Source organism: Thunnus maccoyii, chromosome 8, assembly GCF_910596095.1.
Source record: "Thunnus maccoyii chromosome 8, fThuMac1.1, whole genome shotgun sequence".
Taxonomy (NCBI): Eukaryota; Metazoa; Chordata; class Actinopteri; order Scombriformes; family Scombridae; genus Thunnus; species Thunnus maccoyii.
This window is the reverse complement of record NC_056540.1, coordinates 12623091-12692760: the sequence shown is the minus strand read 5'-3', so window position 1 is coordinate 12692760 and position 69670 is coordinate 12623091. Positions and strand designations below refer to the sequence as shown.

General features: G+C 39.9%; 7 protein-coding genes and 1 long non-coding RNA gene across 12 annotated transcripts in view; 6 read left to right on the top strand and 2 right to left on the bottom strand.

Annotated features, from left to right (window-relative positions):
* LOC121901406 overlaps positions 1 to 3820 on the bottom strand; it is a 4435-nt gene extending 615 nt beyond the window's left edge. The window contains exons 1-2 of the long non-coding RNA XR_006097284.1: positions 3746 to 3820; positions 1 to 177 (exon numbers count right to left, since the gene is read on the bottom strand). The exon at positions 1 to 177 is cut by the window's left edge and continues 205 nt beyond it. This is a non-coding gene — a long non-coding RNA (uncharacterized LOC121901406). The remainder of the gene's footprint in view (positions 178 to 3745) is intronic.
* An 18517-nt stretch (positions 3821 to 22337) lies between these two features.
* eda (ectodysplasin A) lies at positions 22338 to 34910 on the top strand. Of its 2 annotated transcripts, none has more exons than XM_042418173.1 (8): positions 22338 to 22812; positions 29480 to 29579; positions 31535 to 31573; positions 31900 to 32070; positions 32419 to 32453; positions 32585 to 32636; positions 33250 to 33374; positions 33687 to 34910. In XM_042418173.1, the coding sequence occupies exons 1-8, from the start codon at positions 22474 to 22476 to the stop codon at positions 33945 to 33947; spliced, it is 1122 nt and encodes a 373-aa protein (XP_042274107.1). In that variant the 5' UTR covers positions 22338 to 22473; the 3' UTR covers positions 33948 to 34910. The 2 variants fall into 2 exon arrangements, with proteins under 2 accessions (XP_042274107.1, XP_042274106.1); XM_042418172.1 differs by having other exon boundaries at positions 33250 to 33380.
* A 335-nt stretch (positions 34911 to 35245) lies between these two features.
* Positions 35246 to 37933, top strand: LOC121901924 (tumor necrosis factor ligand superfamily member 13B-like). 2 transcript variants are annotated; one of them, XM_042419024.1, is made up of 6 exons: positions 35246 to 35456; positions 35582 to 35669; positions 35795 to 35851; positions 35935 to 36035; positions 36137 to 36281; positions 37303 to 37933. In XM_042419024.1, the coding sequence occupies exons 1-6, from the start codon at positions 35271 to 35273 to the stop codon at positions 37416 to 37418; spliced, it is 693 nt and encodes a 230-aa protein (XP_042274958.1). In that variant the 5' UTR covers positions 35246 to 35270; the 3' UTR covers positions 37419 to 37933. The 2 variants fall into 2 exon arrangements, with proteins under 2 accessions (XP_042274958.1, XP_042274957.1); XM_042419023.1 differs by having other exon boundaries at positions 35935 to 36047.
* Positions 37934 to 38085: 152 nt separating this feature from the next.
* Positions 38086 to 42003, top strand: LOC121901925 (transforming growth factor beta activator LRRC32-like). Its single transcript, XM_042419025.1, has 2 exons — positions 38086 to 38319; positions 38494 to 42003. Exons 1-2 carry the CDS (start codon positions 38230 to 38232, stop codon positions 40375 to 40377), a joined length of 1974 nt encoding a protein of 657 aa, XP_042274959.1. The 5' UTR covers positions 38086 to 38229; the 3' UTR covers positions 40378 to 42003.
* Positions 42004 to 44928: 2925 nt separating this feature from the next.
* On the top strand, positions 44929 to 51355 carry LOC121902065. 2 transcript variants are annotated; one of them, XM_042419245.1, is made up of 8 exons: positions 44939 to 45683; positions 46232 to 46364; positions 47693 to 48851; positions 49062 to 49195; positions 49338 to 49501; positions 49809 to 49963; positions 50202 to 50287; positions 50395 to 51355. In XM_042419245.1, exons 1-8 carry the CDS (start codon positions 45543 to 45545, stop codon positions 50475 to 50477), a joined length of 2055 nt encoding a protein of 684 aa, XP_042275179.1. In that variant the 5' UTR covers positions 44939 to 45542; the 3' UTR covers positions 50478 to 51355. The 2 variants fall into 2 exon arrangements, with proteins under 2 accessions (XP_042275180.1, XP_042275179.1); XM_042419246.1 differs by lacking the exon at positions 50395 to 51355 and having other exon boundaries at positions 44929 to 45683; positions 49809 to 50093; positions 50202 to 50289.
* A 2053-nt stretch (positions 51356 to 53408) lies between these two features.
* Positions 53409 to 54808, top strand: LOC121902066 (gap junction beta-1 protein-like). Its single transcript, XM_042419247.1, has 2 exons — positions 53409 to 53477; positions 53829 to 54808. Exon 2 carries the CDS (start codon positions 53843 to 53845, stop codon positions 54668 to 54670), a length of 828 nt encoding a protein of 275 aa, XP_042275181.1. The 5' UTR covers positions 53409 to 53477; positions 53829 to 53842; the 3' UTR covers positions 54671 to 54808.
* A 2183-nt stretch (positions 54809 to 56991) lies between these two features.
* On the top strand, positions 56992 to 60267 carry LOC121901871 (gap junction alpha-3 protein-like). Of its 2 annotated transcripts, none has more exons than XM_042418917.1 (2): positions 56992 to 57248; positions 58199 to 60267. In XM_042418917.1, exon 2 carries the CDS (start codon positions 58223 to 58225, stop codon positions 59312 to 59314), a length of 1092 nt encoding a protein of 363 aa, XP_042274851.1. In that variant the 5' UTR covers positions 56992 to 57248; positions 58199 to 58222; the 3' UTR covers positions 59315 to 60267. The 2 variants fall into 2 exon arrangements, with proteins under 2 accessions (XP_042274851.1, XP_042274850.1); XM_042418916.1 differs by lacking the exon at positions 56992 to 57248 and adding an exon at positions 57690 to 58058.
* A 4699-nt stretch (positions 60268 to 64966) lies between these two features.
* Positions 64967 to 68202, bottom strand: vma21 (vacuolar ATPase assembly factor VMA21). The gene is made up of 3 exons (XM_042418871.1): positions 68014 to 68202; positions 67608 to 67717; positions 64967 to 66077 (listed from the first exon to the last, which is right to left on the bottom strand). Exons 1-3 carry the CDS (start codon positions 68073 to 68075, stop codon positions 65938 to 65940), a joined length of 312 nt encoding a protein of 103 aa, XP_042274805.1. The 5' UTR covers positions 68076 to 68202; the 3' UTR covers positions 64967 to 65937.
* Positions 68203 to 69670: the final 1468 nt, after the last annotated feature.

Genomic DNA, 69670 nt, shown 5'->3' with positions numbered 1-69670 from the left:
TGGGCTGCAGATAGAGGGCTTTTGCACCAGGCGGAATGTTGCTCAGGAATTTTTCAAGAGATGCTACTGAGCAGAGGGGATTTCCTCGCTCCTCAAACATAGCACCCCTCCGATTTTCTCTTTCTCTCTCCAGTGGGTCTTTATGATTTTTTGTTTCTTCATTTCCCCTTTTTGCACCTACAACCAAAATGCAACTGAATATCGATCCAAACCTTGTTCAGTAAACCTTTTGGATTGTCTGGACTTTGTGTCACAGAATATTTATTTTTTTAAATCAGGGGGTGGTGTGTTGTTTTGTCTTTCCCTGCCCTCCTAATTTCTTAAACAATACCTTTGAAAACATTATTAGCTGATATGAATTCTGGGTCTTGCATTAAATTCCATGAACGAATAACCGGAGGCTCATTGATATAACAATTTAAACCAGCCCGCAGCCCAAATAGCTGCTGATGCTGAAGAGCTCCCCTTTTGTTGTCCAGATGGATCCATAAAACTGCCTCAAGCCTGTATTCAGCTCAGCCTTACAGTGTTAACTGTAACATTTTTGTTCTTCTCTTACTTGTCTAGATCGACTGATGTCATATGAGCACACCTGGAGGTTTGCACTGAATTATCCAGGCTTATTTGCTTCTGACAACCATCCATAATTTAACTCAAATGTTATTTGTGGAAATATGTTCATCTTTGCAGTGCAAAGTTTGTTACAATCTAAGCTAGATAACAGCCATTAATGTAATTAACGCTTCTTACAGTATAATACCTGTAAAGCAGAGTGATACATGTATCACATGTATCCTGTATCTATCAGCATCAGTGGCGGCTGGTGACTCAAAAAACTGGGGAGGACAGGAGGAAAACCAACATGGAATCTTACAACAAACTGCATCAAACTATATCATTGTCCCCCACCTGATGAAATCGGAGGGGTGGGGGGCAATTTTATATGCCAATAAAACAATTTGCCTCCAAATACAAAAACCCCTGAGTGGTGAAAAGGCTGCTTCTTTAAAGACATTTAGCATATACATATTGTTTCTAAGCAAAGAAGTGCTCATTTTAGCCGTGGAGTGGTTCTGAATGTGTCATTTTAGCAACAATTCAAAGTGAAATTCAATTTAGCAAGTGAAATTCAAATTTATAGTGTTGTTCTATTGTGACAACAAATTTACGTTCTCATCAACAACAGACAACATATCACATGATTCGCACGTGTTTCCTATGTATTTTCTTAGTATACAGAAATATATAAAGTACCACAAAGCTTATAATGTGATACAGGTTCAGATCAGTGCTGAATACAAGAAAGATTGAACACTAAAAACATTCACAGATCTAAAAGTGTAGGTTCACATCAAAAAGTATTAATGCATGTATCAAATACATGACCTATACACTCTTATCTATGTGCATCACATACAAAATATAGTCAACAAAGCTGACATGTTAACACTTGTTATTCTAGTTACTTTAAGCTTATTACTCAATATACGACTCAGCTTAAAAAGGAACTTAAGAACCTCCTGCACACTCATTCACTAGTCACACAACATCAACAGGTGATTGAACAACCACTCAATTAAAAACAGGATCAATTCCAAATGAATGAGTCCAGACAGCTCACTGTAACTTCAACAAAACTACCCACTAAACATTATATGATCTCTGCTGCATCCTTGTTGAGGAGATAAATTCACACAACAGCCACAGAGACATTTAACCATCAGAGATGAAATTAGCGACCAAAGAGAGAGAGAAGCTGTATCTGACTCACATTATCTGATGTCTTCTTTCTTTCATGGAGATGAAGTATCTATAACGTCCATTTGTAGCTGTTGGTCATCTTGTTTGTTAGTTAACAGAACTTTGTGGCTGCTGGTTAACCAGTCTGATATCATTAGCAACAATGACAAACAAGCTAACTCTCCTGGTTGTTTCTCCGGTTGCCTCTCTCTCCGGCCTCCTCAGCGGCGTCCTGCAGCTGCTGCGCCACACAGTCCAGATCCATTCTCCTGTTAGCTTAACAACAGTCCTTAATAGTCCTTTCATGGATCATTGGATCAAAGCAATGTCAATATTGTATTCTGGTTGTTGATTGGTTAGGAAGGACATCCTCCCTTGGAGCGTCATTTTATTTGTCTTTACCAATCATAGATTAGCATGAAAAAACATTAAGTACATTAAATCAATGTAAGAGATCCCGCCCTGAAGAGGACAGCAGGCACCTGTCCTCCTCTGCCCCATGGATGTATAATAAGAGCTGGATAGGGCGCCGCCGTTCAGCCTTGCAGCCAATTTTTCCCAGTGGCCACCTGTGGTATTGCAGCGCAAAATCCCCCTGCGGCCCAAAAAGCATTTTGCCCATAGACCACCATTATAAAAGAGACGTCCGTGAAACTGTTGACAGGACACCTCGAACTGCAAACAACGTCAATTATGACCCTTTCTATTATGAACTTTTGAATCATGGAGGTTTTATATTTGTTTTCCTCGAACTGAGAAAAGCGATTTAAAAATCACAATCACAATGTAAAGTCTATGAGCCGAGCAGGAACTTGCAGGCAGGGCCAGCGGGGGAAACACTACTGCGCATATTCAGTTGGCCACACAATGCGGAAGCAAACCCGGAAGCTAGAAACTTTTTTTGGTGTATGCGCCAGGCGAGCAATGCCTATAGGACTGAATGGGCGCCATTCTTAGTCCGGTATCGAGCTCTTATAATACATCCATGCTCTTCCCCCCACCACCATTTCACACACACTGCTCTTTCTCCTCCTGCCCTGCAGGTGTTGCTGTTGAAGCATTTTAACCAGAATTTCAATAATGGATTTTTTCCAAAGCAGAGAGAAAAAATATTTTATAAATAATACTGAGATTTTGTAATCTAAACCAAATATTCTTTTTTTATATTTTGATCTCCCTCTTGCCTCTCAAAAAATAGAGGAGGAGCAACCTCCTCTGCCTCTATGGACCAGCCTCCACTGATCAGCACTCATGGAATGCCTCTTGTCCAATAAAATTACTTTGTCAGAACTAACTGTTTATTTAAATTTAAGGCTTGCGTAGTAAGTAGTAATGTCATTCATTTTATATTTTTATAATCAGACAGTGGATATGTACATGATGTTTTGATGAAGTTATCTGGTTAATTCCAATGCAGCACAGCCCAGAGCCACAGCAAGAGATGGGTGCTTAAAAGAAGGTCAGCTAATCACATAGCCTGTCCACAAAGAAAACAAGTCCACCGAAGCTCACACTACAAATCAATGTGGAAGTTATTTTGAGGTGAGTTATTTTTCCCCGCTGCAGTGCTACACTAGATCTTACACCATGTCCTGACTGAATGCGACGTGAGCGAGCGTCAGCGGCAAAATCAGTTTGATTGCTTTGTTTTCTGTTGGAATGTCCTAACTGGCCGCGAGTGATGCAGCGCTGTGCAGCCTGATGTGGCATGCTGTTTTGAGCTGAACTGTTGTCGGACACCCTGTTTCTATTTACTCCCTGTCACTCCCGTTGAAAGCGTGTCATGGACGAGGAACAGCTGGCTCATTTAATTGAAATGAGGAGTTATCTCTACGATACCTCCTCATTTCACTACAAAAACATAAATAAGGTAGCAGCTGGCTGGAGGGAGCTGGAAGTTGTGGGCTATTTTATGTAATTTCAAGTACAGAAACATCTAAATATCACAATATAAAACGTGTGTTTTCATTTTAAAAAGTACAAACGTAGGATAGCAAGTACTCACTCATCTTTTACTCGAGTGGATACATCGTCAGTCTGATCTTAAGTGCACAGCTGATTGGTACGTGGTTTGTTTACATGATGTAACAGAGGTGCATATTTAACGGTTCAGTGTTGACAGAGTGCTTCCAATGTTATGCAATGCAATGTGATAGTCGGATGCTCGCTTGCTGTTAGGACACAGTGTTAGGGTTCCCTCACCTGCCAACTGACCGGCAATTTTGCTGGCTCAAATGACAATTGTTGCTAGCTAGCTAATTAAGCTAGGGTAGGCTCCATGTCAAAATGTGAAACATTTTAATGTTTCCAGCTGACTTGTTTTAAAACTACAGCATTGTTCTTATATTGCAGTGTAGAGCTAGTTAGTCCTAGTATTATTAGTATAACAAAAAAATGTAAGGTAGAGTTTATTAACAAAACCTTACACTCTACCTGCTGGCAGCTGCTTAATATTAACCCTTTAAAAACAGACATCCCGCGGGCGGCCCTAGACTGGCTGCGGGGGGTCGCTGTTTACATGGTCCAATTCAAATAGATCTAAAATAAAAACCATCACAGCTAGAGCTTTCATTCTTTTTGCAGCTGAAGGCTAAGGCTCTCATCTTTTACGCAATCACGTTGTACGCTTGTGTCGGAAGATGATGACGCCATTATATCATGTTACATGCGGGTAATAAAACCGGGTAAAACGTAATGATGACGCGGGGTGGTGCGGTGGAGTCGAGTGGAGCAGAGCGGAGAAGCAGGTTGAAGTCAGAGAGATTGAGAGAAAGTTGAGAGATTCAGATTCAGATATTGAGAGAGTAAGTGTATTTTTGGAGCATATACATGTCTTTTTTTGTCGTGATGATGAAGAAAAGAAGGTTTTGGAGGTTTTGTTCGCGGGTGGTGACCAAACAGAAGAGGCGCTTTCTTCTGATCCGGACTCCTTCAGTGAGGATGAAGACATCTCCATTTTGCTGAAGGCATCGATCCATATCAGGTTATGTAAGTACATTTTTACGGATTATTATTTATTTGTTTGTTTGTTTTTTACATTTTAGCGAGTTGTTTTTTGTGCTGTGTGTGTGTGTATGGCGGGTGTGTGTTTTTCAGGGGTGTGTGTGTATGGCCGGTGTGTGATTTTCAGGGGTGTGTGTGTATGGCCGGTGTGTGATTTTCGCGGGTGTGGGAAGTTTCAGACTTTCTGCACAAAAAACGTTTCTGCTTGTGAAAGGATCATATTTTTAATTTCATCATTATTTTTAATGATATGTTTTTTTAATGTTTTTTCTAATGTCATTTTCATTTATCTTTGTTTTAGCCCCACTGGAGATGAAGGAGCAACAGAGGACCACCCAGAGGCAAAGCATCCCAACACACATTTTGTATTTTGTTTAATTTATGACACAATTTCAATACTTAGGCCTATATCAATCATTATGGTTTATTGGCTTGCATAACCTTTTAACTTAGGTTGTACAGATTTTAGGGATATGAAGTATTTCAAAATCAAATCAAAAGGTTAGTGAATTGTCCGTTTGCTAAATCCCTCCCCTGAACAGCGATTGTCCAATCATAATTAGGCACAGCTAGCCTGTCAAGCTTAGGGATTTCTCCACATGCCTAAATGTGCCCAGGCTGTAAGAGTGATACTTGGCATGTAAAGAGTTTGGAGGGTGGTGTCTCTTTTAAGCCTTTCTCTTGTGTCTCTTCTCTGACACAAGATCCAAAGTATAAGAATGGGTTCATCGTTGTTGAATCTGTTTGAACGTAAGCTGCATAGGTTAACATATCCAGCAATATTACCTCCAAGGCCAAGGAGCATTTCATTTGCTTACTGCATTTTGTGGGGTAGGTAATGTTAACACTAACCTTTACAGTATGTAGTGTTTCCCACTGTGTGGAAGTTGCTACAGGATGCTAATTTATTAGTGTGCAGGCTAAGTTAAGTGGCTCAGTCCTGCTCTATTGGATTTGGGTAAGTTTACAATCCAGCAACCCCAACCAAGGCATTACCTGAGATAGCATTTTGTTTCTCGGAAATGACATTACAATAAGCAAAAATACCAACGTAGGCATATGGAAATATGTCTATTGCAGATGAAACTAACAAAACGCCTTTGCACTCTGCTCATAAAAATGAGCATATCTCAAAAACTAAAAAATGTACATAGTTCAAATAACTTATGTATTTTGTTCATGTTTCTACATTCAGAAATGTTTTGGGTCAATGTGTTTTCTGTGTTTATTCAGTAAAATTTGATTAAAAAACATATCTGATTTTTGTATTTTTTAGATATATGACACAATTTCAATACCTATATCAATTATTATGGTCTATTGACTTACATAACCTTTTAGCTTAGGTTGTACAGATTCTAAGGATATGAAGTATTTGAAGATACTCCAAAAAATGACATCACAATAAGCAAAAATACCAATGTAGGCACTGGCAGACCATTTCTATTGCAGAGTTCAAAGGGTTAATATGGGTGCTTACCTTAATAATTGGAAAAGCAAGACAGAGGTTATGCTTTATTGTTTGTATTTTCAGGGTTTTAGGATGAGGATAACCAATGATTTCGAGAAACAAAATGCTAATAAATTAGCATCCTGTAGCAACTTCCACACAGTGGGAAACACTACATACTGTAAAGGTTAGTGTTAACATTACCTACCCCACAAAATGCAGTTAGCAAATGAAATGCTCCTTGGCCTTGGAGGTAATATTGGGTTAGGTTACAACAATAAGCTAGTTAGCTGGATAAGCTAACCTATGCAGCTTACGTTCAAACAGATTCAACAACGATGAACCCATTCTTATACTTTGGATCTTGTGTCTTAAAAGAGACACTACCCTCCAAACTCTTTACATGCCAAGTATCACTCTTACAGCCTGGGCATACTTAGGCATGTGGAGAAATCCCTAAGCTTGACAGGCTAGCCGTGCCTAATTATGGTTGCTAAGCAATGAAGCAATGATTGGACAATCACTGTTCAGGGGAGGGATTTAGCAAACGGACGATTCACCAACCTTTTGATTTGATGCCAGCTTTGCCCAGCTGTGCGACAGCAGTATCTCATCCAAAATATGCACTGACTGCTGGTAATAACTGCCCTTTCCAGAACAAAACCACAATGGACTACTTTTTAGGCTGCTAATAATAGAATTCAAAGCAGACACAACTGAAAACCCTTGACGGTATTTTAATTGCACGTTTAAATCATTTCCTAATTGTATTGCAGGCAGTGAGAGCTGACAACCTAAAATTATAATGCTGGCAGCTGCTTTAAATTTGTAAAATATGTTATTTCTGTCCAGACATGATCAGATGGATAATGACGTTACTTTATCAGCTTATCCACCAGTTCAAGGTGTCCTGCTGGTCAAGAATGATGATGCTGTGTGGGTTATGATTTGACTGGAAGCTGAGCACACCTCTCATCAGACTCTTTAGTCACACTGCGAAGAGATGCTCACATCCTCTATGTCTAACTGATACTTGCCTCATGATTCCATTACCTGGAGTGCCAGAGGGCCCGTGGGACAGGAGCCATCCACACAGGAAGCCAAGAAGCAAGTGAAGGCAGGGACAAGTTGAAGGTAGGTGCTCAGTGGACGAGGGGAACATGAATATATCAAAAGGACTTGAATGTCTCCTTCCCTGGCAAACAGATTGCCTGGCTTGGGTAGATTTCATTCCAGCCATATGCCTCAAGGATATACTGGGTCTACTCATTTTAAGGCTCATCTTCCCATTTTTGCATGTTCAACATTTCGTGATAATAGAGAAACTGGGTCAAACCAGCACTCTCACATTCCAGTCACATAATTTCAATGGAGTGAGAACTTTTGAGCATTTGCATTGTACTCTGGGGCGCTGGAAAGAAAAGAGCCGTTTTAATTCAGCGAGTGAACTTTGGTGACTGCTTTTTTCCAGCGGGATATGGAAGGAGTTAGTGTTTGACCACTTACACAACCGCGGTATGGGAATAGAGGAAGGGAAAATAGTTGTAAGCATTTCTTCTGCCCCAGGACTCATTGCCTGAAGGACAGGTTATCAAATCCAAAATCTCACAATTGCAACAAAAGTTTGTGCTGTGCTCAACATAGAACAAAAATAAGAGAAATATACACATGCTGCGAGTTCAATGTGAGAACAGGGATGCCCCAAAGTAATTTACCCAGAATGGCCAAGCACATGAATAATGTACAAAGGCCAAAAATGGCAAAAAAGGAGAACTTGAATGGTTTTACCTCACCTTATACAAACCATCCCAGGAGATGTGACATTACAAACGAGTCATATGGAAACAGCAGCTAGCAGAGCAATATAAGCCATAATAAACTTGCTGACTGCAGTAAATATGCCATGTAGTTTAACTGGTGCTGAAAGGCCATACTGACTATACAGGCTGAAGTGACTTTGTCAAGGAACTCAGTAACCACGTTTATCAATGAATAATTGTTTTTAAAGAAGGCTTTAACAAAGATTTCCCAGGCAGGGGGAACAGGCAAAGGGAAAATGAGTGGATGTGTGAGGAGAAGGAGTGAGAATGAAAGAGGAGAGGGGAGAAAAGTGGAAGAGGGAGACAGTGAGAGCATAGGCGCTAGGACTGAGTGAAGACTATACTGTAGGCAGCTATTTGGACGTCACCTGGAACTGTTATCAGGTTGCGGTGAGTGGGGCTTTCAGAGGGTTGTGAATGGGAAGCTGGAGCTCAGCACTAACAGGCATTTCAAGGCTCTTTTCCTCTGATGATGGTGGCGTTTTAAAGCAGGTCAAGCTGACAGGGCAGCTGCCAGGACCCCTGTGCCCCGCTCTGCTTCGAGGAAATCTGACTGAAGGAGGGGAGGACTGGACTGTCTAACTACCGGGGCAGCTCCCAGAGCCACATTACACACACCAGGGAACAGAACAGCATGTTCAGCCAGTGATACATCTGCAAACATGCATATAAAGTCTAAGCTGCACAGAGATGTAAACATCAACAGTAAATAGCTGTACATAGGCTACAAACATAGACAGTGACATTCTTCCTCTGGTATGTCTTTTTGTTGTGCAAAGTGTAATTCTGGAAATAAAGAAAGCACATCAAAATAGTATGGCAACATAAAATAATATTATAATAATGAAACAACATTTTTTAGACACAAGCCTTACACGAACCAAAAAAAACAGCCTTGCCTATAATTGGGGCAGAAGAGGTACTCAAACCTTTTACTTTACTAATACCACAACGTGAATATACTCTGTTACAAATAAAGGTCCTGCATCTAAAATTGTACTTAGAGTAAATTACTGAAATACAAAAAGGACTTAAGTAAAAGTACTCATTATGCAGCAAATATATTATTATTTATTATAATATTGGATCATTATCACTGATGCGTTAGCATGTAAACAGCATTTTAATATTAGCTGTTCAAGGTGTAAACAGTTTTATACACTGTTGGGTAGTTTAATCTGTAAACATGCATATTATTTAAAAAGATGAACATCAATTTTGTGTCAAATTTAGTGATTTAATTTGCAAAGTAACTAATTGCCTCTGAAATGTAGTGGAGTAGAAGTATAACATACACTTCTAGTATAACATAAAAAGGAGATACTCAAGTAACTTAAGTACAGAACTGGAATAATTGTACTTTTCATCACTGGGTAAATGGTTTTGACCTTTTCATGACCACCATGGAATCAAAAAATGCCAAAAATGGGAGAAAAACAACATATGCTTATAAAAAAAAACTAATGCACATGCATGTGTGGAAAAATGTCTTTCACCAACAATGATTTCAGCTTAAAAGAATCAGACACAATGAATGCCTGACAGTAATTCATCTTTAGCTGGTGTTTTGGCTGAGTGGAGCTGGAAGGAAAAGCAGAAGGAGGAAGAGGAGAGGGAGTTTTTTTTCCACTGAACATTAGTCCTTGGTTCTGTCAGTCAGTGCTGATCTAGCCTTTTTGTTTCCTTGCTGATTCCTCTACTATTTCTTCTGAAATGCTAATATGGCAACTTAGTGCGCCAGCGTCAGCCTTTCCCAGCCTTTGCCTCACATCTTTATATCTCGTGGATGAAATCACTCCCTCCCTTGGTCTGTCCCTCTGTGTCCTCTTGTAGATGTGCATAGTGTGAGCAGTAAAAGCAGGGTTTAGTTCCATCTTATTTAATATATCTACAAATTTAGGAGAAGGTCAGCGTTCATGTAAATTCTGCATCCTCCAAGACAAGGAAAAAAAACAGCCACATACTATTAAACATTACTCCTCGTCACAATTCGCCAACACAGTGACCTTTCTTTGTACTGTTTTGAAAAGAACCAATTTCAGGCACCTTTATCCGCTTTGTGTGTGGATGAAAGCTATAATTTCAGCTGTTTCTAAAAACTTCCTTTGACAGTTCAGTCTACCTGAATCTCCAGGGTGCTCACCAGAGTATGAGAGAGACAAATGCTTTCACAGTCTCAACACATAGCGCCACATTTTTCCTGATGCAGATGCACACAGGCTTTTACATCTTTCTGGCAGACAAATCTAACTACTCATTCATCCAAGGAAAATGACTGTGATGACAATTAAAAAGGCCTCTGTGAAGCAGCCTCTAAGAGTCTGTGTGTCAGTCAAATCCAATGCACAAGGAGTTCAAATGTGGGTGTAATCAAAGAATCAGATGGCGCTGCTGCTGTATCTAAACCACAGATCTGACTTGCCGAGGAACTCTCAAAATTACACTTCACATTATGATTACAGTGTGCCACGTCTGCACTCTATCGGATCTGCTCTATGGTTGGCTGAGTCCTTTCCTAGTATCTATTCTAATAAGCAGCAGAGTTAATCGAGAGCATAGACCAACACAGCTTCCCCCTGGGAGCAGCCAGCCAGTGCTGCTGACTGTGGCGCTGACAGCCAGAGAGCATTAAGCACAGGGGTACTGCCGCCCAGTGCAGAGGCTCAGTGAACCATGACGGTGTCATTTCTTTTAATAGGGCTTCTTTCTTTCTCTTTCTCTCCCTTGTAGTCTGTTTCCTCCTCTCTCTCTCTCTCGTCTTCTGCCTTGGTTTCTTTCTCCTCTTTTGCACCGCCAACCGTGAACCTTACCCAGCCTCCCTGTTCCTCAAACACCCTTATTTCTAGCTCTCACTTCCTTTTCCTTCTTTAATCACGGACCTCGTCTGCCTATTTAAAATGCAAGACGTGGGGATGCAGTTGTTGCCGAGAACCCCAACGGCGTGTGGGGAACTCTAATTGGTTTGCTTAACCTTCAGAGCACAATGAGCAGGCTGTAATGAAGGCTCATGATTCATGGCCAGGTAATAAAGCTGAAGAGGGCCGTTTACTCAACAGCATACACACACACACATATCTTAAGACGCTCTGAGCAACACACAGCTGCATATGGGATTTAACACAACATCAGGAGTGTGTTGTCAGACAGGCGTATGGTCCCTAATAAAGCCTTAAGCTATTCTACTGAGAGACTATTGAAAAGCATTCCTTCTTGGCAAGTGATTTTGATCAAAAACATGTAACCAACATGGCAACCAGGTGCGGATAATTTAAATGCTGGATGCCAGCAGGGGAAATTATCAGGGTATGTGACAGCTGACAACATAATGTAAAGGTTTTCAGGTCAGCAGCTCTCCCTCTTAACACAAAGTCTCTGTGCTTGTGACACACTAGAGTTTTTTTGTGGACAGCACACGCCCAGTAACTTTCACTCGCTGCAGCCCAAAGCCAAGATAAATTTCATGCAGTGTGTTCTGACAAAAGGCTCTCAGATGGGGCAACATCTAGATCTTGCATCCTGATAAGAAGACACTATATGAAAGCCAAGGGAAACTTGTTAGCACCACTGGGCAACACTTCTCAGTAAGCTGAATTAGCTTGTGTGTGCGTGTGTGTAGGTTGGTGTGCGTCTGCGTGTTTGTGCTTTGCATGTTTGATGAGGATTTTTAATGAACTGGCGGACTCCTGGTGGATATTGCTGCGTCAGGGTATAGTCTGCCTTTTAAGGGCTTCTGAATAAGTTATGATATTTGGAGAGATAATGAGATGGAGGGAAGGAGATAGAGGACGTAGAGGAGCTGAGATCATCAGCAGAAAAGTCTTAACACAAAGTGACAGTTGGAGGTTTGAGGCACTTTCCAAGGTCAAACTGAGATATTCAGGCCAAAAACTTCCACTCTTTTAAACACTTTCCAGCATTTAAACAAAGATATAACTTGAAAACTAGTCATGCTCACATTTCCTAAGTTAGGCAAGGGGGGGGGGGGGGGGGGGGGGGGGGGTACTGATAACTTCTTGACATTTCATTCACCTCAGTATCTCACTTTTTCAGCAGCCCATGTTTCTCCATCTAATATGAGCATATTTCGATCATACCTGACCTCTCAAAAAGATATCTTGCTTATATATCTTTTTTAAAGTCTGTAAAATATTAGAGGGATTGCAACAACTAGATATAATTTTTGACAAAAGTGCAGTCCAGTCAAAGCCATCAACTGTACGATGAGCTAATGACATTGCAATGCTATCTGACTGCTGTACTTCTCCTGAGTATCGAGGCTACATTTCAAATTTACTCTCCTTTCAGCCTGTGTTACCACAGACACACTGCAAATCAGAGGAGCACTGATCCTCTGACGCACAGATGCACTATGTCATATACGTGCAATGAATTATGGTCATTGTAGTTCACTAACAGGCTTCCAGGGCTTGGTAGCATTAAATCTTGATAGTTTGAAAACTGCATCACTGAGAACCTCTAGCTTCATGGCACCTGTAATAAATCCAAAACAAAGGTTTACTTATTGGATTTTTAATTTAGCCGGTAATACATCCTGTGGAGCCTACAGTCATCTATAAATAACCACTGCCTTTGCTAGCTCAGACTAGCTCAGATGTACAACTATCATACTCCTCCTTTCTATCTGTCAATGCCAGTAAAAAAAATGAGTGTAGAAGTAATGATGCCTAAACAGTTTGCTGGGAAAGATGTTTAAAGGTTGAATTCAGGTTGAATATCAGTAATTGGATATGTGTCTAAATTCAAACCACATATGACAGATGCCTGCGTCCAATCTGAAATAAGACTGAGCGTCAACAGCCACACTAGTGGTTCTACTGGGCTGAATTTACGGTGGTAATTTTAGCTAAATGCTAAAGTCAGCATGCTAAGATGCACTCAATGACAATGCTAACATAATGTTTAATGTTTACAATCTTTGTGTATATGGTACACTTAGGGTATCTTAGTGTATTGTGTTAGCATGCTAAAATTTTAAAATTAGCAATAAACTGGTACAGCTGATGCTAATGGAAATGTCAAAACCTTTGCAGGTATTTGGTCATAAACCAAAATAACTGTAACCTGACAATGGTGTTAAGAAAAGTCAAGAGATCCCCAAAGTTATTACAATTCATTCAAACGGAACATGAATGGCAATCCACCCAACAGTTCAGGAGACATTTCACTATAAAGAACAAATTTCAACCCTCGATCACATGAGACGAATGATCAGAGGATCACCAAAGTCTGTAGGACCATGCATGTTTGTACCAAATTTTATGGCAATCCATCCAGTAGTTGTTGAGATATTTCAGTCTGGACCAAAGTGGTGGACTGACCAACAACACTGCCATCACTATAACCCTTGGCTAAAAATAATATAACACGTTTGTCTGGTGTTGATCCTTAAGGCTGTAAAATCTCATCAGTGTGAAATATGAGAAAAAATTGGATTTGCACATCGAAGTGGTACTGTAGCTGTAGCCTGCAAGTCATGGTGACCCTGTGCGTCGGTATTCTGAACTATAGAACACAAAGGTAGTTGTAGTTGACCAGATCTTATGTACAGACCAATCAGTATGAGTGCTGGAGAGAAAACTAGCCCCAGATGTTGAGATGCAGGCTATGTGGTTATGTATTTTTGACCAAAATGCCACAGAGAACCTTGTAATACTATAATCAGATGTTATTGTAAGACCTGTGCGCACTTTTGTGATAACATAAATCACAACAGTATGTCAAGTTATATCCAGGCCTTGAACTTGCCTCTGTGTTGGAGATGTTTCTGTCTTAAAAGAGGCACTTTATTGGTTTTACACTCAGTCGATGGGATGACTTCACTGTGAATAAGCCACACAAACCTGTTAATAAAGGTTAATTTCCCTCCTCTTGATGACCAGCTCCTTTATTTCTGGGCCTTTAACCTCATGTTGGCCCACAATGCCATGCAGTCATGCTGATAGGATGTACCTTCTTCTTCACAGGATGTATTACTGCCAGTAAATCATCTATTCAGTGGCTGGTTGTTGAACCTCAGACTCCATTCTCGGAAATCACATTTCTTCCAAGTAACTATAAAAAGAAAGGATTTTTTTTTATCCATTTTGAACATCATGGAGGAAATTGTGCATCCAATTCCTTTTCAGATTTAGGATTTAGCCAACAAGCTGGCAGGCCAACAGTTTTGAAGTGTAACTTGATACTTAACAAAGTATTTGTTCATTAAAGAAGAATTCAAATTTCTTTAAAACTGAGTCTATCATAGTTGTATCCGTTGTTTCTCCTTATGTATTTATTTATTACTGACATCTGAGGATATGGCAGCACCAGTGGTGTCAGGCAATTAAACCAGCCAGGCAACTTGAACTAGACATGTTTTTTAAAAAAAATCCCCAATTCAACCTAATTATGCATTATTTGGAAGTGACTAGAATGCGCAAATTTTCAACTATAATTGTTCATTGTTTTGTAAAACTGCATGTGCACAAGTTAGTGCAGTAGATCAAATCTGATATCACTCATAGGTTGTCTTGTGCACTACGTTGTAAAGCTGAGCCGAGTCACATTCCACATATTTCAGAAATTAAGCTGTTATCATAACTGACTGCATTGATGTTCAAACCTATAAAAATATGATACATGTTGTAAAAACATGATGAAAATGTACTTTTATGTGATGTGGATGTGGTTTATAACCACTGCCAAATATTAACATAATATGAAAAACAATGCATCGTGCAGGCCTACACAGTCAGATTCCTGCATAGAAAATATCATGTTATCACTCATTGAGACCCTGAAATTTTGTTTTTTTGGCACAGACACTGGCAGGATATCTTCCCTATCCAAAGCAAGTAACATGAAAAAAAATTGGAAGCAAAACACAGGCCATAGAGTGCTTTGACCACAAAGAGTTGGACTGACCAGTGTTGGATCATTTCCCCCTCTGGTCCCCCTGGCAGCCTTTGGTATAAGGCATCACAGGTGAACCACATTTGTAGACCTGGGAGTGCTGTGTGTAGTTTACTGACATCACATTACATGATGTTTGGGTATCAGAGTGCACATTTTTCAAACAGTTGTCTCTCGCTGCCATTTAAAGTCACCAATGTGTGAAAGTGCCTGGTGCAGCAGCATTAATACCAGTCTTTGTGTTAAGAGTGTTTCTCAAAGAGAGAGTTAAAATAACAGAGAATTCATGCTTCAAGATGAATTAGTTCATTTTTGGGTGATTGAACTTGTGCCACTTCTGCCTGGGCAATTTGATATGTTGCTCTCATGGTGTGCTGCAAACAACTTCTTTGTAAGTTGTTTTCTCTCTGGTGAACACAACAGCAATTACTTTCAGTGGCTGGCCCTTCCACACCTCCCATTCACATTTTTTGAGCCTGTCCATACAGCTGTTTGGAGGAAAGGGGAGATTTTATTGTTTAACTACATCCAGTGTGAGAGCTCAAGTCATTCATCTTGTAGAGTATAGGTGAACTCACCCCATGAGGAAAAAAATATGAACACTGACCCAAGTAAACGGATATTTTTCTTCCCAGCAATGACCGCACTGGGAAACGGGGATCTAAACTGAGAATAAGAGTGAGACAGAGGGAGACAAAGAAACAAAAAAAAGATGTGTGACAAAGTGCACTGTTGGCGGTATATGAAATAGACTAAGGTCACTCGGTGTTGGGGAGGAAATGGAAAACTCTGGCATATGAGAGTGTTAGATTATCATGACATGATATTGTTGAGGACTCAGTGAAGTCGGATCAAGAGGGCGACACTGCAGTCACCTGCAAAATATTCTGCTTATTCCAAACCAGGAGACAATATAAGCTAGTAGAACACAAAAGACAGAGAGAAATAAACAAAAAGAGAGAGAGGCTGAAGGCTAGATTGCCTCTGGGTTCACCTCAGGTGTGCCTCTTGATCATGCTGTTGGTCTGGCTTAGAGGTTTTGATATGGGTAGTGACTGTTTATTGAAGCTGGCAGAGGTTGTGCTCTCCGAGGTGGCAGCCTCACATGAGCCTCAAAAACAAGCAGCGTGGAAAACATCCAGGGATCAGAGAGGCCGTAAACCATCATCCTGGCACATATAAAGGCTCATATAAACATGCATCTCACTCATATTTCACATCTTTATTGGACTCAGCTTCATAGCACACCCAAGATATACAAGTGTCTACAAGAAGATAGTCTAAATGATCTCTCTGTCACTGTACCTGCTGTGGATTACTGAGCAATTTGATGCCTAAAAACCCAAAATGTAAACATTCCTCTGATGATGGAACTGGCAGCAAAGCATGAAAAATCTGAGTGGGATAATGGCTCAAAGTATTTTGATCCATATCTCTCTTGTGATTTTTTCCGGTGATTAAATTTAAACACAATAGAAAGAGCCAGAGAGAGCATTTCTTTTAAAAAATGTGATGATTTTATTTTTCAGTTAACATTGCTAACCACAACCGAACTTGTGTGAAAGCTATTCAATATACTTGAGTTGGCTCATATACTGATGAATATTTAAAGGATAAGGCAGGTGATAGTTTTTTATTGTACTTATTGTCTTTTGTCTTTTCATGGGATTTTTTGACCATAAGTACTGTAATGTATAATAATGCAAGCATTATCCTTTAAGTACTTCAATGATTTTATGAGTACAGTGTCAACAAACTATATACCACTTTAATTATTTGGTAAAATTTTAGGTTTTTGTGATTTCTATGCTAACAAATATTCTGTGGTCTATGGACTTCAGAGTAAAACATACATTTTAATTAGGGCCCAAGCACTTAGTGGTGGCCCTATTGTAATTATTTTTTATCCAAATGAATTGCATTTTTTAAGTGGCTAAATGTGCTTCAAAACTCACAAAACTCACATGCATCAGAAGTGGTGAAAAATGATATGTTTTAAGGGTCTTGGACATGGGTGTGGCAAAATGGCTTGATAGCACCCCCCACAAAATTTCAAAGTTGAAGCCTCTGCATTAGGTTTCACCTTGATGTACCAAAGTTGGTAGTCACATGTATCGTGTCCAGACTTTTAAAAAAGCCTCTTGGCGCCATACCTGAAGTCCAACAGGAAGTTAGTCATTTTGAATTTACTGTGCAATTTTTGTGTGTGCAGTTTTTGCCATTTACAGACATTGTACTTTACTGAGCAACTTTCATAGGAATCAATGGGTCCTCGCCTCTGATGCTGTATCCAGTTCTCTTTATACATCCATGATCTGCACACATCTACATGTCAATATTGAGTCATAGTCATAGCACCACCTACTGACAACAGGAAGTCAGCCTTATTTGACACACTTCATCTGACTAACTTAGTGGACACAGGAAGTGATATTTAAGTCCTTCGTGCAACGCCCGATATTCATGACAATGCATATGCATGTCAGGCGACCTCCACCAAATGTATTGGACTGCATAATGTACATTTAGTGCATGTTTTCAAGCATCACATAGTGGACACAGGAAATGATAGTTATCTCCTACATGCAACGTCCAGTATTCATTAAAAATATATATCCATGTCAGTTGTCCTCTGTTACATGTATTGCTGCATCGCGTTGCTCCGCCATAACAGTACTTTGACACCAGTGCACACCGGCGTGCACAAAGGTGCAAGGGCCCAATCATCGCTACTTGCAGCTTTAATTAATCATGATATCAGCTAAGTATGAATAATGCATTCCTAAAAACAAAAACTTGTTAACATGTGATTAAATAATGCTCAATCGTTGGTTAATTAAGCATTAATAAGAGAACAGTGGTGTTAAGTGTTACTCTGGATTCTTTCCATATCCATTATGTAGTTTATAATCAGCAGGGTTGTATTCCTGTGAGGTGTCCTCAGCTCTTCATCATGTGTCATGTGAGCACTCTGTATGTCTCTCAGGTCCTGTACCTTAATAAATACAATTACAAAATCTTGTCTCTGCCATTGGTGCTGCAATGTAACAGACTATGTTACTCACAGAGGAGTAGTGCTGAGCTTGAGGCAAGGCAAAAAATTATAGCCTTTACAGCAAAACATCGCTGCTTAATGAATTACCTTAAACAATGGAAACTTGGCACAGGAAAAAAATTGCTCTTAGGGACAGAAACTTTAATTAAGTGTGCATAAACTTCAAGTAGCAAAACAAGGCTTAAATACGAAACTTTTGCAGTTTCACTTGTAATTTGCATTGATGATCTGTAGACTAGTAGTGACATATCACTGACTCTGGGCTTCCACCTTATCATCTTTACCAGTTTAGGAAGGAACTACTTTTTCATGGCTACCCATTCAGAAAAAAAATGTATACTGTGACACAATATGATTAGCAATAATTTTACATTAACAATGGGTCAATGTGTAATGTTACGACTTTAGTGTTTTTGTTCATACTCACCACTCATCAGCATCATTTCCAGCTACATGCAGGAAGCTGTTTTCAGCTACAACTCTGCAACTACAAGCTTTTACAACTACAAACAAAGCTGGTGACTATGGTGAACATAGTGGAGCATTTAGCAGCTAAAGAGCTAAATATTTCCCTCAGGAGTTGGTGGAGACCAAAAACAGAGCTAAAGGAGGCTGTGAATATTGGACTTACATTTATCAGTCAGACACAAACATGACTCCAAATGAATGCTAATGTTGCTCCAAAGTTGTGTTCACTGCTTATTCTGCTGGCCCAAGTCGCAAAATAATCAAATAATACTGCTTTAAGCACAATTCTGAGGTACTTGAGTATGTACATTTTATGTTACTTTATTCTTCTGCTGCATTACATTTCAGAAGGAAATATTGTACTTTTATCTCACTATATTTATTTGACAGATATAGCTACTAAGTCATAAAATCACGAGTTCCATTTATGTGCATTGTTACAAGTCAAACTACCCAACAGTATATGAATCTGTTAAAATTAGCTCCACCCTGACCAACTACAACATGAAAAAACTGCTTACATGTTAATGAATTAGTAATAGTTGTCCTATAATATATAATTATAATAACATAACACTCTGAGAGGGGTCATTCTGCATAATCAGTACAGTTACTTTGGATACTACATTTGGTTGGTAATACTTCTGTTCTTTTATTAAAGTAACATTTTGAATGCAGGAATTTTACTTATGATTTAGTATTTTTCCACTGTACCACTACTTTTACATAAGTATAGGATATGAGAAATTCTCTCTCCTCTGATGACGAGTAAATATCTCAGTTAAAACAGTTAATGAATACCCTTGTGGTTAAAATGCATACCATGTAACCACAACTTCACTGGCTCATTCCTGTTAGATGTCATACCCCTCTCTCTCACCTCATGGTTCCTGCTTGTATTTATATACATTCTCACTATCCAATAAAGCTTAAATGCCCCCAGAATAATATAAAACAAAAAAGTTAATGAGTAAGTGCAATTCTAAAATTGTATTGTTTACCGGTTCCCCTGAACATAGTTACCTTGAGAAAACAGACAAAGGCCACTTAACTAAGCCAATTCTGTGTGGAATAACAAAAAAAAATCAATTAAGTTTACCCAATGTGTTTCTATACTGAGTTCTGCAGAGCAACCAGCAAAAAGAAGGAAGCCAAGAGAAAAAGGTGGAGGCACAAAAGCCGCACAGTACAAAAAGAAAGGCAGAGAGAAATAGCACTCCAATCTTGATAAGGACTCTAAAGACAGACACCTACAATGAGAGTGAATTAATCATTGTTCAGGAAAATGGGAGACATGGTCCAATTTACAGGAGATTTATAGGTAGGAAATCAAATGCCACAGCATATCAATTAGCCAAGGTTACACCTGCACAATCCAATGTGCAGGTGAATTATACAATGACTTCTGTGGAGGTAATGTTCTGGATGGTGGAGGTAAAAAACAATTTGTTGTAATATGTAATGGTATCATTCTATTAGCTATCAATCACTTTAGTGCATATGTGATTCCTTATAATGGCAACTGGAAGTCGATTTTAATTTGTGCACTTTTATCAATCAAAGTGTAGAGGAGATGTCAAGATGGAAAGGAGAAATGAACGGATAGCACCTCCTTAGTTAAGTCCAAGCATCTTCCAACAGCTTGTTGAAACCCTGAGCCTCAGCCCACCACTCAACTCTCCATGGCAAAATCTAAGAGTGCCTATTCCTCCTGCAAAACTCTATCATCTGGCAGGGAAAGCCTCTAAATCTTGTTATAAGCTCAGAGAGGATAGAGTGGCACACCATTTATGAACGCTGCATTTAAGCCAGAGGGATGTTATAAGAATTATTCCTGCTCTTTTCTATGCCAAAAAATCACGACAAAACTGCATTTAATTGTCACAGGCTTTAAAGTTATATTTGTTGTCTGAAGTGAGGCAGCAGATAGTGGCATTGTGTTGAGTTTGACCTTTATCTCAGGGGTGTTTAACTTCCTTTTTCCACAATGCCAAATGATTCAAAAAAGAAACTTGATAGATTAAATAGCCTGAAGCAATTCCTCATATATATATATATATATATATATATTTATACTAACCTAAAAACATGACAAATAGGAAATGTATGTGCCTAACTATTCCAGTCCTGAATTATCTGCTTCTCAAAGTCATTGTGGCTGCTGTTCGGATGAAAAGCGTAGCAAACATGCTTAGGCTGAGCCCTTACTCACAGGCTCTATGAGGGTTACTTTGAATGCCTTTCTCTCTTCGATTTCACTATCTTATACTGTAACAATAGAGAAATGACTTCCCGGGAGAGAAAAAGAGGGAGGATGGTTGAGATCAATAGTCCACAGAGAAACTATATAAAGCTATACATACAGAATATAAAAAAAAACAAGATGTTATTTAAATATCTACCAAAATGAAGCTGTTTTATGTTTTAAGTTCAAGTTCAACAGGACAGTGGTATGCAGTGTTATTGATTTATGGCTTGGCAATGCTGCCCTTCAGTGGCAGCTGACTAGAATCACTTTTTTTTCTGCAGATGAGGAATGAAGGAGAAATAGACTGTGATACAGTAGCAGTCAGGACAGAATCAACCCCAAGAAATATAGTAATAGATTCTCATCTTCTTACAGTAATCAACTTCACGCTGAAAACATTTCAGAATGATGAAATACCCCTTTTTTCTGATCTCCAAAAGTCATCTTTCTCAATTATTTTCCTCTACGATATCAAGTGAAAACCAGGAATTACTCAGTGTCTGTCAGTGTAAGCGCATATTATGAAAGAGTGTACCTTTCCGTAGGTCAAGTACACGCAAATGTCAGGTTTTGTCCCAAAGAAATAAAGACGGATGTTTTGTGACACTTGCCCGAAAACTAATCTTAGGCGGTGATCCATCAAGCCCCAAGTTTCAGCCGCGCTCAGTGCACTGGTTTCATCATCTCAAGGCTCAAGGACGGACTGATCCACAGGCTACCTCTGGTTCCTTGCTTCAGAGATCAAAGTGTCTGCATCTGAAAGGAACACAATGAAGGTTGGCTTTGGATGTTGAAAAGTTAGAAACCACAGTGCCACATTCAATCTCGTTAAAGCATTGTCCTCAGCTGGCTTTCCTGGTAATGCAAATGTCAAACTATTCCCCAAGTCCCGCTGAGTTACACGTGTTTAGAGTATTTGATGGTGTTGTACACAGAGTGGTGCTGACCTCACCGTGACATTGACTTTCTTCCAGGCCGGCTATCATATCACTCAGGCTGACAAGGTCCAGATGCAATTAAACATAATTATATAATGTGTAGTCTGTATAAAAATATAATTTGCAATACTTTCCCACTCTTCCATGATATGATGTGAACCACTTGCTCCTTTTAAATAACAACAACTGTGCAATATTTACCAGACTTTTGAATCAATTCTTCACACGGGACCATCGCTCCATGCGCCACCCGCATAACAAAACAAAGTGCCCAAACAAAGTACACTAATGAAAAATTGCACTCCCAAAGCCTGAAACACATGCGTAAACAATATACTTTACATCAGTGACCACCCCCCTCCCTATTCACACTTGCAAAACAGAAAATAAATCACTGAAGAAGGTTATGAAATGTATTTTCCTGCCGCAATGTGCTGAGTAATAATCACACAACACTGTGAACAACACACCGCCATAAAGACGGAATATTCTCACAACATCCTCTCCCATCATCACTCTCGTTCTCTCTCACACACACAGGCCTTGCAGCATCTCGGTTCATCCATTAGGTGTCGCTCTATTACTGCACCTGGTCCATCCAACCCCCCAACCCCCCTTCCAACCTCTGGCCCGGATTGTCTGGCTCGTAATTGCCCCGGACCAATCACAGAAGAGGTAGGCGGGTCTCCATTGTTACTACAGATACTCCAAGAAGTTTGCGCCGACCTGCCGCTGCTTCACCTATGAGTCTCCACGTAAATGAATAGCCGCGGCCCGCGCGAGACAAACGAGCTGATTATGCCGAGATAAAGAGCATCTGACTCGCGCTCTGTCCGATAATGGCATGCGATGGTTCATCTGCGGAGGATTTCCCGGACAAAGTGATGCCCAGGGCAGCTCCCTGCACGTGCAACAAGAAGTGCAGGAGTAGGAGCAGCATTGTCTTCCTGGGATTATTCCTGCTGTCGCTGTCTCTGCACGCTGTCACCCTCGTCTGCTATTTGGATCTGCGGTCCGAAGTCAAAAGGGAAATTATCCACCAGAAGCGGGACTCCATGTTGACACTTGCGGGGAGTGACCTGGCTGACCCGGCGGCGGTGCTCTCGCCCGGCCACCAGCGACTGGACTCCGGCAGCAGCAGCAGCAGCAGCAGCAGCCGCGGCGGAGAGGGTCATGAGGTAACTTAAACACATCCAAAAAAAAGAAGAACAAAAGAAAGAAAAAAAAAAGAAGTTGAAATACAGCAAACTAAAGAGAGCTTCTTCGAGGCGGCATTGTTTTCATTCCTCACACGGAGGCTGTTCGTGTTCATTCACCTCCGCTCAGTCCTCCTGTTCCCGTATCACGGTGTCAGGTTTTGTGTCTGCGCTCTGTCATGGCATGTTTCTGGGCAACTTATTTTACAGTAGCCTGTCACGACGTTTTGCCAGCTCAGTTTCCAGACAAATATGTTTTGAATTAGCGCTCCCGTGTGCGTGATTCCGCCTCTTGGACAAAGATGCACAAAGGTATAAGCTTTAAGTCTGTCACCTGGCCAAAGTCTCCTGTTCAGGTAAACACCATCCAAGGGAGGCATAATCAAGGAAGTTAAGAGAGAGAGAGAGACAGAGAGAGAGAGGGGTATGGTGTTAATTTGCTCTTCATAAAACAAGCTATTGAGGAAGAAAAAAAAAAACTCAGTTAACTCATTTATTTCAGAAATATTTTCCCTAATCAAACCACATTTACACCAATTTGTCTTGTTTCCAGAGAGCTCTCCCCTAAACAGGCAGAGGTTGATGCTCAAAACTTAGGCAGTGTGCCCAGCTGGATTCACAGACACAGGTCAGTCAATGTGCTGGAGCAGGTGGACGGAAAATTAACTGGATCACCAGCAGGTGCAAAGCCCAAGGGCTGATGTAAATTCATCAGGACTTAGATGGGGCAGTTGGTACTTGGAGCAGAGCCAGCCTCGTCTCACATGTGTTTTCTTTTCTGGCAGTGGGCTGATTGAATGTTCATTGTGTTGTCTGTGGCTTTGGCAACAGCACCCCCCCCCCCCCCCCCCCCATCCCCACCCACACACTCACACTCACACTCACACACACACACCACCACCACCACCACACACTCCCTAATTTCCCCAAAACAAAGAGACCAAGTGTCGGTCTCAAGGTTGCATTGCTTACTCAATTATCTCATATGTCACCAGTTGTGTAACCTTGTTTTACAGAGAAAATGATCCTCTGTGTGGGGCATCGACTGGACGTTTAGTTGTGAAGGACCGTCAATTTGAGAGGAATCCAAGTTATTTAGGATGGAGGCATTTGTTTTCTCTGTAGGAAACATTATCAGGATCCAGCAGGTCTGTTTCTATTACTGGTATTGGTGTTTGCACTGTAACATTTTGCTTTCACAAGTGGGAAGCTAAGCCTATTCATTTAGTCCTCTGTGTGTCCTTTGCTAAGCTTATTTTAGATAGTAGTGGTTTCCCTGGTTAAAGGCGAGTGAGATGGGCCTGGTATTCAATCCAGATGGTGACGCTTCATGAGGTGAAAGACTGTGGCCCAGCTGTAAATATTTAACAGCGCTGTGATGCTGTCCTTGCCAGATGTCTGCATTAAACAACTCTGATTACACATCCCACAGTTTACATAGTTGGAGAAACAGGAGGATGTGGCATTTGGATGCAGCGGCCGCACTTGTTAGCTTTCGAGACATTTCCTTTGAAGAATATCTTTTGTAGACCTAAAATTGTTTATTGGATTTTTCACACAAGTCTTCATCAAAGCCACCTCAGCGGCATTAGTGAAATTTGATGTGATGTGCAGGTATACAGACAAGTGTAACAGAATATGAAAGTGCACTTAGAGAACAACGGAAAGCAGAAACAATCAGGTACAGGAACAAACATACACCACATAGACATACATCAGACATAAAGCACGCAGGCTTCGTCATCATATAGCACTAGTATGTCAATGTCAGTGGAAATGAAATGTGTAACCACTGGTCAGACGGACTTAGTACACATTGTGGTTGAGTTATAGTCTGAGAAAGACAAGTCGTGTGGCTTCTCATCATGTAAAAACAGCTTTGCACACCAAATTTAGTGCGTGTCAGATGGTGTTTGGTAGTTCTCAAACATATTGGTCTGTGTTGAACATAAATCATCCTCGGTGAAGAGCACTCTCTTCTTTAGCGGCTTGTGTTAAACAGAATTCAAAGAGAACTGTTGCTCAGTTGAGATCATGATATTAAGGAGGATGAAAGTTCCTCTAATTGGAAAAAAATGGAAAATGAACATCAGCTTCAAGCTGTAAATATCTAAACTTCTCCAAGTACTCACGGAATGAGTCAAAAGTGTTTGCATCTGTTTTAATGTTACGGTTTAAAAATGAAAACACTGTCTTGTGTTTATTCAGGCTGCAAATTTATTAGTTTAATAATTAATGTATTTTAATTTAGTGCAGTAATATCAGATTTTAACATTTGATCCAGTTTGGTGACATTTTAATACATTTTATCTTATTTATGTCTTGTTCTACTTCAGCCACCACCCACCACTTGGTTTACAGGCTTTCACTGAAAGAAAAAAAAAAACATTAGAAATTGGCTGAATTTATTCACACACACCTGATCTGAAGAATGTGATTACAGCTAAAACTCCCAGATAGGAATCTAGGCTATATAAGATGTAATACTACAAGTCTCTAATCAGTTTTCAGAATCTGTCTGTGAACAGCTCAGGGACTGCTTGTAACTGGGGTTGTGGAGTGATCTGAGGCAAAGCAGCGAATGCTGTCAAACTAAATTTGTCAAACAATATAACACAATTTGGGTCTATCTATATCTGTCAGAATGTCTATAAAAAATTCTTTAATTCGTTTCCTCAGATGAAAATACAAAAATAACAACAAGCGTCTTTTGTTGGCCGCACTTGAAAGGTTTACAGTCATTGTAACAGGTAAATGTACAAAGAAAGGAGCAGGAAAAACAGACACTTTTTGGTAACTTCATTTATTACGGGCATGCAGTTAAAAATTACATCCCACATAACATCTCACACTTTCTCAGAACCATGTAGTTGCTTCTTAACGAGAGCAGATGATTTGGTCATTTATGATCTCGGCCAAGCGAACAAACAAGTCTTTCTCTCAACACTCACAGGCGGTATGCCCTTGAGCAAGGCAGTAAATCCCAGCTGTCCAGCAGATCTCCCCAGTTCCCAACAGTAAAAAAAAAAAAAAAAAAAAAAAAAGCCCCTCCCAGGTGTGTGTTGCTCTCTAGTCTGAGGTTAAATTGTGATGCAGGGCAACACTGAATAAGAGCAAGTGTCACTCTCAGTCAGTCTGACCTTTTGAATCACATGACCTCTGCAAGTAAAACATAATAAAAGTAATTCCACAGAATGTTTAATGGTGTTATCTCAGATAGCGTTTTATTCTTCAGCCTAACATTTTTCTTATAACCATTATATGAAATAATTTTCTCCTCTGATGTATGCCTTCAAAGTCTCACAAAGAACAGATGCTGAAACATCTGGAGTCTAGTTAACGGCTATTAAAAAAGTCAGTTTGATGGGACACAAAGTCCTCAGCAGCATGCATGCTCTGGGGCGCCAGGGTGGGCTGTCACCCACATTTACTTTAATTGTGACCAGTGCATGATTAGTTAAAACAGCAGTATCATATGTACAGATACAGCGAGCCTCCATATTGGGATTAATCAATATGGACAAGAGTGTCGTAAAAGTGCAAGGCAGAGGAGGTAAAAACATCAGAGATATGAGGCTGCAAACTTTTCCATAGAAGACTGAATTGCCTTGACAGACAGATGGCGTAGACGCCCAGTAAAGATTAAGTCCAGAGTCACAAACATCTACCATAATAATAAATTCTCAAGGCATTCACGGCTTTCAGCTTGAAATCACTTTGCCAGCAGTGTTGCAACAATCTGAAGTGTGACTGGGTGCTGACAGGCAACATTTCCCTTAGGTAGAAGCTCCACAGCTTTTCTAGATGACAATCTATGGATGCTGTTATTAAATTACCCAAGTCACGGTTCAAAACACATGGCCTGTCAGAGATGTTGGCTGAGGTATGACCACTCCTTTTTCTGATATTTAAGAAGAAAACAACACGCTGTCATTCTTCCATCCAGGAGTGTGAATCACAGGAGTATTATGAACCTTCTCAACATGCCATTAAAGTGAGTACAGCAGTGACGGGCACCCAGTCGCTCTCTGTGTGCATCTGTTACCCTCCACCACCAGCCCTCAGTTTCACCTCCTCAACTTTGTAACCTCACATTCTCAAACGCAGTTTAGTGACTCATTTTCACTGCTAGTCGAAGATTTAGAGACGTCAGTACAACTGGATTTGCTACATTTGTGGAGAAAAATGTCATCTTGGAAACCGCATTGAAGGCATCATGATGAAATATTAGAAAGTTGTTTTGTTTTTTTTTCCCCCACAATAAGCTCTAAATATTAAGATTGTCAGGGAATTTCAGTAGTATAAGGTCAGAAATTGGTGCAGATACAAGGCGTTTGTTATACTAAGTGTTAATAGGGCAGAAAGAGTCTTGTGATCACAAAATTACACATCCCCAGGGTGACTGAATTTTAGTCATATCCTCACAGAGCAACAGGGAATCGCGTCTTCTGCGCGCAACAGCACCCCCCACGCTTTGAAGATTTGAAAGCCCTCTAATTAATAGCATTTTTCCCCCTTGTGCTGAAAAAGAATGGTTTACTCAATAGTTGGCACTTGGCATACATACCAACACGCTGTCATCCTGATTTACTGTAACTCTGCGCGCCTTTGAAGGGTATGAAGGCTGTAAATGTTGTAATGAAGTGAAATGAAGCAAACAAGGATACAAAACCATTTCTCGTAGTCGTATAATGGAATAACTTTTTTTTTTTTTTTTTTTTTTTTTTTTAAATTACTTTGTTGCCTTCATCTAAAACACCAGACGCACCGGCTTGGTAGTAGCCTAGCAGATTGCTGCTTGTTTGTTTTTTGTCGTTCTGATTGGGCTTAATCTCGGGCCAGAAACTGGCTGTTGAATCATGTTTGGCTGTCAGAACAGACGAAAGTGTAACGCCATATGCTTGAATATACATCTAGAATCCTTTGAGAGGTAAAAGCCCCCTATATGCCAACAGCTGGAGAGGAGATGTGGAGACACCTGTGCGCCAAATGAACAGCAAACGTCGCTGCTCGCGGGAACATCTGGAGGTCTGTGTGTCGATAAACCATTCCAACACATTCTCCTCCATCGGGCTGGAATTCCCGTGCTTATAAGGTCAGACATGGTTGGCAGCTGGTCAGGGATGTAGACTTTAACTACTTTGAGCTTGCCCAACACAGCCGGCGGGGGGTGTTTGACATGATACAGCTCATCCCTCACCACAGGAGGGGGTTCCCACATCTGAGACGAGGTAAAGAAAAAAACTCAAAACATAACTTTTCTTGTCTGTCTTCTTATGGTCTTTCAGTGGCTCTGCTCGAAACCACACAAAGAGGCACTGGGAGTTCACGCTGCTTTTGAGGAGAAGGAGATTTCTCGCCATCGGGGGTTTAACAACTATGTTAACTCGAGCGTCACAGATGGAAACATGGAATATGTCATCTTGTGCCCAAGTGGGAGAGGCCCCCGTCTAAAAAAAAAAAAAAAAAAAAAAGAGGTCAAAGTGTCTGTCAATAAGCTTGTCTGATTCATTCGCAGCCATAAGTCTAAATGATACATCATTATTTACTATCTTTTGATCCATGCTAAGGTGCTGCACGTGTCACTGCTCGGGGGAAGTCTGTTACACAAACTCCAAGCAGATGTCCAGCACAATACAAGTCGTCTGGTCGTTTGTCCTCAGCCTTTATGCCTCGCACTCTTACCATTATTTATGCTGACACTCCAAAGTGTGACCGAAAGTGATCTCGTATATTGCGAGGCTCGACGAAAAGAAAGGCTTTGGGTGGTCTAGTTGTGTTTTCCAGTGCTGGGTTTCTTTGTCTATCGCTTTTCTGGGAACCCTCCAAAGATGTGATCACAAACTGGCTGTTCTAACAGAATGTGACTTTGAACAATCCACGTTTTAACAGGAACTCCGAGCGCTTAGCACGAAAGGTTTTTCCTGTCAGAGCCGGTCACATCCAAATGTGCTACAGTCAGGTCAGCGCGTCCTACGGAGTTCACGTTGAATGTAGGTCATCCAGAACCAGTCACATAAGAACACAGGCGTGCGGTTTTGTCCCACCACATACTGGCCCATGGGAACACCCCACCACTGTAGCATAGCTTTTCCTGTTTTTAGGGATGAGCTCAGACCAGCTACATCAGATCCTCTTTCTTTTTTTTTTTCTTTTTTTTTTTTTTTTTTTTTGGCTTATTCATGGTACCCCTGAATAGGGCTGGGACCAGGTGCCATATGAATGGGTATTCCTCTCAGATTAACCACAATTCATGTCCTCCTTTTGTATAAAAAGGTGAATTTTAGAGCAGCAGTGTCCAGGTGACTGTCTCAAACGGCAGAAACACAGACAAAAGTGACTTGGGTTACAGGATAGGTTACAGCCCCAATGGGACAGACAATGAGTTGGCTACAAATGAATGTGCTGGCTGACATCTCACATCTTTTCAAATGGCCCAAGTTATCTCTGTGCAAACATTATACCCCAAGAATAGAAAGTTTTGGTTTCGCTCTCAAAAACTTGTATCATTTATTCCTTTTCAGCTTGATTCAAAGAATTAATATAAGGTGGTCTTTAGGTGCATTAATACTCACAGGAGAGTCTCTGTGGCTCTCTTGAATTTTGTGAATATTGGACACTCATTAAAATTTCTTTTGTGTTTCACCAGGAGAGGTTACTGCACAGAAATAGCGACTTCCATGCCACAGAGGACAACAGGGGCATAACTCAGCGATCGAAAAGGAGTCCCGGCAAGCAGCCAGAAACAGGTACGGGTTTACTACTTTTGAGTCTTTTCTCCTCACACTTTGATACAGAAGTCGTACGTTGAGTTTCAAAGTTTTTCAAGTTCTCGCCTTTCATATTTTTCAGGCCTCAAACTCCAAATTCAATACTTTTATAATACTTAAAAAAAAAAGCACAAACATGTTTGTTCATTGCTCTCTGGTGCACCTGCGTCAGTGTGTTTTTCAGATATGTAATTGGCAACAGCCTGGTCAACTGTTGAGCAATGGTTTCTCTTACCCCGTGTTTGTTTGGAGGGGATTCGGTACAGTGTAAATAACAGGCTTATGGTGGGCTTAACGCTCTTAAATTTCGAAAACAGTTTGTTAATGGTTTCTCACTTTTTGTGGAATTGATTTTTTACTGCTTTGTGCTTACTTAACAAAGCAGCTCCACCGCATAATGTTGCTGAGTTTATAGAGCAAGAGATTAAATGGAATGGGATTGATTATTACTTGGACAGCAAACAAGGACAACAAGGAGTTTTGGAGGGTTTCACCAATTTGAAACAGACAGCGAAGCCCGTGTTGATTTCCCCCGTCTCGAAATAATACCAGGTCCCCGAAATATCTTTTTGTAGCTGTCAAGTAGGCAGATATAGACTCAAGAATCCAACTGTGTTATCGGTCAGGACTGAACCATCAGAAAATAAGACTTCAAACGAATCATTTCATAGAACATGCAGTTGTTTTAGTGAGCCAGGTGGCCATTTTTGAAGGAGGTTGTCGTCTTGAGACTTTGATGGCTTTCATTAATTCCACCAAATTGATTTATCATAATCAATAGCTCAACAGAAAACCATATGGCCAATATGTCTGAATTTGCTTTTGTAGTTTTTGTTTAGAATGTGAGCTATTCAAATAAAAAAGCGCAGCCTTTGAAGTTTCATGTCTGAGTGCAACAAGTGCAGCATGATCACAAGGCATTCCAATGTCTGTGGCGTGACACTGAATACTTGGGGGGAAGTTTAGTGATTGTGTTTAAATTAGAAGAAAAAACTCACCTTTGAGACTTTCTACATAAATCAGTAAAGTCCCGAGCCTCTAAACACTAATCATTCCCAGGTCTCTCCTCTGCTCTCAGCGCACAGACAAAGGCTTTTGTAATCTCAGCCTTAGATGTGTGTTTTTTGTGTGTGTGCATGTGTGTGTCCCGTGTTTGCACGTGTGTGCGTATGTGTGCGTTCTCGGCACTCCTAACGGGCACCAGATTCCAGATAGGGCTGCTCGTTAAGAGAAATCTATGCGGATGCATCCAGTCATTTAGCCAGAGGAGAAACACTGGCCATATGTTTGAGGGGGACTCAAACTGTGAGGTTTTAAGGTTAAATGGCCTTTGTAGTTGTAATGACATGGTAAACACAAGAGCAGCGAGACGGCTTTTTGAAAAGGATTCTTCAGCTGCACACGGAGCATACCCACACACACACACACACACACACACACACACACACACACACACACTTTAGTGCATTTTGTCTTTCAAGCACTGACATAGATGCCCTACCAACGTCAACGCACGCACGCACATACACATGGTTTTAAAGGGGGAGACACGCACACAGACACATGCAGACACGCACACACACTTGTACACACACTTTCATCTGCATTCTCCATCTGGGCTTAATTCAAAGAAAAGGATTTTGGCAGGATAAAGTATCTCTCTAATGATCTTCTCCAGTTCCACTGCCTGTGAATGCTTAAGGCACTTGTTCATACAGAGGAGGTGAAACCACACTTACAAATTACTACACTAGAAGATACCACAGACTGACATACCTCCACTGCATTGCTCAGTGCCGAACATCTGAATCTGTTATTTTAGCCTATTTAGGATACCTACACACAGTGATCTGGATACTCGAGATGTTATCTGAGATGATAATTGTTCAGGAGACCATTTTAAAGCTTAATCACACTGCTTTCATTTCTTTCAGAATCGACTGGAAAGGAAAAGAGGAAAGAGAAGAAAAAAGGTAATAAAAAGAAATTCAGCCTAAATTTCAGTTATGTCGGTCATTGACTAGACTGTTACCTGCTGACTACTTTCTGGAAGTATCAGTGAGCTGTCATCCAAAATCCAATAACCATATTCACTAAAAGTGAAGTCCAGTGAAGAATTCTCTCAAACTCGGCCTCTTGCCTTCTCTAATATCAGGATTTACAGTCTGTACAGATTGTAAGGTCCCTTTGAAGCAAATTTGTGATTTTTGGCTATAAAAAATAAATTTGACTGTCAAAAGATTAACCTGCCTAGGTGTTTTTTTTCATTTGCTAACCATTTTGCTTTCTCTTTTCTCAGGGAAGAAAAGGTCTATACCGGGCCCCCCTGGTCCCCCTGGTCCCCCGGGTCCACAGGGGCCACCGGGCATCCCTGGAATCCCCGGTATTCCAGGAAACAATGCTGTGGGGCCTGCAGGACCCCCTGGACCTCCCGGGCCACAGGGACCTCCAGGCGCTCAGGGTCCAGCAGGTATAAAGCCTAAAATAGAAGTGACACGTTAACGCGCTGAGATAGCCAAAAGACTCAAGCCAGAGAAGTCGAAAACACCCACGAGTCGAGAGATTTGTTCTTAGATTACAGTGTTTGCCTGCATGCAGACATGTTCCCACACTGGAAGGGGGCTCAAGTTGTCAAAATGAATGAACTCATTGCCTTTACAGGGACAGTTTCTGATGCAGGATGTCAAACATTGTGTGCGATAGCAGTGATCTATCTGTAAGCTATGCCATTGTTTGTTTTGTTTTAATCATCATCCCTACTTTGTTCCTCAGCAGTGTCGAAGGCCAGAATTTTATCATGTCTCTCTTTTTGTTGCAGGAGTTCCCGACAAGACGAAAACAAAGGAATTCCAGGTAGAGTATGTCACCTATTAAAACATTTGAGATAAATTTTATCCCACACAAAACTCCCCGATGAAACAGCTGTTCTCCCATGTTTCTGTGTATCCAGATTAGTCACCAGACATCTTTTTTTTGTTTTTCAGCCCGCAGTGGTCCATTTGCAAGGGCAGGAAACAACCATCCAAGTGAGAGAAGGTGGGTCCTTCTGTCTGTGTTCACTTATAGTTTCACCACTTTCATGTGCAAAGCCAGTGTTTGACACGAGATAATGAATGTGCTCAATCCCTGTCAGTGCCCTCTCTGTCAAAGAGCTGCAACTGTATACCTGCTAAACCACAGAATTACACCAGAAAAAATATACACACTATGAAATTGTTGACATTCAGTTGAAGTGTTTGTAATTTTTCAAGATATTCTTGTCTTTATTTATTCAACTTAATAGAAAGTTAATGCAACCACATACAATCGATTGACGACCTATGATTGATGGTTAAGATGGCTAAATATTGCTACCAGTATTTACTATAATATCATGTAAGACTATAGTAACCCTTAAGTAAACTTATAGCTATTACAGGATTAGTATGCAGTTATAGGCTTATATTATGAATCAGACTCGTGTTAACTAAAGTCAGGAGCATGCAGGCGCATTCAGGTCATGCTGCATCACTTTGTCAATCTGAGTATAAGCATCATTAGCAGGTTTATTTCTGTGAACGCTGAGTTCTGGTTAAACACTGCCAAAGCTGTTTATGTTGACTGTTTGCCTCTTCTTTTTTTTTTTTTTTTTTTGTTGTGACATGTTTAGATCTGTCTGAAGGCATCCTTAGGAACTGGAAGATGGTGTCCATCCATCACCGTGTGTTTAAAATGCACTCTCGCTCTGGAGAGCTAGAGGTGCTGCTGGATGGTGTCTACTTCATATATAGTCAGGTAGAAGTGAGTACGGTCCTTGACGTAACTCTTAAAATTTACAGTTCAGAGTCAGAAGAACTGGCAGTTTCTCTGTAGTTAAGCTTAAAAAGCTGTTTGCTTTGCTTAACCGTGAATGTTTGAGTTATATTATATGACATATTTTCTTTCCCCGCTCCCTGTGGCTAAATGTGAACCTATAACTCAAACCCTTGTTGGCTACTCTGATATTCCAGCTGTTTCAGCTTTGAATGAGCTCTTAAATATTATGCCGACTTGTGTTGACTACCCCTCTCAGTCTTCTGTGAATTTTATATCTCCCCTCTCCACCAGGTGTACTACCTCAACTTCACCGACATTGCCAGCTACGAGGTGATGGTGGACTCCAACCCGTTCCTCCGCTGCACCTGCAGCATCGAGACGGGCCAGCGCAAGTTCAACACCTGCTACACGGCTGGGGTGAGCCTGCTCCGCGCCGGCCAGAGGATCTCCATACGCATAGTCTATGAGGACACACTCATCAGTATGACCAACCACACCACTTTCCTTGGAAGTGTCAGACTTGGAGAGGCTCCATCTGCTGGACAGAACTGATAACTACACAATCACCAGCCCTCTGCAAAAAAAAAAAAAAAAAAAAAAAAAAATTGAAACGTTGCTCACGACGGTCAAATCAGCCCAGAGTCATACTGTCTTTTCATCCTGCCTGATGTAGGAGCAATAAATTGGTTAGATCTGTGTTTAGAAGCAACCAGCCCAAGTCTTGCCCCATGAGACCCCGTTAAGAGGATACTTAAATCCTCCGGGTTAATAAAGTTGAGGAAGCCCCTGGGTGACTTTTGTTCACTTTCACAGCTCTTTATTAAAAAAAAAAAAAGACAATATGGACTGTTGCGCTTCTGCTGCCCTTGATTCTGTGCAAAGAGACTAACCTTGATGAGCCAAATGTCCTTTTACTCATCAAACAAATGTTTCTATTTATAGTCACCATTTTGTGTCAACACAGACAGCATCTCTCTTTATAACAAGGAAGGACACTGCGCTGACAGATACTTTATATTTACATATGTTTAAGTGCTGTTGAATGATAATCTTGTATCTCCAAACACACCAGCTATTCCAAATGTTTTATTTTCAGTTTTTAGACTTGGATTTTTTAATTAATTTAATTATATTAACAGTTATGGTTTAACAAGAAGGGGTTTAAAGCTCCATATGCCCCTGGGTTATAAGAAAATGATTAAAATATCATATAAAGGTTCAGTGCAAGTATAAAGGTATCTATGCAAAGTTGATTAAAATCCATTAAAACTGGAGTTATAAGGTATTCACAGAGCAACAGCACTATATATTTTGCGCACATTTGCACTACAGCATCCCTGCAGAATATCAGTGATATGTTTTGTTACAGTGCTATTGTTTAGTTACCGTATGAATGAATCCATGTGGAAAAATGAGAGTTGTTTATATGTCTCTGTACATATTGTATATAAAATGGGATATACTTTTGTAAATGGAGTTGATTGATGGATTAAAATGTTTCATTTTCTGTCTAAACGCATTTGTCTGTCTTTTGTGTTTGTGCAGCCGGTGGTATTGATTTAAAAGGTTAAAACTGCTCTTTCATATAGGACTCCGCTGGCACAAGTACTGACAAGAACAAATGATGTTCTTTGAGTGAGGCCTTTGTCTTTATTAAAATGTGGCTTTTTCTTTCACAGGAAGTTTCACAATACATGGCAAATTTGGCCGTAACCTTCATACAATCCAAATGAGTTCCATCTTGAGAAGCAGAGAGAAGATAGTTCCTCATTTAGAAGCAAATTTTGAAACTGAACATTTCAGGTTTCCGGGGTTAACTGATGTGTGACCTCGCCCATTTAAGTAACATGAGGACATGAGTCTGCAAGTCTCAGTATGCTTTACAATACTTTATTATCACTAACGGCATTTATGTTTTGTCTTAGTCTTTTCCTGGTGCACAGAGCCAGTGTTTTAGAAAATGATTTTCGCAAACTCCAAGGGGATATAATTCTACAATTAAATCAGCCACGTTCTGAGGGAGTCAATGGGAAAATGGCCAAGATGTCTAAAACAAGGGAGGTATGTCACTGATTATGCAGGATGGAGTCATCTTGGACATTGTACTACTGAGATTTATGCCATTAGTGATTATTCAGATAGCGCTGCAATAATACATTTTCTCTTAATGCTTTGTTTTCTCTCAGGACATAAAGCCAAGTACTATCCAAATAGCTCAGAGTTCTCTGAAGATATCTTCTAGGAGAGTAAAACGGGAACAGGGCAGCTGCAGAGGTGGGTTGGAGCTGAGAACTGAAAATGTTTCCATTAGTTACGGTTTAATCTGGTAGTGAGACCATAAACAGTATATGCTAAGTTAATAAAATTAAAGTATTATGTTTGTTTCCTCCTCTTGCCAGCTCCAACATCGTTTCTGCAGTTAACAGCTAATACTAACAAACAGCCAAGCATAAGAGGTAAAACTAAATTCAAATCTTTGGCTTTAACATTGCACTGTCTGCCATTATTTTGAATAAGTGTATCTTGCCTTCTCTCATAGGAAATATAACAGAGATCCCTTGGACAGTTTCTGCGCAGCAAGGAAATGCAATTTCAGCTAATGAAAACAGAATTGTTGTCCAAGAAGATGGTTATTACTTGGTGTTTGGACAAGTATTGTGTCACTGTAACTCAAGCATAACTAAATTGATACTGAATTGATTTGTTCCAACTATTCTGCTAATGTTCTGTGTAATTCACAGGTTTTGTTCAAAAGCCCCAGCACAGTTATGGGACATGTAATTCGAAGTTGGGGTTCCGCTACATCAGGGAGAGGTTCAACAGAGCTCTTGCGCTGTCTGCAAGAGATGCCCGATGGAACTGCTGCCAATACGTGCTACACTGCAGGTCAGTAAGGCACTAATAGTGGCCTGAACTGAGGCTGTTTAAAGGAACAGTTTGACATTTTGAGAATACTTTGAGCTTATGGTAAATGTGAAGAGCAGAAACTGGAAACAGGCAGTCTAGCTCAGACAAAAGCTAGAAAAATCCATCTACCAGCACTCCTTATATATCTTATTTGTTTAATCCATCCAAAAAAGGCAGTATAAAAATGACACGTTGTGGTTGTGCAGGTGGTTATGTTCTTTGCCACCAACAGTGACTTCCTGGAGTCTTGTCATTACCCTGAGAGCCCACAAATAGTCTGTCACATATCGCCTATGTCATTTTTACACTTGGATTTTTGTACTATTATATAAAGGAGACATGATCTGTTAATTTTTGAGCTTCAGTGGTGCTAGTAGGCAGAATTTCCTACCTTTGGACCGAGCCAGGCTAGCTGTTCCCCCCATTCCTAGTCTTTGTGCTAAGCTAGGCTAACTGTAGCTTCATATTTACTGTACAGACATGAAAGTATAAATCTTCTCATCTAACTCTCAGCTTGAAAGCGAAAAAGTTGAAAAATCTTGAACTATTCCTTTAACTTATGCAGCCTTGCCTGTCTGTATGTACAACTGTAGGTTCAAATGGCAGCTTTCTTTCAATAACGATGTAAAGATCAGTGACAAATTCAAGCAAAAACCTTAATAATGAGAGGAGAAACAACTGCAGATGTGGTTTGACAAGTATGAAAATGATGTAAATCATATTCTACAGCCTTCTCGGTCACTAGATCTCATACTAGATTAACACCTTAGAGATTTTGTAGCAATGTGTCAGACAGCACTTTCACAACACCATCATCAAGCTGCTAAATGAGGGAATATCTTTTGTGTTCAATCTCAGTAGAACATCAAAAGAGCATCGAAGCTCTTGGTGGTGGCCTCGCTGAGACACATCATATCTGTTTTTCATCTAATTTGTCACCCATCTTGTGTTCCTCTGGTGCCTTCTTTTTGAACTGTACAATATGTGTCCTCTGTTATAGGCATAGTGCAGCTGCATCAGGATGATGAGCTAGAACTGGTGATACCGTACAGGCCCCAAGCCCTGATCTCCATGGACGCAGACTCAACATTTTTTGGTGTCATACAGCTGAACTGAAACAAAGCATGAAGCATGAAGACGATAACTGCGCAGCTGGTTGTCACAGGATATAGAAGGCTGACAGTGAGCTGTGTGAGGGGATGCTGATAAAGGATGGAGTGACAGCAGCAGGAAAACTGAACATTGCAGCCTCTTGGGAGCTCAGAAAGAGACATAACGAACTTTTTAAATCAACATCCTATCTGTCAGTGTTTTAAAAAACAGCTACTTTTTTGAAATCCTTTAAAGCATTCAAGTGTCTCTTTCAGTTAGTCCACCTGCATGGCCATCTCCTGACATTGTTTATGTGTGCTACCACCTCCTTTCATCAGCCTATTTTAACATGTCTCTTTATACCTTGTTGGGGGCTTCCCTCCAGCTCCACCTCTTCACTGTCTGTCTGTTTATTTGTTCCTCTTGTCTATTTTAGAATGGTTTCCGTTTTCCTAAGACTTTGTCAGGAACAAACAATGGTGTAAATTTATATCGCTCAGGAGGAGGTGTTTTCCAGTTGACACGAAACTCCTCAACACTGTAAATGTTTAAATAAATCATGTTAAAAGAAAAATTTATATAAAAACGTGTCCATCTTTATCTAAAAAAATGTTTTTAACCAAGTTAGAATTCCCAAAGCTTAATAGAATGTGATATATCTATGGTCAAGCCTTGATTGTCTAAATATAGTATCCACAATGCCTATCTGGTGTCCACAGCTGTTTTCTGCCTCTCTTTTTTTATGAAGCGTGGCTATAAGAGGGTGTGTATGTGAGTGTGTATGTGAGCTCTGACAACAGTGGTGGTACAGTTTAACAGAGGCAACAGAGGGAAAATGGTCAGACACATGTTCTCTAATCTCCTACTACTCTGGTCACTCAGCCATGAGATATATGCAACTGGACTAACATATGGTGATCCAAAGGTAGGCTTAAAATGATTAATGTAAATGCTAAATATGTAAAAGCATTGCAATGTATTCAGTTGTTGTTGAACCTTTACTAGTTTTGCGATCTTAAAAAAAAAAACTGTGCAGGTTGTTTGACTTCGTTTCCATGGTTAACTCCTTGATTATGATTAATGTTCCTTTCATTTCAAGGAGCAGTCCTGGAACAACCACAACCTCTCTTCTGTCCCTCTGGATTTGGATGTGAGGCTTAGAAAACTAGACCTGTCCAATAACTTCATCAGACAGTTGCACACACTTGGTTTGCCATACTTGGAGCAGCTGGACCTGAGCTGCAACCAGCTGGATCTCATCTCCGAAGGGGCTTTTGAAAACCTGGCTCAACTTGAAGAGTTGAATTTGTCCAGAAATGCGCTGAACAACAACCTTGGCAGTAACAGCAAAGCCCTCCAATCCATCAGTAGACTGAGGAGTTTGGATATATCAATGAACGGCCTGAGTGATAATGCGGTGGAGCTGTACCTCCGAAACAAACCGTCTCTTGATCAACTGAAGATGACCGGTAACGCTTTAACAAGTCTTACACACAACTTCTTCAAAGAAAGTGAAAGTTTGAGGGTCATTACTATTGATGACAATCTGATATCAGCGATTGACCAGGGCACATTCGAGCCATTGACCCACTTAGAAACACTTAACTTGGCCAAAAATAATCTTGCCCATATCTGTGATTTTAAATTACATCAAGTTAAATATCTGAATCTCAGTAGAAATTCAGTAGAGTTCTTTGTTACACATGAGGATAACCAGTTGTACAGACTTGAAATTCTTGATCTGAGCTATAACAAACTACTTTATTTCCCAATTGTTCCAAAAATGAACAGTTTAAAGTATCTTCATTTACAGAATAACATGGTTGGTGCCCTGAATGCAGAGGCAACAATTGTGTCAGAAGCCAATTTTCTTTATAATGAGATTGTAGGTCAGGGTGACGTTAGAGTACAGAAAAATGACCTACACGCAAACTGGAGGCTGATGCCACTGGTTCATATTGACTTGAGCTATAACCACTTCAGATCTTTCCCACTGGAGACTTTGAGCCTTCTCTCGTCTTTAGAAACACTGAATTTCAGTCATAACTGTGTTCAAAACATCATCTGGAATGTTAGAAATGATAGTGAATCAGGATACGATCGTCAGCTTTCCTTTTCTTCCTTGAAGTACCTTGACCTGCAAAGCAATGGACTTGTATCTATTTCCCCTCTTTTCCTCAAGACACTCACACAACTAGAGACATTAAATCTGCAAGACAATTCTGTGCAGCCTTGTTCTCCCAAGGACCATTTGCCAAGCTCTCAGTCAGCACCGCAAATAAATCACAACACATCCTGCGTCGTCTTTGATCAATTAAGGACTCTTAAACACCTCAATCTTAAGGATAACAACATAAAGATGCTTCACACGAAGTCATTTCAGAAAACCTCTTTGGTTTCCCTCAACCTTGCAGGAAATCCACATATGGTAATGCATGTGGATGCACTAGCGGGTGTGCAGGAAAGTCTTCAGTCCTTGACTATCAGTGAAATGAACATGACCAGCTCTGATCTATCTTTCCCCTGTATGCCAGCGTTAACCCAGCTGAACATATCAAACAACAACCTGGACATCATGCCCAGCAGTTTGACTTGCTCACCCCTGACAGAAATCGACATAAGAAATAATGCTTTCGTGTCTTTAAACCAATCCTTGATTCTTGCTTTATCTGCACACCTCAATATGATGCACATTAGTGGGAACTATTTTAACTGCTGTGACAGTAAATGGCTGACAATCCTAAATGAGTCGCAGATTGAACTGCCTGACATCAGTCAAGCTGAATGCTTCACAAGTGTTAGTAACATTATGGTCACAGAGTATTTGAACAGTTCTGAAATGTATTGCTTGTTTCATACAAAAACGCAGGAAATTCACTTTGTGCAAATGATCATAATTGTTTCAATTGTAACTGTAATAGTAACAGTGTTCATCATATTTACCAGAAAAGTGTGTTGCAGTCACAGACCAGGCATAGTGTGATATAAAATCTGTTTTTGTTGATTTATTGTGTATATTGTTCCATATGGGTTACATATGTAGTGTATATACTGTACACAAACCAAATGAGAAACTGGAGAACAGACTGCAGTCACTGATGCATATTTCCTGAGTGTCATTTTGCATGACTAGTTTCACTATAAACAACAGTGGGGTCTAATAACTGCTCAGGCTGTACCTGTTTTACAATTTCAATGAAGAAGTATGAAGAATGCAGTGAAGACTTGATTTCATTGCACATTACTTGTCTGTGGGGTATGCATCACGCTGTGCGACCTGAGTAGCTGAAATATTGTGATTAAATTTGGCTTTATCGACTCCCAAGCTGTTTGGTTACAGTGCGTGCCAAATCACTGTTTTGCCCATTCTTCATTGTGAAATGTTTGCAACTAAAACTTTAACCTTGGCTCAAATTTGTATGACGTCTGTGAAGGCTTGCACAACATTCCCCAGAATGAGGACAGAGCTCCTGAACAATTCAACCCAACGCCAAGTAGGGACCTTGTAAGAGTTCTTTTATGAACATAGATACTAAATAAAAAAAAGCTTATTTTACAGTGTGTATATATATATATGAGATTGATTTTTATAAATATCATTATCTGCATTTGTTTGTGTTTTGTTATGCATGATTTATGTGGTACTGACCCTGAGAGACTGTCATCAAATGTTGTGGTAAATCTGGCAACAGTTATGCTGTACATAATAAACAGAATTTTTATTCATCAACAGCCTTTATTTTAGAATATGAATACCAGTTTCTTTTTCTATGAAATAAATCGCTGAGGTTTGGGTGGGTAAGAATTTCTGTTTTTGTGAATTTATGTTTTTAGTTGAGCAACTTGAATTCCACAAAGTCATAAAATATTGATTGGATATTGATTAGCTTGCATTCAGTTTGAGGTGCATTCTAACGCAATAATCTGACTGACTGAGTTTGGATCTAGGAGAAAGAAGAAAATAAGACAACTCTATGTAGCACATAATCATTGAAATTAGGTTAAACTAACAACACATGAATTCACTTTGAATTTCATCTCACCCCATTGATACACAGACAATGATTATGACCTTAATGCTGGTGAAAAATAGCATGTTCCAGATGTAAAATGCAGATTTTATTATGATCTCAATAAGGGTGCATGGAGGAGGAACTGCTGTTGCAGGAGGATATCCTGTTGAGCAATCCTTTTATTGTCCCTCTCCTTTAAAGTGACACAGAAGTGCCATTTTGAAATTCTTGTGCCCATTACCACTTTGTCCACTGGGTAGAGTCGGGGCTTAGGTCTATGATTCCAGCATTAGTGTCAAAGAGCCAGGATGCCTATCAATCTGGCTCTTGAGCAATATAACTGTAGGAAATGTCTTTCTTGCCCCACCCACAAGATTTAGGTACTAGATCAAGTAGCAGCTTGACAAGTCCAAGCAAAGAACACTCAAAGAAAAGAACATTGTGTGGATAGTATTAGTAAAACCATAGGAATGCAAATAGCAAATTGTATTCATTCTTCTACTTGGTGGTTAATGGTAGCTGGCATTCAAGCGTTATAGCAACAGCTTGTTTGTTAGCACATAACACTAAGTACTGAAAACTAACATTACCAGCAGTCTCTCCCTCTGGGCCAGTGGTTCTCAAAGTGGGGTTCTGGGACCACCAGGGGTCCTTGAGGGGGTCCCCAGCAAAAAAGAGGAATAATTTATTTTCACTATAATTCCATCTATAAGTAACACAATGACATAATGTATGACTATTTTGGTCATGGGTTTTATACACTTTCTGTAATAAAACATGTAAAAGCCAAAATCAGATATCAGATGGGGGATCCTGGGACAAAATCTTATCAGATGGGGGTCCATGGTCTAATTTTTGTCAGTTTAGGGGTTCTTGATGTGAAAAGGTTTCAGAACCACTGCTCTAGGCTAACTATATTTCCAGTAAACCCCATCCTTACAGGACTGTTACCCTTGTCCAATTAAACACGAAACTATGGACATATTTCTTAATAAAGATCATTTTATCTTACATTGTTGATATCTGGTTCTTGTATAGCAAGTCACTTGATTAAGAAAATCCTTTCTGTTTTCAGATTTATCTCCTCTGCTGAAAAAGTATCCCCTAACTACTCAGCATCCAGCTGTTTCTTCTGCTTCCATTTCCTGTTTTATTTTCCCATTGTGGAAATATGCTGACCCTAAATACATTGTAATCCGCCCACCTAACACATAACTATAGTCTTGGTAGAAATAGCATTTGATTGAAGAAAACATTACCATGATCCATAATACAGAAATCACCCTAATTATATCCCTTACAATAGGTCGACAGTATCTCAATTGTTTTCCAATTTTCCTGTTTCTATCCACTGAACACAAGAGTATAATAATTAAAGGAAACTTCTTTGAACTATTCAGTTCACCTCTTGTAATATAGGGTCTGAGGTCAATGTAAAAGATGCTCCCAAGAAAGCATTATTATAAGAGGCCGTCTTAATTTCCTCAACCCTTGACCAGATGTACCAGTAAAATACTCCATCCCTGTAATTAAGGCAGATTTACTGTGTGAATCCACAGATAATTAGATGTGATGGGATGCATTACATCCCAGTGGGATTAAATTGAGCCTATCCAGAGGTCCCTCATGGTCTATTTGTGGATTTCCTTTATCACAAGAGTTCATGACCTGCACTGTTAACTCAGATTAGGTGATTTTAAAGATCCCCTGCAGACATGTTTTAAGATAAAATACTCTACTTTGAATAATAATTTGTGTCTGATATGGTTTTTCCACAAAAAAAAGTACAATTATTTTGTTAAAATCCTTAAAATGGCATCTACTCCTTTTCTCTTATTAAAAATTCCAGAATCTATAAAAATGCAAATATATTTCATTTCAAAAGTTTAAATGCTGGACACAAGATGTCTCCTACTTCACTGTAATGTCCATTCTCAGTGCACTGGTGCCTTCAAGTTTCCACATCACACTTGTGTAAGTTGAATATTGGACCAGGATTGGCTTCCTAACTATTTGTGATGGCACAAATCATGCTTGTAGGTCCACCCCTTGAGCACAGAGAAACATCCCACTTTCAGCAGATGAATGTAAGAACAGCCTCCCAGTGTCAAACTGTGCACATACAGTGGGGTCCAATAGTCTGAGACCACTAGTCAAGACACTTTTTTGCATTTGTTTCGAATGTAATACTATTTTTTTCATTACAAGTGATAATATCAGCTTAACAAGTTGATTGAAAAGTTGAATCTTTGACAAAATGTACATCAATTTCAGAATATCTTAGTATTTGCTATGTCCCCCTTTTGCTTTAATGACAGCATATACTCGAGCTGGTATGGGATGCTTGGCTTTCTCAGCCTTAAAGTGCCCCCATAAATGTTCAATGGGGTTGAGGTCAAGTGACTGGAGGAAAGTCCAGGACAGCCAGGACTCCTTGGTCTTCTTTGGTCTTCAAGTAGTTCTTGCAAAGTTTTGAGGTGTGTTTGGGGTCATTATCCTGCTGCAGTATGATTCCTTCTCCACAAAGATGTAAACCAGAGGGTAAAGCATGTCTCTGAAGAATGAAGTGGTACTTCTCCTTGGTCAGGATGTTGTCAATTTGGTGCAGGTGTCCAACTCCAGAGTAGGCAAAACACCACTAGACTTGAATATCCCCAGCACCATGTTTCACTGTCAGTTTGATACACTGCAGTATCATTCTCTCTCCTTGTACACCCTTCTTTTCCTGCCATAAATCTAAAACTTGGATTCATCAGTAAGTAGGGTTTGGGTTTTAGACTTTTTTTCTCGTCATCCACTATGAAATGCTGGTATTTCTTAACCCACCCTAAGCGTTTGGCCTTGTTTTCCCTCCTGAGAAGTGGCTTGGAAACTGCTACTCATCCTCTGAGATTACAAGACAGCCTTCTTTTAACAGTACTTTTGCTGATTGGAGTCTTCTTTAGTTAGCAAAATGATAAAGTTGCTTTTCTATCTCTCAGCTTGATGTATTGATCTTCTGACATTGTGGTCACTTTTGGTCTGCCTGATCATGCTTTAGATACAACTGATCCAGTTTCTGCAAAGCGTTTTAGAGCTCCATGCACTGCCCACTTAGTAACATTTAGTCCTGCCATGATTTGATGCTGAGAAAGCCCCTCTTTGCTTAGAATAACAATTTGACTTTAACACTTTCACTTATTTCGGATGCCATGTTTCCCATGATCACAACACTACTTAGTAAGCAATGATCAGCTGGAAACTGGTGGACACTGACTGCAAATTGAATTACTTTATTGAGCCTCTGATGAGTAGATCAAATCCACCTGAGTGTCATCTGGATGCTTGCTTCAATGGAAGAGATACAAGGAAATCTGACCTTTTGTACAAAGGAGTGAAGTTGGTCAATGCCACAAATTGGCTTAAATTTGATTGCTAACCTAGAAATAGGTCAGCAATAAAATAAAAACACTCTCCGGTTACTTCCAGGTTTAGGTGAAAGCATTAGAGATTTTCAGTGTGGTTAACTGTGCACAATGAAACTCAAACATCCAGCTGTAGGAACAAGAAGAAAAACACATTTTTGAGTTGACTTGGTACACAGTTCTGGCAGTTCAGCAGCCAGCTGGCTGCATCAGGAAGAGAGGATCCCGGCCTTGCCGCCAATAAAAGCCCCCATTAAGGTTCATTTGGTGATTTTTGTTTTTTTTTAGTCCACACTGCCCTGAAAGGATAAAAAAAGGATAAGACAGCCAACAAGGCTGCTTGAAAATGTTTTAAAAAGTCAGGAGAAGCTGAAGAAAGAGCAGGACACCCACAATCAGTAACGTTACCAGACATTTCCTTCAAATGAGTTAACCACTTGGGTATCAAAATCTAGCGAGTAGAGGTTTCCAACATGGCGGGATCAGGCCCCTCGTTGTCTACCGGCTGTCGGTAACGGTTAGCGGAAGAAAGAGCAGGACACATATCACTGACAACCGCGACTGGGAGAACAAAAAACGCGTCCTCGCTCGTTTTTTCTCTGTGGTAACTGCCCATACCCAGAAAACATACAGCTTGTTAACTACTTAGCAGGCTAATCATTGGCAAGCTAGCAGAGCGCAGAGCCCGGGCTCCGGCAGCAGCAGCAGCAGCAGACATCTCTCCGACCATCATGATTCCTCAGCAGCAGCCGGTCCAGCGCCAGCCTCACCCCTCCATCATCAGCCAGAGAGTGCAGCTAACTTATAAACTGTTCTTGCTGGAAAATGCTCGCAACACACTTGAACAAGAGCTTCGCAATTTAACCAACAAGGTAAAGTTTTCATCCGTTTAATTTGCGCACATCTGTAATGATTGTCTGAAAATGAATTTAGCTAGCAAGCCGTCAGTTCAAATCGTATCGTTATTGCGTAAAAATGACACAGCTGAATTATAATGTGGCTCGCTAGTTAATTAGCTGCGATAGCTACAATTTAATTATATAAAACGATAAAACTGCACGTTAAGGACGCGAGTTATGATTATTTTCATCACTGATCACTAATTTTTGAATTGCTTGTAGAGTGAAATCTCAGAAAATAGTGAAAAATTAGCCAGTAGCCAGTAGAGTAAGATACATTATAGTCCAAAAAACCCAGATATTCAAGTTCCAATTATATAAAACGAGGGAAACAGAAAATCTGTTAATTAAACTGTTTAATCAATGTTGTTGATTAATGTCTTTTGCTTGACTAATCATCTAATCAGATAGGATCCACCAACCAATTACTTAAGTACTAACTGTTACTTCTATTTTGCAAAAGCAAAAAAGTATTTTTCCTTCTTCCACCATAACTTAAACTTGTTTCACTCCTCCCTCAGGCCTATGAAGATGTCCAAGGTTTCTTGAATTCATCTTTTTCCACCTGTGTGTCCAGTGATCTCGCAAAGGCCTTGGATGTGAGATGTCAAGCTATTGACAAGCTCTCAGCTTCATTAAAGGACCAAGCACTTGGTAAGTTAAAGGTTGTATTTGTACGAATCAGAAATTCCTCCTCATTAGTGACATCGGTGGCCGTTAAATGAGCTGCAGTCTTCATCTCGTTGCTTGTGCCCGCTTATGGAGAGCAGCGGTGCGAGACTGTTGCAGGTGATGTCTTTTTCCATGCTTACACTTGTCATAATTACATAAAAGATCTCTTAACGTTGTGTTTTGCACCATGTTTCAGCAAAGCATCTCTCACTCCCAGTCAGTGGATGATGGAGGAAGCTAGCCGCCTCATTAGCTGGAGAGTTAATATCTGCAAGGTGTTTCTAGTCAGATAGCACCTTTTTTTTAGTTGAAGTTAGTGGGAGAGAGGCAAGGCACTCAGGAGCGTGCAAAAACGTCATAACAGATAGCAGTGTTTTCCCTAAAGGGATGAGGCACATGGGATGGCATATTTGTGCGGTTGGCTTCAGTCAGGTGGCGCAGCAGGTGTTCTGCAATTTATATATGCATTCAAATTTTTGTTTGCTTGGTATATTCAAGACTTAAAACAAAGTGGTCACAAGGAGAGGATGACTTAATTAGCTGTATTTATTGCATAAAAATAAGCTGTCTCTCTCCCTTCTTCCCCTTCTGTATTTTTGCTTGACTCCAGAGTTTTGGAGAAAAACGTTGATATATTTTTTTTGTCTGTCACCCGTGTTAGAGCTTTTTCTCTTTTTAGGAGGTGCCATGCTCACGTTAGCTAACCTGCATCCCATATACTCTCGCTCTCACTCTGCAGTAATTTAAAGGGATAGCAGTGGCATTTGCATCACATCAAGAGTTTCCCAGGCAACGACACAGAGGTTGACTCACATTTCGGAGGCTACCAAACGCTATTGATTATTGATTTCTGAATGAATGAATATTTGGTGTTATTTTTGGCATTCAAAAAAAATATTTTTTTGGCCTGGTGGGAGTGCTTGTTGGCCCGGTGACCCCTGTACAATTATAGGTGAAACACTGGATAGAATAAAAATAATAAATAGGATAATAAATAGAAATCAGTCCACAGGCCGTTACAGTCAACCAAAAAAGTCACAACCCGGTCTCTCACTGGCAATAAAAATATGATTAATACATGTAAATTGCTTTACAGTTCTTACATATAGAACCTTAAAGAATGATTAAGTTTTAGCTGCTAATGTGACATTGCAGATATCTAAAGTGTAAGACCACTGTATTGACATTGCGGTATTGTATCAATCTCTTGTCCACCGCCAGCATTACAGGTATCCAATGTGTGATTTAGGAAAATATTTGCAGTGCAACTTTGTTTAAATAAACACCCCCTCTCCCTGCTTTCTTTACAGAGCCACCGGTTTGTGTACAGCCTAGTGGTAAAAACGGAGTGAGAAGAAACCAGCTTCAGCCACTCAGAGGCAAATGGATCCTAAAGACAGATGTTCTCAAGTTTGGGCCCATGTTGCAGAATTCACTTATGGCGAGCTCCATAGCCAAAGCAGTCCATGTGCTTGGAGCCACACTTCCCCATCAGCAGCTGAAACACTTCCTCAACCCCCAGCCTACAGCCAGCCAGGAGGATGACATGATACGCAGCGTCTCGTCCAGCTACAACAGCGCTGTTGTGGCTACAAGCTTGTCCAGTCACATAGAGGCTGAAGAAAAAGAAAAAGAAGTTGTTTTTGAGGAGAAACGCCAACCAGAGGCTGCGATTCTACCTCCCCCCACCATTCAGAGTCCCAAGATGAATGCAGAGAGGCCACCACTACTACTACCTCCCATTGAAGCTATACTCGCAGAGATCAGTAACCCTCAACCCAGGAACGTAACACCACTAATCAGCTGGGGACGTGAGGATGATATCCAGGTGCAACACCAAAAACAAACATCTTCTCAGCTGCTGCACTTCCTCCGAGCAAAAGCTAAAACCATGGGTGCACTGGAGGTCAGGGTCATGGAGTGGAGCAAAAATTGTACCAAGGCTTCAAGCTCGCCACAGTCATCATCTCCCACCATCAAAAGCTACCAATTCAGACAGGGCATGGCAGATGATCTTATCAACACACTAGCTCCGAAAACATTGCTTGCAGACGTGGAAAACGAAGCCCCAGTCTTCAGGGTTAAACGTGTCGAGTCAAGCGGTTCTCTGACTTACACTTGTGTGATTGCAACAAAGACTGAATTGTGGGATATTGGAGACATTTTCACAGAGGTGGGGCAGGCGAGCTCTGACGACAGCCCTTCGGAAAATGAAGACTGCCAAAATGAAACGGATCAGGTGGAGAAGTCATGTGTAAACATCAAGTGGGAAACCCAGTGCACAGATCCAGAACATGAGAACAATTCTGCTGGCGTAAAAACGCCAGCCACCAATAGTATAAACATTCCCGAGTTCCAAGTCCGGAGGTTTGAAGAGACCGAGGTTGTGGTGTCTCATATTGTCAATCCAGGCAGCTTCTACATCCAGCACGCAGACTCCCTAATGAAGCTGCAAGCCCTTGTCACAGAGTAAGTCACTCAGCATGGTTGGTAATCTCTCGCCTGCTTTTTCTCAGCTTTCACTGATTCCCTGATCACATTTACAGAACTTAAAGAGCCACTTATCCTTTTTGTTCATTACTGCTCTCTTTGTAGATTTTTCTTTTTTTCTTTTTTAATATTCCACATGTTTCTGGTTGTCATTATGTTTCTTTTTTTTTTTTTTTTTCTCATTTGCAGCAGCTGGAAAGGCAGTAGTTCATATGCCGAGCAGAACTGCATTCCAGACATTGGAACCCAAGTAATGGGTTGGTTCCCTAAGCAAGAACAATGGTGCAGGGCTCAGGTGACGAAGATATGTGGAGTAAGTGGAGGTGGGTCCGGTTTTGTGTGTTTGGGATGGTTTTGCAAATGCGTACCTCTAGGTGGTAGCAGTGTCATTTAACTTGCCTGTAGCCAATCTTTAGCTCTAGCTGTCATGCTCTCTGTTTTTTGGGGGGGGTTTTTGGATGTAAGATAATAATGCCACGGATGGAGCTGCGAGTGAGACATCCATCAAGGTGGAGGTGAGGAGGCTGGACCATGGTGATACTGCCTGTCTGTCGCTGTTGAACATCAAGGAGATGACCCCAGAAATGGCCAACTTATCACTCCAGGCAGTGCAGGTCTCACTGGCAAATGTAGGTAGTTCTTTATTCATATAATGTCAATATCAGCTTCATGAATTTCAACATGTATGTAAAGTGGCACATAAACACCCTCACTGATGAACATGTTAAGATTTATCAAGACAGGATTGCAGATTATCCATCTCAGGATTTGCATACATAGAAATGGTTAATATACTGTGCTTTGCTGTGAGTGTAGACAGACTGGATTATTGGCATTTGTCCACACAATTAGTCACAGTCTTATCTATCGTTTAGTGATAAAGGAAATGAATTATCTCCGTTCATGGTATTTTGTGTCTTGTTTCCTCCCCCTTAGGTGATGCCTGTGAATGGGAGCAACTGGTCTGAGGAGGCAGTTGGCTGGTTCAGAGCAATGGTGCACAACAGGACGCTCTATGCCAGACTCTACCCACAGGGGCCCAAAGTTACAGTCGAGCTGTTCTTAGAAAAGGGAAAGCTCGGAGCTATGAGGTGCTTCAGTATGAAGCGCAGTCAATTAATTGTGCATCATAAATTAAAGACGATCTGTGTGGCAGCGGGGGTTGGGGAAGGAATTAAGTCTCACATTTATTGACACAACTAATGCTGTTACTAACAACAAGTATGCGGTTTTATTTTAACAGCTGTTGTTGTATAAATGTGTATATAGTGTTATGCGTCATAAACTGCACATATTGTTAACTATACTGTGGTGTTGTCTTCATTTTAGGAGGGGTGCATCACTGTCTTTGAGACTGGCCCAGAATGGACATGCTAGACACAACAAACTGAAGAATGTTGGTCTCATGAAAAGAAGTAAGCAGCTTTGCAAAAGAGTTAACTTCAGATTGCAAAACTAGGTTGCAGGTACATGACCAGAGTATCACTCATTTTCACTCAAAATCTTGTGTTTGGCTTTTTAGGTGCTGTTCACGTTAAAATGAGAAAACAGGACTCTGACTGGGAGAAGTACCTCATCTCATGCTACACTCAGAGTAGGAAGTAATCTAGGAAGCAGGGAACGTGTGTGGTTTTGTGACAGCCAACTAATGTCACATTTAAAACACAAAAGGAAGTCGTGCTGTGTAGCAGAAATCATTCTTAATTGAGAGCTTTAATTTTATCATCTAATTTAGTTTGACCATCTGTGTACAAATGCACACACAGTGGACTTTTAGTGAAGGCTACACATTGACAAACTGCTGTGATTGGCACGTTGCAGTACAAGAACAAATCAAGGATATTTAAATAAAATAAAACTGAAGGTATGGACTTTAGAGTAATCAGCTTTCTTGTGTATTTTTCTGTCTTACATTGCAGTTCATAACTAGTGAATGCAAGTGTAAAACTGCTGTCCTCTATTATTTAAATGTGATTTCTATTTTGGTCTTTTGCTTTAATATTTTTTTTTTTATTTTAGAGTCAAAAAGATGTTGACTTGATTGTCTTCAAAGGGATGATAAAGAGTAAAAATACAAAAATGGAATGTCCCAATTTTTTCTTCATAACCTTTTTTTATACTTGAGAGGACGTCAATACCAAATTAGTGGTACATGTTGTATTATTTTGAACATTTCCTAACCTGTCAAGACAGTTTTGTGTGCCTGTGGTCTAAACTTTCCATAAAAGCAGGAAATCATTATTATTATTATTATGATTCCAACCACTAGATGGTGCCAGTTCAGTCAGATTACCTGCTCTCTATTAAGTGATACTTGGATTGTCTGTATGCCACAGTTCTTTTGTCAATCACCTTATTTTGATAATAATCATTATTAACAGTGTGTTGCCTCAGTTAATATTGAGTTCTTGTATAATGGCAGATCTATTATTTTGATTGTATGTCTCTGCTTTTGCAATAAAACTGTGTTATCTACAATTATACACCCCCATGTCTCTCTCTATATTGTAGAGTCGTGTATGTTCTGTACAGAGAATATAAATGAGGTTTAGTTCATTCAAAGAATTACCAGGCCACCCAAACCCTCCCACTACATCTGTCATAAGTGACGCAGAAACGCTGATGGCACAGTGAACTACTGCAGGTCATCTGATAGTGCATGACAAACAACCACATTGTGTTCTCAATGGTGTTCAGTTTGTTACTGTAAATTATTGTTTCTACTATTATAGGGAGGAGTTTGACCAGAACAAACTGAGAAATCTCAAACTGGAGTTATGATTATTGTACTTTATAAGGGTCTGAGGTACAATGAGTTTGCAACTAACATTGTTAAAAGACTTAAAATACTTTAGAGATGTATTTTATAGCAGCTGGCAGACACATAAACGGAATCAGAAACAGGTTTATTGCCAGGTAGGTTTGCAAACACAAGGAATTTGCCTTGGTGTAATGGTGCATAACAACCAAAAAATAAACAGAGAAAATACAAGTATACAAAGTAAGAAAAAAAACTATTACTTTACCTCAAAAGTCAGATAATCAAAAATAATACAGATAAAATTTAATAGTGTAAAATCAGTAAGAATTCCTGTATATTTTAAGTGAAAAGAGCTTAGTTTGAAAGAAAAAAGTTTGAAAAAATATTGTAATGCTGTAACTTTTACCTATAAAGTTGTGAAGTAGCCTTTAATCCAAATCACTGGATATGTGTTTTCCTGTGTTCACAAATAATTTTTATATAGTTATAAAAACACTGCAAACAAGTTTTATGTTATAAGTTCTTGATCAAATGTAGTTTTGGCCAAGATAAGTTTGCCTGTAAAAACATCACAACAGCATGTGGTATAAAATCAGTTTGTTAGAATATATCGTATCTAGTGTTTATCAAGGCACACTGCTCTATGAAATACTGTTGTGTGCCTGATTTACAGTATTAATTTTGGTTTAGGTTACAAAAACAGCTTGAACAAACGAGATGACTAAATACACATTTTAAGCGGTCTTAATTAAATCTTGTGTATAAATTATCTTTTCATTAAGCCTGGCTTTCATTTTCCACTATGTTAATATTTGCGAGAGTTGAACAGTTTATGTATTCACTGGATAAATCTGCGAAACCTGTGCTCTCGATGACAGTGGCTCAGGTCAAAAGCTTCCTTCACTTCCCTGCCCTGCCAAGCACAATAAATAATGTGGCAGGCTGAGGCCTTTTGTGTCCACACAGATTCCTTCTTTTGCCCGGGGTAGGCGGAAATCGAGGCGTTTGATCTGAATTCTAAAGAGTCTTGTTGTAGCCCAATAAAGGACGCCATTGTATGTAAATAGTTTATATAAGAGCATATGACTGCTACGGTGCAGGGCAGTGGCTAGTGGCGGAGGAATGATTAGCATTTTCCAAACGCAGGGTGTTCTCAATCCAGCCTTTTGGTTTGCTAAAAAACACAATATTTTAATTCATTTCTGCCAGTTTTGTACACATTTTTGTGTACCACCACAGCTGAAGGTAAAATACATGTTCTATCCTTTAATTCTCTTTTATACTAACAATTAGTGTGCTGTAAGATCAGATTTGATGTGAGTGACGGCTGACATGCCACAGATGTCTTGATAAATACTTGGCATGATGTGCAAAGTATCATTTCCATGTATAGCAGCGATATTTGAACAAATCAGCTTTTAAAGAGTGTGATCATTTTATTTTTTTATCAAGTTTGTAGCCTTTCTTACAAACAATAGAGGTCTCTCACTTTTCCTAAAAAAACTCATAATGAGATGGATAACTTGCTGGTCCTTTGGAGATATTTGCTGGCAGTCTGTCTGCAAATGGGCTGTCGGTCAGTTTGGGAGTACAGTATTAATACAGAGTGAGAAAACCACGTGGCTCTGTGAATGTTTCGCAATTGGCTTTGACCTGTTGCGTCTTATGACGGTGCATGGTGGTAGGCCATCGCCCCTGCTTTTATACGGCCAACAGGCGACCTGGCAATTCCTGTCTGTTGTTCCTTACTCTGCCAAATCCAGCTTGATGCTCAGGCCACACCTCAAGATGGTCATCTTTGGACCCGGCGCTGCTTACGCCGCTTGCACCGCCGGCTGAGCCTGGTAAACCTCTAAAAACTAATGTTACAACAGTTAAACCTTTGCTAAATTACCATATCAAGTTGTTGTGCACAACTTTGAACAATGTTTAAGTTATTTAACCTGAGAAGCCAGTGCTACAAATGAGACTTTATGGCAATATAAAGGATAAAAGATGCAAGTTTTATTTAAACAAATTGGGTTATTTTACTTTTCCTGAGAGGCATTCTAGGCAATTTTGATCAAATATTATTATATTGCATTAATAAAATGGTTATAACAGTTGACCTTAAGCTAGAGCTGTAGCTTAGTCCACATCAGTGTAACCTTGACTGATTTTATCATGATTTTATATTTAACCTTTGTTTTCTGCAGACCTGGAGGCGAAAATGAACTGGGGCACCTTTTATGCCGTGATCAGCGGCGTAAACAGGCACTCTACCGGCATCGGACGCATTTGGCTCTCAGTCATCTTCATTTTCCGTATTCTGGTCCTGGTGGTTGCAGCTGAGAGTGTTTGGGGAGATGAGAAGTCCGGCTTCACCTGCAACACCCAGCAGCCTGGCTGCGACAGCGTCTGCTATGACCAGTTCTTCCCCATCTCGCACATCCGCCTGTGGGCGCTTCAGCTTATCCTGGTCTCCACCCCCGCCCTGCTGGTGGCCATGCATGTGGCCCACCGCCGCCACATTGAAAAGAAGATCCTAAAGCGTACGGGCCGTGGTAGCCCTAAGGACATAGAACACGTCAAGAACCAGAAGTTTCAGATCACCGGAGCTCTGTGGTGGACATACATGATCAGTATCATCTTCAGAATCATCTTTGAGGTGGCTTTTCTCTACATCTTTTACTTGATCTATCCTGACTTTAAGATGGTGCGTTTGGTGAAGTGTGACTCATACCCCTGCCCCAACACCGTGGACTGTTTTGTCTCCAGACCCACAGAGAAGACCATATTCACTGTGTTCATGCTGTCAGTGTCTGGGGTGTGTGTGCTGCTCAACCTGGCTGAGGTGGTCTACCTCATTGGCAGGGCCTGCAGACGGTGTTTCCATGGCTCTGAGGAAGAGTCCAAAGTAGCTTGGATAAGTCAAAGATTGTCATCTTACAGGCAAAATGAAATCAATCAGCTGATAGCAGATCATCCTCTCAAGTCTAAGTTCACTGTGACCAAAAAGAGCCCGGCTGAGAAGGGTGAGAGGTGTTCTGCTTTCTAAGACTCTGCCTTTCCTATTCTCTTTAAACTAATAAACATCCATGGAGCATGTTGCTCTGCATTAATGTCACATAAACTGTATATATGATTATTGTCAGCATACACATTTATGTATTTATGTATCATTCGGTCAATCGCTTATTGATTCATCTGATTTTTTTTTCAGTTTTTACTGACATAAACAGTAATTGCTGTTGGAACTTGGAGCCAGTAGTGAAGTTTAAATACCATACCAGTGCAAAAACACCAATTTAAACACAGTTAGCGTTACGATTATCCATTTAACAAAATGACCCTATTTGTTAGATTGTTCTGATTTTCATGTTTCCAAGTGGTTTCCATTCATTTCAATACAGTTTGAAAACTAGCCTGAGTGGGTAGACTGCTCAAGCTAAAGAAACCAGAACAGTGAGCATCATGCTTTTATTTCTGGAGTTATTGTGTGATAATGCACTTTAAAGTAAAGGTTGGATTGAAAATCCTGCAGGTGTGGCGGGTTGGATAGATACTTATCTACTTTATCAGACAACAATCTTTAAGAACAAGCTTCACAAATCGATTTTCATACCACACTGAAATTAAAGGAAATGGGCGTCTGCCTGGAAGGCACAAAAACATTAAAAAAAAAACAATGATGAGCTTTGGAAAATCCCTAATACTCCAAAGCATACGTGATTTCTAGTAAATTGGCCAAAATGTGAAAAAAACACTGGTATGGACCTTTTTTTTTTACAGAGGCGCAGATTATTGTAGAGATTAAAATGCTGGATAGGAAAGTGAACTTTGTCATTAACATCAAAAATATTGTTGTTACCGTATGTAGTAGACTGAGTCACATCTAGTGCAAAGTGATGGAGGAAAAAAAAGGCATTTATAAGTAGTGAATCGGTATAAGTAAAATGATTTGCAATAACACCGCTTTAAGCCAACAACAGTATAGCGTGATTTTATTGGACAGTTGTTGTCATTCGATTATGCTAAACCTGGTGCAGACTGCTGTAACTATTATGTAAGCTTGTTGGCATACTGCTATGGAAATATTAAAACAGATGGTGCTAGGAAACCAAAGAAAATTCTAAAATACTGTCTGAATATGATGTGATATGATTTACTTATGTTTTACAAATGTAAAAACCAGACTGACTATATATTAATGGCTACAGACAACTGTTCCTGGATATTACAGTACCACAAGTAGCAAGGAAAGAAAATTGAAATTTAAATACAGTTGTCCCTCAAACATGTATAACTCTTGACCTTTTAACAGTGGATAGCTCCTACCCAACAACCAAAAGGGTTTGAAAGTCTTTATTTCAGTAATCCTTCTCCTGGCCTCTCTCTATTCCCGATTCACTGACAAAAAGATACTATTAAACATGCCACATGATGTTCAACTGATGAAATGGCAAAACTTGTTTGCTGGGTCACCTTTCGAAGTTTGCAAATCCCAGTACTGTACATATCTAATCTCTTTGGATTTGTAAATCTTTGTACTTAATTGTAAATACTTACTTCATTGCAACTGTTAGTTCTGAGAAATGTTTGAAGTCGACCTACATTGTAACAGGGATCCGTCACTGTCAGACATTGGCACCTGCTTTTATTAATATTGACCTGTATTGTGTATTATTCTTCATCTCTGGTCCAGTAAGTTTAATGTACCATACATACGCTGGTATGTTTATACATCTGTTATTATGTTAACCTGTTTTTATACACACTGTAATGCATACAAAAACCCTTCTGTTGATGTGCCTAAATGTACATATATCAATTTATGATTTACAACCAGGTAAACAATCCAGTTAGAATATAAAATGGGTTGAAACTATATACTATCTGTACATAATGTAAAAATAAATAAACTTCCTGTTAATTTGACAAACACAAAACTCAGTGGATTTCTAAAATAATGAGATCTGTGAAAGATAACAATCCAATAATAACATAACAATAATTATATAAACCACAACTTTTTCATTTTAACTGTAAGGTTTTCGCTCACTTACTTACTTCCTGCCACTGTGATTTGCAACTTGAGGATGCAAATGGCCACTCATCTCCAAATCATGTCCCCCCTGATAGGAGAGACCCTTGTGCTATATTTAGAGCCCAGAAGCACTTGTGGCCGGACATAACAGCAGACATCATTGGCCAGCTGCCCTGTCACTCACTGTAACAAGCGAGTAGAGGGTCTTTAATAGTTTACATTAGAGCCTTGTGCCAAATTTAACTGCGGGGGGAGGGGGGTTAGAGGGAGGGCAGGCTGGACATGGTTGAGAGGGTGTCCAGCAGGTTACGTGTGTTGTGGTCAGTGTAAGAACTCTGCGGCCTGGATCCTGCCTGAGCTGCGCTTGAAGATGGAGGAGTCAGTGCGTTTGTTGGTGTGGAACAGAGGTTGTGGCTAGCAGGCTAGCAGTGGCTAGAGTCTACTTTTCCTGTCCATTCAAGGGCATTGCTGAGGCCCCCTCCCCCCCCGAAGATCAGGCTTGCACTGAGACCTGTCAGCAAAGTGGTTGGCCTCATGGACCCTCGAAGACATATGGGGCTTCATCACAGGGGATGTATAAGCTGACAAGGTGGGTTTATCCAGTAAATATGACTTCTGTGTGATATTTGGGAGCCTTAACCTTCTTTGTTGACTGAATTGCTTGTTCTGTTAGAAGCCATAGTCACACAATGAACAGTACATGCAGCCAAAGGCTATAATTTGTCTTGTGTGGAAAGATCTCAAAAAAACAACTTCTTGGTTATTTTTGGAAGAATGATCATCATTGAATTATCCTTTGTTGTGGGAAACTGCAAGGTCTGACAGGTTTATACTGAAGTCAGTCATTTTGCTCACTCTAAACCCTAAAAACTACAAGGATCTATTAGTGTTGACCCCCTAAACAGCTGAATTAGCTCACCTGCTACATTCCAGCAGTTAACAGAATTCATGTTCCCACCTGCAGCAGCATTTCCTGAAATTGCTGGACTCCGTCTGTACAGTGCATCCGTTAGATGTAGGATATATTTTTAACAATGTGTTACAGGAGCTGAGAGTACTGACATTACTCAACCGGTTCCAATTCGCACTTCCACCACATCTGCCTGGCATTTCATTTCACCTCGTGTGGATCACGTTACTGTGTCTCGGGCCATGAAGGCCAGGAGCCACAGAATCATGACTGGAACCGGCCTTCCCCCCCTGTCCACACTTGCCAAATATATACCCTCCTAAAGTAAATATAATCCTGTCTGCATCCACATGGAAAAGGCTCACTACCTGCTCAGCAGAGTCCCCCAGTTGTACTGTACACTCGGTAACAGCTTGGCTCCCAGGAGACTCATTTGGTCTAAGCTGTTGCTGAACTTGGCAGGACATTTTAAGGAGGAAGAAAAACTTTGTGAGTTACACTGAAGCTTGCTTTAGCCTCTAGATCATTTTTATTTCAGTCATGTCTTGTATTTGCTTTGCAGACAAGCCTATACAAATCAAACGGAGAATGTGTTTTTCTACTTAAACACTTTTTTTCAATTCCTCCAGTCACAGATCTGACCTCACATAGCCATGGGGGACTGGAACCTGCTGGGAAAGCTCCTGGAAAAAGCCCAGGAGCATTCCACCGTGGTGGGGAAGGTGTGGCTCACCGTGCTGTTCATCTTCCGCATCCTGATCCTAAGTGCTGCGACAGAGAAGGTGTGGGGCGACGAGCAGTCAGGCTTCACCTGTGACACCAAGCAGCCTGGTTGCGAGAACGTGTGCTATGACATCACTTTCCCCATCTCCCACGTTCGCTTTTGGGTGCTGCAAATCATCTTTGTGTCAACACCGACGTTGATCTACCTGGGACACATCCTCCATCTGGTGCGGATGGAGGACAAGCATAAAGAGCAAGAGAGGGAGAGAGAACATGCGCACCATTCAGACAAGCAGGCCCTCATTGCAGATACTAAGCACAAAAAGGCTCTGGTGAGGGACACTAAAGGCCGCGTTCGCCTGCAAGGGGAACTCTTGCGCACTTACGTCTTTAATGTGATTTTTAAAACTCTGTTTGAGGTGGGTTTCATTGTGGCCCAATACCTGTTGTATGGCTTTGAGCTGAAGCCCATGTACACATGTGACAGACCCCCCTGCCCCAATGTGGTAAACTGCTACATATCCCGTCCCACAGAGAAAACCATCTTCATCATCTTCATGCTGGGAGTGGCCAGCGTGTCTCTGTTCCTCAATCTCGTAGAGATCTATCACCTGGGCTTCACCAAGTGCCGCCAGGGCATCACATTCAGGAGAGGTGACCAGTCGCCTGAATGTATCTCCAAGGAGCCCAGCGAGACCGCCGTGCCATTTGCACCAAGTTACGATGACTACTTCCACGGGCACCACCAAGTCCAGTCTGCCTACCCGCCCGTACCCAGCTACAACCTCTCGCCTCTGTCTGAGGATACAGACTCTTCCTTTCACCCCTATCACAGCAAGGCAGCATACAAACAGAATAAGGACAACTTGGCGGTGGAAAGGAGCAGCAGCAAGCCAGAGGAATGTGACCTGAAAGGAAAGAAGGGAGCAGGATCAGCCCCTGGGTCACCTACGCAGGCCAGGCCCAGCCGCAGTGCCAAACACAGCAACAACAAGACTAGAATAGACGATCTGAAGATATGAGGAGGTTTATGTTTCTCTGAGGGGTCTTAAATTGCTGTGAGGGGATCGCATGTTGTTTGGGAGCATTCATACATGCTCGGGTGACTCCCCTCTTTACGATGGCAAAGGTTTTACTCATTCCAACTCAGAGCGGAGCAACATTTTTAGGGCACACAGAGGTTGCAGTTTAATGTGTGAAGACTGATGTGGTTCAACAAAAACTTTTCTAATCAAGTTAGACCTCTCCAAGGAAATTTCGCTCCACTGAAAAGTGTCCCATTATATTTTTTTCCTTTGAAAAACCTTTGATTTCACATTAGATTGTAGCATGAAAGGTATGTGGTAGACCATTTGTGGCAACACAGTATTTTCAGTGAATGTTTTGTTGTTTTGTGAATTTAACTGATTTGTGTACGATATGAATCTTTCCACTATTCACTACTATCACTGAGAATCTAAGAAAATTGACAAAATACAATAAAACAAAGGTCTGCTCAGGTTTTACATTGAGCTTATCTTATTTTCTCAAGTGTGTGATGAATGTGAATGAACCTTGAAAAATGCAACTCCTTGTGTAAAGTTGCCCGAACTTTGGGAACAGAATCCAGTTCAGAAACCTGCGCTGACCTGACCCCGTTTGAGGAAATCAGATAGGTCGAATAGTTAAATTTAACTTCCTTAACTGTTTTGAGGTCGCCATCAAGCATAATTCACTTGCTTAGACTTGAAGTGAAAAGTTGTGCAATACCTGACAACACATTGGACACTGGAAGTAACTAGTTCCAGGACGCACCTCAAAAGAAATTGCACTGGTCTCAGGAGTTCCCAGATTTATACTGTCTCTTTTTATTGCAACAGCCAGCAAGTACATAATTATAAGCACATTGTTTTGTTTATTCTTGTTTATATCTGTGTTTGTGTCATTTGTTTTCTGTAAAGCACTTGGTGACAACCATATTTGTAAAACTGCTTGAAATAAACCTGTCTTACATTTGCAAAGTTAGTGGTGCATTTATACTTGCAAGTTTTTATCAAGAAAAAAAGGGGGAATCATTTCACTGAAACACATGTTGCAACTTTTATTTTAGAATGCTGAAAGAAATAAATCAAGAACAACTCAACTCAGGGGTAAAAATATAATTGGTTTTATTTAGTGCAGTATCTTTACTCAGTAGCTCCAACATACAACTTAGCTCGGCAGGAAAGTTTACTGAACACCGAGGCTCTGAAATTAAAATCTGACAGGTGTAGTTTGAGCCATCAGTACACACATGCAAACATTTCAACCTGTTAAACACTGAAGTGCTTGAGTGGGAATAAACATGTCATGTGTAAGGCCTTTGCTGCCTGCATATCCCACACATGCAGGTCTTATACTCATCTCTGCCAGGAAACACTGCACATAGGCAGCCCTGGTATGGAAACCTTGAAATTAATGACCTAGCGTGTTCATGACGTTGAATACTACATATTTTCAGCATGGTGTGTTCACAATTTTTGGTGTCAAGGGAAAAGCAAATATGATTTTTATTTAAATATAAATATATTAAAAACACAAGATTGCAATTTCTGAAAAAAAAATATTGGCTTTCAAATGTAGTGTCTTGATGTATTGAGATATGATTCTGTCTAGTCTGGACATACTAAAATATGTATTTTAGTGTTTTGTGGAGCCAGAAACACATTTTCAGACCCCCCATTTGAGAACATAAATTATAGCATAACCAGACAAAGTGTTATTTGTAATGTATGGATCCATAAATCAGTAAGTGAACCAGAAAAGTCTCTTTTTAAGTGTCACATCCACCTTTACAAATGAAAATAAAACATGAAGGTTTTCTCAGTTATTTTAAGACATACATCTTAAAATATAATAAAGTGGTCATGTTTTAGAAAAGGATCATGTGTGCTTTTGAAATGCTGACAGATGAATAGATGTGAGTTATGAGTATGTGTGGATATCCAGCACTTTGAAATGAAACCTTTGTAGTGTTAAGTCCAACATTTCAAACTGTGGTTGCATCAGAGGATTGGACCGCTGAAGACATACAGTGTAGCACTTTTTTGGAAATGTAGAGCATATTTCAGTAAATTACATTTAACTACAAAAGTCAAAACTGTTACATGAGCATAGCAGACTAGCATAAAGATCATAATTTAAATCAGATTTCTAGTTTGACTATCACACGAAAAAAGTCTGTGAACTGTTTACATTAGATGACATGGAGTACTTTAAGCTTTTGTATAAAACAGTATCATTTAATACACCCCAAGAGTTTGATTAATGATGACTTTTGTATTGAATAGTTCTGCAAGTGAAATTAATTGCAGAATGACACTCCTGACTAAAAACATGGTGATTTCAGTGCATTTAATTTAAGAGACTGTGTAAAAATGATTTGTGCATTATTTCTTATGTTTCACTTTTTTCAAAAAAAACAAAGCCCTCCCCAGTGTTATTAATAGTTCAGTCAAAAAACAGATGTATTGAGTGCTGCTTGGATGTAGAAAGGTATCCCTCTGGTGCATTTTAGTTTGGGAATCCTACTAGTTTAAAGTTATTGAAAAGATTTGAGGCACTCAAGAGGGTAACACATTTAAAAAGCCTTTAATGTTTCATGGCTACTTAGTCATAGTTAAAAACATGCCTACACATTTCAGTTTCTTTGGATCTGCCCAAGACAAAAATAGCAAAACACTCCCAATAATATCTCAATGTAATATGACACTGTTGAATTAGTGAAATTCCATGAAAACAGCAAAGTGCACAAAGAATTTAAGATGGCATACTTTAATTTAAACCTGAAAATTTTAATTTGAAATTCAAACCTTAATGTATCAATGGAATAATAATTTTTCATATAACCACAAAATCACACAATAGCAGCGGAATTAGAAATTGCCAGAATTGTGGCATCCTGTTTACTGGATATTCTAGTCATTTTTAATTTTTTTACCAAGATTTTTGGTTAAAATAAATAAATAAATAAATAAATAAATAAATAACCTATCACTATCATTTTGTATGACACATTTATATGCATCTCTGGAGAGATAAGGTTCCCACTCTCCTAAAAGTTTTGACTACCCTCCCTTTAGAAAAAAGAAAAAAATACATACAGTAACACTACACCTTTCTCTAAACATTTGCCTTCATAATTTTTGTACAGTCCCTAAACATAGTGAAAGGTGAAATTGCTACAAGATTGTTAATATGACTGGTCATTGGTGTAGGGCCTTTCTTTTCTTTTCTTTCTTTTTTTTAATTTTTTTTTTTTTTTTTTTACTAATTTCTTACTCATTAGAGATAAAGGACTATTTTTGTGGACTTTTCAAATACCTATTGAGGCTATAAGCAAATATAACAAGTGCTCTGAAGGAGCCAAAAGCCTTTCAATTACCTTTTAGTTAAATTTAAAAATCTAAAGCTCAAAATATATAGTGTCTCATAAGAAAAACACTATACAGTACACCATGTGGTACTATCTGAAAAATCATGTGACACTTCCCTATCAGTTTCTTAAGTCTTTTACACCATATTGTAAGTTAGTTAACTAAAAATGTAAGTTTTATTTATTTATTTATTTATTATTTCTAATTATATGGCATCAACCTAAACAAGAAAGTCAAGACATGGACTCACTTTCAATTTGGTCATTTTGTTGAACAGTGATTTGCACAGTAATCACATGTACATATCTTTACATACTGTGGCTCTTAAAATATATTTTAAAGCTAAATGACTAGAACCCCAGCGCTGTTGTTTCTGCACTGCTGAAGCAAATCCAGTAATTATCTTCTCAAAAGCACCTGAGCAGAGTTTCATGGGAAATAACAGCATAGACTAACACAATAAAGCGCTGCCTTGGTTATGTTTAATGGTGGATATAATTTCATGTGTCCAGATGAGTTATTCTATCACTTTATTCTGTCTGTTCCCTGTGGTGTGATGCTTAACGTGATTTTCCACCAGCTGTAGCACAGTCCTCTACTGCCCTCTCCCTTTACTTTTACTTAAACACTGACATGCTGCTCGTATTGTATATGTGGCTTGCGTCTGCTGGACACGCCATCTGCTGGGCGAAGGACATCTTGTGTCTCATAATGTCATCTCAGTTTGATTTTTTTCTTCATTTTACTGGCAAATGACTGAGTACATAAAATAGTGAACAGATATTTTGATGTATTGCCATGTATCTTTCTAATCTGTTCAACTGGGACAAAATATAAATACATGTGGGCTGCATTGTAGGATAGACAGGATAAAACCATCAAGGAACATTGTAGTGTTTATTTAATCCCTGACTCAAGTAAGTGTTCAGTGATCTCTGGCCTGTTTTTCATCACACTGGCACTCTGCACCCAACCTGCTAATGTGTGATAAATGACAAACAGCCAGAAGCAAAGCTTACCCTTGCACCAACTTTGTGCGGCTGCAAGGGCATGCTTGTGAAATATCAGCCAAAAGGAAAACGGGGCTTCTGATGTTTGCTGACTGAATGAGTCTGATTGCTTGCAGGCCTGTCACCTCATCACCAACACCAGCCTTGTTAAACTCAATGCAGACTGCACACAGCCCGACACCAAACTCTGCAGAATATAGTGTGTGAGCTACACTTGAGCGCTGTTGAAAAAGGGGGGGGGGGCTCACACAAGCATAGAGGAAAATGAACAGAAATCAGCTGCTGACATGGTTTCTGGGGCAGAAAATGTCATTATGGCTTGGCATCTGTCAGTTTATGTCTTGTGTTGTCTGTGCGGTGGGAACAGGCTGACTGTTTGCTGCCACCATGTGACAACTGAAATTCTCTGCAGACTTTAGAGAAAGCTTGTGTTGTTGTTGTGACTTGATTGATTTTTTTCACTATAATCTCTATCAGGCCTGGGAAAAATCAGGGTTGCTGTTCTGCACATGCAGTATAAAATATTCCTTGTAATAAAATGCCATGCTGTGCATTCTGTATTGAAGGAGGATGAATTAGGTAATTAACATTTTTCACCTTTGCATTTTATTATTGCATGTCAGAGGTGTTATTGTTATGACAGTTGAATCTGCCTCTGGGATAAACACTATTACAAATCTGTCTGTGCACTCACATACACATGCAGCCTGTTTTCAATAGAGGCTCTGAATTTGATTTAGCATACATAACGCTAAGCTGACATTATTTGAGAAAAAAAAAAAAAAGTCGGTAAGTAAATAAAGGCATGCATCTGTGCACACATATTGGTTCAGTGTGCCTTACACAGCAGATGGCAGAGGAAGTCATGGCCTCTTGTGTGATACAGCTTGTGTATCACGCGCACAGACTTCATTTATTAAAAAAATTGTTATCATAGGATCTTCTCATAGATAAAGACAGATTTTATTAAGCCACAGACATGTTTTATATGCGAGAGGCTTCATAGAACCTGTTAAAGACAAAAGTTATTGACCTCATACCATAAGATTACATGTGCTATATATAAAATAATCAAAAAAGATAACTCGTAATACAAAACTCATTTTTAATCATCTGATTTTGTCAGTATCAGATGATTATTGTATTTTATATATATATTACACTTTACTTGACATAAAAACGTTTTTTGTGAAAATGTAAATCTACATTTTGTTCTAGTGAAACAACAATTGCACAAAGCTGTTGAAAATATGTCAAACAACTGTAAAAGTTAAAATTTTTCCAAGTTTATTCGAGCAAGTCATCGTTCCCATCTGCATCACACCGACATCTACATCACCAAACATCTTCAATACAAAATGTTCCTTTAAATACAACTTGATCTTGCAGTCATTTCCTAATACAAAGGTCTGAAACATCACTGAACTACAGTACACAAACACTTTAAAACAGAGAGAAAAAAAAAAACAACACAACAACAAAATGATGAATCAGATTACTTAAAGTCAAGACATGAAGACTTTATTCAAAAAATACAATATCTACTCACCTTTAACCTGGCATGAAAGTTAAGCACATTATGGGTTTGTACTGAAGTTAAGCGTAATCTGTAAATATATGCATATAAATATCTTGTCATTTTAATTTGAGGACAGAATAATCAATTCAGTGCAATGAATTGTCAGAGAATGGATGTAGAGCATTTTTGAAATCAGATCCTTCATACAAATACGTTACAAGTAAAGCAGTGTGTGTGTTTGTATGTGTGCGCCCGTTTGTATGTGTGCGCCCACACACACACACACACACACACACACACACACACACACACACACACACAACATCCAAAACTCAAGATGTTTTCCTACATGGCAATCTCTTTACTGTGAAGGGACTTACAACACTTAACCAAATGGCAGCTTATAACAAAGCCTCTTAAAAATAGGGGCTGTCCTCTGTCAACAAAAGTAACATTTCCAGAGAACAAAAAGTCATAAAGGCGGGCCTGCTGGGGCTGGTGAAAAAAACACACCCAACAGCTTCCGCTCCCCCATGCCAGGGAGTATACAGTAGTTTCATGCTTTAACCTCGAGTTAAAGCCTAAGCGCAAACCAGATTGCCTAACAGTCTGGTTGGTAGATGGTACCATGTTGTAGTGCTGGAGCCATGGTGGGGGGAGCTGTGGATCCATGCCCATGTCGGTCCGTCTCCTCCGGTCTCATGAGCTGATAAGGACATGCTTTAATCGTGTTTGCCCTTCCCTTTAGGCGTGCCTTCGTTCCAGGCTACATAAACAAACAACGCCAAAACCACATGCACAGTGAGTACAGCAACAATGGCGGCATAGAAGTAGCTGTCAGAGCTTGACATCTTCATCGAACCTGGGAAAAGGAAGCAGAGAACAGTTACAGTGATGACACAGAGCAGGATAATACAGTCCAGAAGATGAATGGTTATCATGATGCCTACAACTTCCATTGAATCAAATTTAAACCTTGTCATATATGAACAATTCAAATAGGGCTGGGCAATAAAATTATATATACAGTGAGATGATGAAAATTTGTTAACAGTCAGGGAATTTTCAATGCTGTTTATATTGGCAGTGTTATAAAATAATGTTACAAGTCAGTCTTGGATTCACAGACTTTTCATCATTGTGATAAAGCAGCTGAATTTCTGCAGATCTGTAATTCAATGGATAAACCACAACAGACTGTAGATCAATCAGAAGATAAAGTACTCTGTCATGGCTTTATTCCCGAATGTTGCAAAGACAGTTGAATTAAAAATGAATGAAAGAAAATTGAAAAACATCTCTTTGCCTTACAGGTACTATTATGGAGCCTGTCAGATAAATCAGCTAGTCTATATTATGGGCTAATATTAGCTTCTCACACATAAATCTGTGTTGGCACTTGTGTCATCCAATTCACTACCAAGAAACTGCAGTGTGGCAAAGCCAAAGGCAGGTTAGCAACAATTTAGAAACATTAACACGATTAGGTGGTGTGTCCAGCAGAAAGTAGGGATGCACTGACCCAACTTTCCTCTGATGCTGATAAGGAAACCTCAACTCCAGCACCGGTGCTCTTTTTTTCCAAATTTAAAATCTATATACTAAACTGTGTGGAACTCTTATTTCTATTTGATTTAACTTAAAGGGGACATATTATGTTTTTGTAATTTTCTGGTATTTTTATAGTTATGATGTCAGATATCAATGCAAAACATGGCCATAGTTCCAAAACTTGAGGTCAGCGTGTGTAGAAAAGCTCCCTGCAAGCCAAAAGCCCTGGTTTCAACCTGTTCTGAATGCTTTGTTTTCTACCTTCACATGCCCACAAATGGCCATCCGTCCTGTAGTCTTCATACTATTACTACAAGTTGTCTCATGGTTTGTTGACGTAGCTGCCGGAGCTGACGGAAGTCAGAAAAGAGTGGGCTCATCGGAAGGGGGGCAGGACCTTTAACGGCCTGTTTCAGACAGAGGCTGAACTGAGCGGCTGCTTAAAGAGCCAGTATAAGATACACAGGGATGATTTTTTTAACTGTAAATCATGCAAATATATTCCAGTAGAGCTCCAGATTAAAAATATAGACCTAAATGTGCCAAATGTGTGTCCACTTTAAGGTCAGAAATTACTGTGGCACTAAAAGTGTTCATTTTCATGAACTGCCCATTTATCGTCATTACGTTTTTTGACTCTCAAATATGAAAATCAGACTAAAAAAATCCAATATCTGCCGGACTTTAGTGATTATGCAAAGTGGGATATGGTGATGGTTATGGGTAACAAGGATACAAAGAAATCAGTAGAGGTAAAGATGACTGATTTGTAGCAGCGCCTTCCTTTCACCTAAATCAGTGGAACTAAACAACACAAACAAGATAGTGTTACAGGCCTTACCCTCAAAGATGTACGCCTTTGATGCGAAGTACAGTCCAATGGGCAGCGTGACCATCAAGATAGTGAAGAACAGCAGTGTCTTGAGGGCTGAAACCATGGAGCTTTCATTTCTGCATGACAAGAAGTTCATGAGTCAGTGGAGACAACAGCGACCTTACTGTTCAGGAGCAGCGGGACTCCGTGCAGACTACTCATGTCGGGATGATTAATGTTGGGTTTCGGGATTACGCCATATTAAATAAAAGTCTTTTGTAAACGTCGGCACATGTTTAGCATCCAGACAGACAGCGGTACAGCGGTTTTGAGGCCAGTCGCCACTCAACAGACAGAAAAGCCTGATAAACTCGCTAAGAAGCTAGCTAGCTACTGTTAGCTGTTCATTTGAAGTAACTGGTCGTTTTCTCACCCTCGGAAATAGGGCGGCGGGCCGGCGGCGGCGTCTGAAGAACCTCTGACAGATCCGTCCATTGCTGTGTGGACGGGCGACGAGATGAAGATTAAAAACGGGAAATATAATCACTTTATATTAGCGCCTACTGCCTATCTGTGTTGTGTTGTCACTGTTGAAATTCCTTCTTCCTCGATTGGGTCACGGGACCGTCACATGACGAGTTTTGACGCCAAATAGTCTCGCGAGACGAGACTCTTGAGGGCAATTAGTCAAACACAGACTGTATAAAAATAGGTCAAACACTGTTTTTTTTTCTTTTGGGATGAAATATGAGCACTGAGTCTCATTTTTCATTTCATTTTTATTTTATTTTTAGCAGGAAAAAAACAGCGGAGTAATGTAAAATCATTACCAGCTGTGGGCCTGTCTAAGTTTAAAAACTGTTTTCCACAGTGAGGAGAAAAAACAATAAAAATATATTTAAAAAAATACAGACAGATAAAGTTAACAAGTTAGACAAATAATATTCTTAACATATATGAGCAGAAACATACCTATTTTTAAGAGTGGATTGTCAATAAAAGTATACAGCATTTAGCAAAAAATAACAAGTAAACAAATTTTACATGTATACAGACAAGTTACACAGAATTCAGAGGGAACAATAAGGTTGATTATTGAGACGTTCATGGTCTTCCAAGTTTATGGAGTTATGTCTTGGCAAAATAGAACAAAGTGAAGAAGGGAGAAGGTGATAATATAGCTGACAGTACAAATTAAAACCGCCAAGTATTGTATACTTATGAAAATGTAATGATTTAGATTGTGTAAGTGCTTCACACTGATGTGCCCGAGGAGGAAGTTAAAGATGAATTTCATAAGCTCTATTGTAGAGTCTAGAAGAGACCAAATAAGGAGACAGTGGGACATTTTTGAAAGTATGATGGCATGAAGATAAGCACCGAGGTATTTAAAATTTTGCACTTACTAGGCTCTGGTTGGCCAGAGCTATGGGATGAGACATAGACAAAGGTTTCCTAGGGGAATGGAAATACAAACATTCAGGGTTTTTTTTTAATTTATCGTTAAGTGATGTTCCTGGAACCAGTTACATAAGGAATTAAAATCAGAAGAGAGTTTAGTGTTTATCACATCAGTAGTTTATGTCAGTAAAGTCTTGGACAAGTGATTAACAATGTCAAATTGTCAAGCAATGCGTTTGTGGTGTTTCCTGTAAGAATTGCCTGTAAATTTTTTATACCCACTGGCAGAAGAAGTATTCAGATCTTTTATGTAAATGTAGCAAGAAAACAAAGTAAAATGCACCATTACAAGTATTCAAAATCTTACTTAAGCAAAAGCAAGGGAAGTATGAAAAGTGCAATGCATCAAAATGGCCCTTTTCAAGTTGTATTAAATGATGGGTTTATAGTTTTTCAAGTCTGTCCTGTTCATACTGGTCATTAAAAGATCCCTTCATCCACTGCTCTCCTTCTGTCCAAAAGTGTGTTTAAAAGTTTACTTGAAGCTAATATGAGGCGAGTTACTGTCTTTTTAGTGCCAAATTCCCTCTTTTTGTTAAGATCCTCCCACTGCAGCTGACCAGGAAAACACCACCCATCCAGACACAAGAGAGTTGTTTTGTTTTTACTAAAAATGCTAACTGCGGTAG

Bases quoted from the DNA above. Each gene is read 5' to 3' on its own strand.
- eda (XM_042418172.1), top strand. From the start codon at position 22,474: ATGGCATGCGATGGTTCATCTGCGGAGGATTTCCCGGACAAAGTGATG. The intron at 31,574-31,899 runs GTAATAAAAAGA...CTCTTTTCTCAG, and splicing joins GAGGAAAGAGAAGAAAAAAG to GGAAGAAAAGGTCTATACCG. The intron at 32,454-32,584 runs GTAGAGTATGTC...TTTGTTTTTCAG, and splicing joins CGAAAACAAAGGAATTCCAG to CCCGCAGTGGTCCATTTGCA.
- LOC121901924 (XM_042419023.1), top strand. From the start codon at position 35,271: ATGCTTTACAATACTTTATTATCACTAACGGCATTTATGTTTTGTCTT. The intron at 35,457-35,581 runs GTATGTCACTGA...GTTTTCTCTCAG, and splicing joins AGATGTCTAAAACAAGGGAG to GACATAAAGCCAAGTACTAT. The intron at 36,048-36,136 runs GTATTGTGTCAC...TGTAATTCACAG, and splicing joins ATTACTTGGTGTTTGGACAA to GTTTTGTTCAAAAGCCCCAG.
- LOC121901925 (XM_042419025.1), top strand. From the start codon at position 38,230: ATGGTCAGACACATGTTCTCTAATCTCCTACTACTCTGGTCACTCAGC. The intron at 38,320-38,493 runs GTAGGCTTAAAA...TTTCATTTCAAG, and splicing joins TAACATATGGTGATCCAAAG to GAGCAGTCCTGGAACAACCA.
- LOC121902065 (XM_042419245.1), top strand. From the start codon at position 45,543: ATGATTCCTCAGCAGCAGCCGGTCCAGCGCCAGCCTCACCCCTCCATC. The intron at 45,684-46,231 runs GTAAAGTTTTCA...CTCCTCCCTCAG, and splicing joins TTCGCAATTTAACCAACAAG to GCCTATGAAGATGTCCAAGG. The intron at 48,852-49,061 runs GTAAGTCACTCA...TCTCATTTGCAG, and splicing joins CTGCAAGCCCTTGTCACAGA to CAGCTGGAAAGGCAGTAGTT.
- LOC121902066 (XM_042419247.1), top strand. From the start codon at position 53,843: ATGAACTGGGGCACCTTTTATGCCGTGATCAGCGGCGTAAACAGGCAC.
- LOC121901871 (XM_042418917.1), top strand. From the start codon at position 58,223: ATGGGGGACTGGAACCTGCTGGGAAAGCTCCTGGAAAAAGCCCAGGAG.
- vma21 (XM_042418871.1), bottom strand. From the start codon at position 68,075: ATGGACGGATCTGTCAGAGGTTCTTCAGACGCCGCCGCCGGCCCGCCG. The intron at 67,718-68,013 runs GTGAGAAAACGA...CTTGTCATGCAG, and splicing joins CCGCCGCCCTATTTCCGAGG to AAATGAAAGCTCCATGGTTT. The intron at 66,078-67,607 runs GTAAGGCCTGTA...TCCTTTTCCCAG, and splicing joins AAAGGCGTACATCTTTGAGG to GTTCGATGAAGATGTCAAGC.